Source organism: Pinus tabuliformis, chromosome 3_2, assembly GCF_031772625.1.
Source record: "Pinus tabuliformis cultivar Carrire ecotype Pingquan chromosome 3_2, CPIR1, whole genome shotgun sequence".
NCBI classification, from domain to species: Eukaryota; Viridiplantae; Streptophyta; class Pinopsida; order Pinales; family Pinaceae; genus Pinus; species Pinus tabuliformis.
The window spans coordinates 392,783,162-392,855,250 of NC_142302.1; positions in this window are offsets into that span (position 1 = coordinate 392,783,162).

The window sequence follows — 72,089 nt, forward strand, 5'->3', positions numbered from 1 at the left end:
GTCAGGTGGGAAACAAGTTGATAGTGATAAAAAGGAGTTTATATTTGTGTGGGCATCAAAGGATAAGGACAACATGGTACAAAAGTTGAAATCCCTAGGGTTTGTGAGATGAAACCCTAGAGTAAGGCTTGGAATGGTGGATGAAACCTAATCCACGGGATGAAGAAACCCTAGCCCTTATAAATCATGCTAGAAAGGAAAGCAAGATGCATTAGTAGTTGATCTTGAGGACGAGGATGAACATCCACCTCAGAAGAAGACAAGGAATCTAATATTGATGAGACTACATATGGACTTCATTAATTTAAGGAAGGAGGCAAGGATCAAGTGGGGGTTAACAATTCCTTGCGACCCTAAGCAAGTTTCTAATTAAAAGATAGTTACTTCATATCTTATTCCCTTCATTATTATTCACTGGTTAGTATCTTGTCCTTGTAATTATTTCTCAATTATAATTTTTTCTTTCATGACCTCCTAAACGTGGTTTGCAGGTACATTGTGAAGGATTACAAGGCAATGATTTTGGCAGCAGATGGAAACATCAAGAAGAATGAAACAAAGTTTTTGGAAAGATGGTTCTCCAAGTAAGAGGGAGTACAAGGATATCTTTTCTCTAGTTTCCAAAAGGTTAAGTTCTTGACTTTAGCATAGACTCTGTGGGAGTGATTGGTGTTCGGTTGTACATATTGTTAAGATATCTAGTATTGTGCCAAATGACCAGAAGAGTTTCCAATTTAGAGGGAGAAAACAATCAAACAAAGTGGAAGGGGTAACCTTCCAATAGGATGTCATGGGTTGAGATTATCAATATGGTCAGAGATAGAAGGTCTCTAGGAGCAGTGTGCCTTCCTTGAGGAGACCATGGAAGAAGTAATTTCTTACATTATAGAGGGAGTAGCTATAGCAGAAGGACTTGCTTACATGATAGAGGGAGTATTAGTGGCAGGAGGAATCCCTTCCATGATAGAGGGAGAAGCTAGGACAGCCACAAAAATACCTTCTTCGGTGTCAGATGGAGTTGTCCTCGGAGATTGAAATAAAGGATTATGTCCAGATACAATATTTCCTAGGATTGGAGGTGTAGTTGAGATCGGATGAGACCTTCATTGTCCATATTTTGAGGAGACTCGTACGATGGATTGCAAGTCCATGACTACACCCATGATTTTCAATCTGAAGAAGTTGATTGATTTCACCTCAATATTAGATTTGGTGAATCCCATGACATACAACCAATTAATTGGATCCTAGATATTCTTGGTTAACTCCATGCCTGATATTTTCTTTATAGTGAGCACCCTAAACTAGGTTATGATTGATTTGAGGAATGTACTATGAATTGAAACAAAGCATGTGGTACCTGTGTTGTACAATTAGATGTGGTTTGAGATATGCCTCAGAAGGTGAAGTGAGGCTACAATAATTTACAAGTAGGGGCAGAGTATATCGCAATCAGTATCTTAAATCATGAAGTAGTGTGGCTTCAAAAGCAAGAAGGACATGGTTGGGTGACTTAATCAAAGAGATGGTGCAAAAAGGAGTAGTAGATCTCCAGTACATATCCATAGATGAGAAGATTGTGGACATACTTCAAATATGAGCATAGTATGATTCTGAATGTCTCCCTCATTGAAAGGGAATGATGGGGTCTTTGCAAGATTGGGTAGACCATATTCTAAAGCCATAAAGGACTTTGGTTGGGTCATGAAGGACTTTGACCAAGGAATATGAATACATTCACTTAAGAATCCAAAATGACTTGGCTAGGTCATATAGGAATTTGAATAGAAAGTTGAATCACCCAAGGCAATTACAAGGGAAATTATCGAATACACTCTTCTGAGAAGCCAGTAGGACTTTTCTCGGTCATAAAACACTTTGACCAAAGGTGGATGACCCAGGGAAATTACAGGATTTGACAGATATTCTCTTGAGAAACTAGAAGGACTTGGATAGGTCATGAAGGACTTTGACCAGAGGATATACATGTAATTCACCTTTAAAACTAGAAGGACTTGGATAGGTTATAAAATACTTTGACCAGAAAGGTGAATGGTCTAACGGGAGATTCTCTCCCAAGAATCTAGAAGGACTTGGCTAGGTCATAAAGGACTTTGATAGTAGGAGATTGATACATTTTCCTAACGATCCATAAAGGGATTTGGAAAAAATCCCTGGATACATTTCCCACTCCATGATGGATTTATCTTATAGACATGCATCAACATGGAAAGCTCATGAACTTTTCTTAGGGAAGGACAAACTTCAGCTCAAGGGGAAATATATTGTAGCCAAGGAGAATACCTCCCTCACTAACAGGGAGTGTTGATTTTTGTGTATCATTGAGAGGGATACCCGCACTCCAAGAGGCCTCCCAAGTCGGCCAAGAAACATTATGAAACTATAAAAATAATAGTTTAATTTTGGGGGTTCGTGTAGGTACAAATTATCAAGTCGACCTCATTATGCAAGGGTGTGACCCTTGGTCAAATCCTCCACATTTATATATACATATGACATACTCATTTCAATACCCCACAACACACAACATCTTCTTCTAAAGAAGTTGCAGAAAGGAACAGATAAGAGGACAAAGTTGACCAAGTTTTCTAAAGTTTGACCGAGTTTGACTTTGACCAAGCTAACTATTGACTACAATGTGGATTTGACGCAAATCGTTGATCGCAGGCCGAAGTTGACTGCAATTCTAAACTTGACCTCAGGTCGAATTTCTAACCATCGACCAACGTTGACTCTTTTTTTTTGGGTGGTTTGACTAGCATTAACTAGCTAGCATTTGACCAGGCTTGATTGGTGTTTTGGACTTGGATTTTGGCACATAATTCTAGACAATTTTTGTAATTGTAAACCTTGCTAAAGAATATTTGTTTACTAAAAAGAAAATTTGTTGGGTTTTACCAGGGTAAATTGATTGTATATATTGTGCGTCGTTGTCTCTTTATGATCCTACTATTTTCGTTGCATTAATGTTGAGATTATTTGTGCATAATTGTTGAATGATATAAGTGGCATCAAATAAATTGTTTGGAAATCATTAGGAAGTAATTATCAGATCATAAAATCAGTTTCTATTAAGCATCCTTGTAGAAAATTCAACAAGGGAAAGATTACCCAAGTGCATTATTTTAAGAGTTTTATAGTTGTTTGGGGTAGTAACCTTTCTAACTAATACATGGACTCTATCAGCCACCTAGGAAATCTGTGCTTTTGGTGGAGATCTTATACAAATTGTATTTTTGTGTTTTTTAACGTTTATAATCTACTTTGCAGAAGAAAAAAAAGCTATCTCAAAAGTGAGAGAAAGTCTCAAAAACTAACACGTGATTATCATATATTGAGAATAGATATATCCAAAGACTCAAAAATAATCTAAAATAGTTTGAATAATTCAATAAAACAACTACGTATTTTGTTTCAAAAGAACATAACAACACATTCTAATACACAAAAAGAGGAAGAAATTTAATGAATAAAATTTTGCCAAAAAAGAAATAAGAGATGCACATAAAATAATTAAAAAACGTACGATACTTCTATACATAGAGTAATTTGCCAATTTGGCTTTCATGTCTTCAATATTTAATCAGCAATATTTGATTACAAATAGAAAATTGTCTTGTAGTGCAACAATTTCCAACACTTTTTCCATTGAAAAGATTTATGTAACTAATAGAGAATGGGAAAAGAACAAGAAAGATATTCATCCAGTTTTCCTCAAATTGATTTCTAAATATAAAAATTCTATTATATTTTGAGAATGTTTCCTTGCAATTAAGTCTAAACATTTGATATTACTTCTTTCTGTTTCTTATTCTCCTCCTAAATTGTTGGGATTTAATTCCTTCTCTTTTCGATCAAAAATTACTTCTGTATCATTTTAAATTCACACATATTTATTAATCAAAACAAAAAATAAAAATAAAAAATGAAAAATGACAACCAAAATGTTTGCTAATATACAGTTTTTATCAAATTTTTAAGCATTTCCACTACTAACTTAACAAGAACAATTCTTCCAATATATTCATTGGGCTCTTAGCTTTCCAACAAACTAGTTTGTGTTTAATTTTGCCTTTTGAAACTCAATATATAGCCACCAAAAGAGAGTGCTCAGTAGTTGTTGATTTAATTCATGGGTTAATCTTGATTGTCGATCTACAATTTTAATACATTATCCCACATGCATTGTGGGAAGGCATTACGTGGTGTTTATATTATTTCATCCCATCATAAATTGTATAATGTATGGAAGGTAAAGAATGTGGAGGCCATACTAATGTTTTGCACACATGAATGTACATATCCATGTTCCTAAAAATCTGGCTAAATCTGTATATTTGGGAATTTAGGTGAAACCAATGTCCACATGTTCCTAAAAATCTGGCTCTGGGTGAACATGGAGAGGGGTTCCTATGCCAACTTGGACAAAATATTTCTTCTCCATGGGGTTTGAGGGACTTCTGCTGCGAGTTGTATTTTAGCCTCTGGATTGTGGCCCCTTTTTTAGCTTGATTGAGGCCTCTGAACCTATTGGTTTTGCTTTCATGGGATAGAGCCACAATACCTAGGGGGGTTCAGCATTGTGGAAATCGTCTGGGCCTGTGATGGTCAAAATTTAGGTATGTCCATCAGAAAACATGATGGGTGAGGTGGAGGGGAATCTAGGTGAAACCAATGTTCACAACTTTGAAACATCTGAATTCCTGGGTTCCTGGATATCCAAATCTAAATAAATTAAAATAATAAAATATAAATTATAATAAACATGCACACAAAATAAAATAAAATAAGAAATAAGATCAGATCATGGGAAATGGATTCATAGCCCACACTCTTTATGATCACGAACATTGTGACCATCCATGGAGCCATCTTTAGCTGGGGTCTTAAAAATTTTCAAGTCAAAGTTGAAGATTTGCATGTTATTACACAAGCAGATCAACTAGAGGGAAAATTAAATTAGAAGCCCTCATCTTTGGTTGTTTTTGTTTTGGTCTCCGAACTTCACACGCAACAATGGCTACTATATCTCACGAGGATTCTTAGACCGAGCGAGAATTTTGTCCTTCACAACCCTAATTCTACAAATCATGATGTTAAAGTAACCCTTTTTTCCCTAAAGCATGTTGTTTTGCTAGCGAGTTTCATTTTTTCAGTGGGCATCGATTGCAGTATTGACATGCTTGGGCCATTGGTGGGGAAGGGTTGGATTCCTACATGGGAAACCTTATCTTATTTTAAGCTTAAGAAGAAGGTTGTGAAGAATCCAAAAAATGAGGTAAAGGTTGTTTACAGAGGCACATTTGAAGAAAACCAACCTGCCACAATATCTAGTAAATTAGGGGAAACTTCTTTTGTCATAAGGTTCTCCATGCATCCAAGTTGAGGTCGTTGCTCTAGATATCTTAATATTCATGATCTTTGTGAGGCCAATCTCAAGGGATTCTTTTTGTATGTAGGTGAAAGCAGCAGATCTTGTCTCTTCACTCGAATCTAGAATTCGGGAATGGCCAGGAATCCCTTGGATTTATTCAGCTCCTTCATGGAGGTAAGTAGCTTCAAGAATAGAAATTGCTCAACAATTATGGCATCACCAAGGACACTTCAATATATTTACTCTCAATATTATACGGTGGATCAAAGGTTGGGGTGTTCCCTACTCCTCCCAATCCAAATACTTCAAGGATTCCGTAAATTCAAGGCTTTCACCTTCGACTCCCGAGAAACTCTCAAGGCCAACATTCATTATGGATCAACCAATAGGCACTCCAACTCTTGAATTGGATCATGATGTATCCAACATTTCTTCCATTGATTATTCATGACAGGCTATAATTTTCCGTTTTCATGGGTTTTGGCCATTGAAATATGTGCTTCGGGAATGGGTGCATCAAACTTGGTCCTCACATATGAATGCGATTTTTTGTTCGAAGGAATTATTTATGGTATTCTTAGAAAAAATAATGGAATCACATTCTCTGGTTATGGGTTAGACCTGGGTTTTCCTTTCAACCATGGTTTTCTAATTTTAATCCTCTTTCTATGGCTGCTCTAACCACTCCTATCTCGGTAAGGCTTCCTAACCTCCCCCTTCATCTGCTACATTCAAACATTTTAACCAATGTGGGAAACTTACTTGGATGTTTCATTGACATAGACACTAATAGGCTAGAGAAGGGTATTGTCACCTTTGCTCACATATGTGTTGAATTAGATCTCAACAAAGGGATACCTAATAAAATCCTCCTCAAGTGGATGGGTGGAGTTTAGTCACATCTTGTGGACTATGAGAATACTACGTTTCACTACAGGAGCTTTCAATAGCCCGATCATCTCCAAAATGCCTTCCCTTGTTCTCAAGGGCCCTATCCCCACCTAGGTGCTAAGAAAAAGAACCATGTATGGAAAAACCAAAAGACACAAAAGGATCTAAGAATTATTCGTCTCGTAAGTAGGACAACATAAAGCAACATAAGGCTCATTACCACAAAAAAAATTATTCATACAAATCTCAACCATATGTAGATCCATATCATCCCCCAGATGAAGGTGGACCCCTCAACTATAAAAATAGAGACTCAACCATAATTGTTTCTTTTTCAATGAGTGTGTATAAACATTTCCATAAATTTCATCACTCATATAGGGATAAGGAAACAAAAAATATTGTCGAACCCCTGATAATGGGATCATCTCAAATGCATGTAGTCATTGTCTCCTCTACATTTGTTCCTAAGAAGTCCTCAGAATGGATTGATGTCTATAAGAGAAAAGGAAAAAAAAAAAAACCCATGATCAATCTTGGGCTCTGAGCCTAGGACAGTGGTAAATGTATTGCCTTTTACTGTGTTGATCTATGATGGGTGGAATGTTGTATTTTGTTATTTCAAGGTAATACAATTTAACTTTATATATATATATATATATATATAGAGAGAGAGAGAGAGAGAGAGATATGAAAATCCGAGTGAAAATATATACAGATGTGAACTAATCTGGGATAAAATATATCCAGTTAAAATGTGTATGGGTGTGAACTAATCTACGATAAAATGTATGAAGGAAAATATGGATCCCTGGATGGATCTAAGTAAATAATAAGATAAAATCAAATTAAACACAAACACACACACACAATAAAATAAAATAAAAATCCATAAATAAAACATTAGGATATGAGACCCCTGGTACAAAACAATCCATGTGAAAACTAAAAAAAATCAAACATGAGACCCCATATGTTGGGTGTCGAAATGAATCTAAACCAATTTAGATTAAAAAAAAGGACATTTCATCATTCCACATCAGTTTCAATGGTAATTTGGTCATTAAAATAATTTTTCATGTGGATTTGGGGACACATCATCTTGCTTAGTCAACATACCACTTCATCATCCACATTAGTTATTGCATTACTTGTCATCTCAATGTGCCACTTCATCATCCACATTAGTTATTGCATTACTTGTCATCTCAATGTGCCACATCATAAAAAAAAACAACAATAATGCAAAATTTTTGAGGGCGATAACTTTCTATTAGGAACTCGAAATGAGAAAAGTTTTATATCACCAAAAAGATATTGAAGAGTAGAAGATGATGGAAATGACAAAAATAGGAAATGAAAAATAATAATAATAATACAATTAAAATTAAAAAAATTCCCCAATGGGACTGTTAATCGAGGAGAATGGTGGGCTTGGGGTTCGTGCCTGCCACCCTGCAAAGAAGAACAAATTAAATGGAGGGGTTGGTGTGGCCACCTCCATGCATGCATAAGCATGTGAGTATCTTTTAACTCGTCGACCATGGGATGCAATGTACAGAGGAGGAAAGGGGGTCGCTGAGTTCAGCTAAGATGCAGAGATGAGGGGAAATAGCTTGAAATTCTAGTGAAGGTGATATGGCTTGATGCTCGTTAGAATTTTGGGGTTGCTATAAGCAATTGGTTACAAACGAATTGAGAGAAATTTTATCTGTCGTCTCCAGGAGTATCTCTAGAGAGAACTGATGAAAGAGTGGCTTTGTAACTAGGTTGTGTGGGGCGAGGATTTGGAGTTGGTACTGTGGGGAACAAGGATACATAAGACCGCATGGAGAATTAGAAATTATCTGGACGAAGACCACAATGTCTTGGGTGCTCTCAAATAAATTATCATGCAGGGATCCTCTCTAGTTATTCACCCTTAGCACGCAAAGGTCACCACAACTTGAGTAACTCTAAACCCCTCTTGTTATTATCATCTAGATGCTTTCATTTTTCTTGGTTTTTTATGTTGGCATGCAGGTGATTTTACATGGTTTAGCGGTGTGGCATCAACACTATATCTTCCTCGTAGTTGTATCATTAGGTATTTGTCCCTACATTGTGCTATCTTTTCTTTCCAATTATCTAGTCCCCACATTTACCAATGTCTCCTTATCATCTGTTGTTGGATTTTCCCATTCTAAAGTTGGGCCATGTTCCTCTTAGGTTTCACTATTATTTTTTTGTCAACAACCTTGACTTTGTTTCAATTATGTAATCAAACCTTTGTTCATATTCAGTTTTGTGTTGAAATTGGGAGAAGAAGCTTGTTTGGTAATAAGAAACGCTAACAGATGAGAAGTCAGTTGGGGGGGAGGTCACAACACCCAAGGCCGAAACCAAGCCCAACAACAAGATCGGGAGGCTACTAAGACTTTTCATTTAGTTGTCCCCCCAAAAACCTAAAATGAAATTAGCCAATTGGAAACCTTGGTAGCTAGAGATAGGCATGCCTTCTTGGACTCAGAGATAATGGAAGAAGTTAGGCAATGGGTTCTTGACCTTGGTCATACTATGGGAAGGAGAAAGCAGTATTTTAATTCCATATCACTATCAAATGAAAACCTTGTTAGGCAGGGTCATAATGAAAAACCGAAAAGAAAGATATAATATCATTGCAAGCCTTGAATATGTCAAATGTATCCAGAGAAACCAGTGGGTATGTCTTGAAAGAATGGATGTTAGGTTGGATTCTATTGAGCACCACATTCAGTGTGTTTCTACTATCTCAGCTCCACCGGAATGAAGTTCCAAGGATCTAACACCTGCCACCTCATCAGACTCTTAATTTCTGAAATGCATGCCTACAATTTTTTGTTTTTTTAATTTGGCAGCATATATTTTAATTATGTTGGTTGAGGCAGAATTGAAATTAAGGAATAATAATTGCAGGAGCAGAGGAGAAAAAACATGCGGAACTAGGGTTTACAACAGGATTGCAGCGTTGGGCGCCATGGAAGAGTGAGAAGGGGGGAGCTCCACTCCCTCCTACATTCATGTTGTATCAAACCGCTTCAAGAAGCCCATGTAAGCAGAATCCGAGGGTACAGAAAGAGGAAAACAGGAAAACAGTAGAGCATAGAGGCAGGCAGAAACACAGGAGGAAGGTAGAAGAGAGAAATGTATAGGAATAGATAGTCAGAAAGTTGACCCCAATAGTCGGACAGGACCATGTAAACCTAAGGCATCCATCACACCCCAAGTGGTGTTAAGTGATCCAGTGCTACAGGCGCACTGGGAGCACATGGCGACTTATGCAGTGATATGTAAATTCATGGGGTTTTGGCCAATGGAGAAAGCCCTACATGTATGGATAAAGAACCATTGGAAACCTAAGGGAGAAATAGATCTTCACCTTGGATCCAAGGGTTTCTTCACAGTTGTGTTTACAAACCTAGTGGATAAAGACAGGGTGTTTGAAGGAGGACCTTACTTCTATGTGGCTGCAAGCCTCTATATGAGGCCATGGGTTATGAACTTTGTTCCGAAGCGAGAAACATTTATTTCAATGCTGGTATGGGTAAGACTATATTCCCTACCTCTAGATTACTGGTTGCCAGAATCATTAAAAGCCATAGGTAATAAACTAGGGCATTTTTTTAAAATATCAGAGGCCACATTGTGTAGAAAATATACTTCCTTTGCCAAAATATGCATGGAAATGGACCTTTCTGGGGCTTTTCCAGATGAAATAATTCTAGAAGTATATGATGAAGAATGGGTACAGGCGGTGGACTATGAGCATGTACCCTTCAGATGTCGCAAATTCCATGAACACAGGCACCTCTTCAGAGACTGCCCTTTAAGCAAAATGGAGACCAGTATCAAAGAAGCCTCAGGTAAAGAGACTGAAAGCTTTACCAAGGTGGGGGGAAGAGGAAAAGAAGGAAGGAAAAACCAAAAAAAAACCTATGAGGAAAAACAGCCTAGTCATAATAGGTTCAAGATATTAGAAGAAGAAGAGGGGGATGAAAGAATGGATAAAGTAATGAAGGACAATCCTGCAGAGAAGGAAAACGATGACAGCATGGAGGATAGACCTGATAAAATCCAGAAAAGGGAGGATTAGCCAAGCACTATGGAACTTGATAGGGATCAAGATATGACCCCAAGTGAAGTGGGAACGGAGGATCATGAACTGTTGGACATACTGGAAAGGGAGCATCTTGATCCAGAAAAGTTCATGGAGGAAGGAACAACCAAAGGAGTGGATTCGCTACCTCAAGATGAATTTAACAGAGTACAATAGTTGTTCCTCTGGAGAGCGCAGGCAAAGGGTGCAGGGGTCAAAAGAAACTATAACAGTCAGGATAATGGAGGGCTTAAAACTATGGAGGCAACAGGCAGACAAGCTCCCAAGAACCCAGGAAGGAAAAGAGGAAGAAAAAAAAGAATGAGCTGCTAATTGAATGTGGGAAACTCATGATCAAATCAGGTAAGATGAAAGACCTAACTAGTTACTAATTTACAAATCTTTCTTAATGAAGCTTACAACATGGAATATTAGGGGTCTAGGAAGCAAAAGGAAACAAAAAAATCTCAGTAATAGAATGAAAGAAGAAAAACTAGATACGATATTTATCTAGGAAACAAAATGGTCAATAGACAAAATAAGAGAAATACACAGCAAACTAGGAATCCCAGACGTTGAAGCATCCAGGAACTATCTATCAGTGGTTATCCAACCTTTGTGGGACAAGGAAGTTTATTTGATAACAAATGTTTATGGTCCACAAAAGCCTAAAGACAAACTCAGGCTTCTTACCTCACTGGAGGAATTAAGAGATAGACATTCGGGCATCCCCTGGATTTTGGGAGGGGAATTTAACATGATCAGGTCCCTTTACGAAAAAAAAGGTGGAACCAGATCACTAGGTAGAGATTCCATAGCATTTCAGAATTTTATAAATAACATGAGGCTAGTAGACACAGAGACAAGTAATGGTATCTTCACCTGGAATAATAAAAGGGGAGGAGAGTCTCAAGTGGCCTCAAAACTAGACAGATTTATTATCTCGAAGGACCTTATCCTTACAGGCCCTGACTTGTTAGCTATGATACTCCCTTTTGGTGGCTTGGATCATTGGCATGTTCAACTTGAAGCGTCCTTTATAGGAACTCCAAGAAACAGACCTTTCAGGTTTGAAAACATTTGGCTTACCCATCCTGACTTTATCAGCAATATTGAAAAATGGTGGACAGAGGATATGCAAGTTCAGGGCACTAAAATGTTCCTCCTGCATAAAAGATTGAAACACATCAAACTCAAGCTTAAAGATTGGAATAAGAATGAGTTTGGCAACATTTTTGAAGCCAAAAAAGTTGTTGAACGAAAGCTACAAGAAATTAACCAGATCCTCATCACAGATGGCTTCAACGAGGAAAGAAAGGAACAAGCTGACTATCATCAACAGGAATGGGAAGGATTATGCAAGCAAGAGGAGATATTCTGGAAACAAAAATCAAGGGTACAATGGTTAAAAGAAGGAGAAAGGAATACAAGGTTTTTTCACAAATCTACCATGGATCACAGGTCTCATAACAGGATTTCAAAAATCAAAGATTCTCAAGGAAATCAACTCAATACCCACAAAGAAATAGAAGTTGCTCTGGTTCAACATTTCCAAGGCATAGCTGAGGAACCTCTCTTAGACAGATCACAATTCATCAATGACTTTACAAAGCACATTCCTAAGCTTGTGACAAGAGAAGACAATTATAATCTAAACAGGCCAGTGAATGAAGAGGAGGTCAGCGAAGTCATCAAAGAGATGCAAAATGGGAAAGCGCCAGGTCTGAATGGTTTTAATGTTGACTTATTTAAAACATTTTGGGTAATAGTCAAGCACAATATCATCGATGTGGTGGAGGATTCAAGGAAAAACAAAATTGTTTTGAAGGCACTCAATACCTCTTTCATATCCTTGATTTTAAAGCAGGATAATGCTATGACACCAGATAGATTTAGACCAATAGCATTATGCAATATGGTGTACAAAATTATTTCCAAAATAATTGCCAACAGGCTTAAGCCCCTTCTTCCAACTCTCATGTCTGAGGTGCAAACTGGATATGTGGAAGGCATGCAAATTCTCAACAACATCATTCCAGCTCACGAGGAGGTTCACTCACTTAAGAGCAATAGGCAGGGAGGAATGATTATGCAACTAGACCTAGAAAAGGCTTATGATAAGCTAAGTTGGGCTTACATCAGGAAAGTTCTTATAGCATATGGCTTTGACCATAATTGGGTACAATAGGTAATGGCCCTTGTAACTACCTCCAGTTTTTCAATCTTGTTAAATGGTTCACCATCCAAAACCTTTAAACCTTCGAGAGGACTCAAACAAGGAGATCCACTCTCACCCTTCCTCTTTATTCTCATGATGGAAGGGCTAGGAAATGCTATCAAATCTGCCAAAGCAAAAGGCAAAATCCAGGGTCTCAAACTCACCATGAATGGAGATGCTTTGACCCATCAACAATTTGTGGACGATACCATGCTGCAAGGTACACCCACGGTCAAGGAAGCTCTAGCCTACAAACAAATCCTAAAAGACTTTGCAATGGTTGCAGGCACAGAGGTAAGCCTTACCAAATCAAAGATTTTCTTTTTTAATACTGACATTGCTATTCAGAGAAATATATCTAGAATTCTAGGCTTTCAAAGAGATATGCTACCCTCCAAATATTTGGGAGTACCGCTAACAGACAAACCTCTGAGAAAGACAGTTTGGGAGCTTGTGACTAATAAGCTCCAGGAAAAAAATTGGAAATGGACAAACAGGTCTTTGAATTTAGCAGGACGACTAGTGCTCACAAAATTTGTCCTACAAACTGTCCCCATATTTATGTTTTTAGCCCTTCCAGCTCCTAAAGGAGTTATGCAACAATGCAGAAATATCCAAAGAGATTTTCTTTGGGGCAAGGGGGGAGAGAAAAAAATGGGCCTTGGTAGCCTGGGAAAAGATCTATAAACCTAAGACACATGGAGGTTTGGGACTTGATGACCTTGAAATGCTAAACAAATTTTTGGGGGCAAAACTATGGATGGTTGAAAGATTCGGCTTCCCCTTGGGCCAAAATTTGGAAACAGAAATATGCAAACAATTGGTAATAAAGAGATCATATTAGAATGTCTGGGCTCATCAAAGGCTCCCACATTTGGAACGAAGCTTAGGAGAATAGAGCCATTGTTCAAAAACATAGTTTCTGGGAAATCAGAGATGGAAACCTTGCTTGGTTTTTGGAAGATAATTGGCAATGGGAACCTAAACTGTTAAAAGAAGAATTTGCAAATCTCAAGAATGATATTGACAACAAAGGGTTACTCAGAGTAAATGACTTCTGGGATTAGGAAAGAAGTGAGGGAAAATGGAGAACATGGAAGAAACTAGTATACAGTGATGACTCCCCGTTGAAGGCATAGGCAGAAGCTTTAACAACCATCCTAGAACAGAGAAAGATTCTAACATCAACAGATTCAGACCAGCTAATATGGGGAAAAAACAATGAAGGCACCTTCAACCTTAAAGAGGCCAAGTGCATAGCCCTTGGGCTTGACTTTCCAAACCCTGATTTGGTATGGAAGGACCTATGGAAGAACCAAAGTTGGATGAAAATCAAACTGTTCACCTAGTTCGTGCAGCATAAAAAAAATTCTGACCTGGGAAAACATTAGGAAAATAGGGGTATCCAGTCCATCTAGATTCCAACTATGTGAATTACAAGAAGAAACTATAGTCACCTACTCAACCTCTGCCTATTCACATCCACCTTGTGGAATTGGATAGCTTTAATATTCAGACAAACGGACAGGGACATGGGCAGCACTACTAGCACTTTGAAGAAGTGGAGGAAAAATTTCTCTGATAATGAAATAGTCAACAAAGCCTGGGCTTTAGTTCTAGGCTTTCTAATCTGGGATGTCTGGAAAGAATGCAACAACATAATTTTCAAGAACAGGAAAGGTTCTTCCCAGAGCATCATGGCTCAAATTTTAAGACAGCTCAATGAGACGGTAGGAACCCTCATTAAAAACCCCCCTGAGGACCAACCTAAAGATACGGATGTGCAGATACTACTACATTTGGGTCTTCAGGGGCTTGTCCTACAGGGCAAAAACAAGAATGCAAGTCATATAATAGCTGATAAGGATTTTTGGCAACCTCCCCCTCAAGGTTTTATGAAATGCAATATAGATGGGGCATCAAAAGGAAACCCGAGCATGGTTGGGTATGGAGGAGTAATAAGAGATGATAAGGGTTTCATAAAAACCATCTTTCATAGTCATTTGGGGAAATCCACTAATAATATGGCAGAGCTCATGGCCCTTGAGCAATGCTTAGAAATCTTGAGGGACTCAAATCTTCATAATACCATAATTGAAGCTGATTCCGAATTGATTATTAATTCAGTAATGAGAATTTGCTATGGCTCAGCTCTGGACAAAGTATCGAGACATTGGCGGCTTCTGCAAGTTTATCAACGGATTCAATCCCACCTGCAAAACATGAGAACCCTTAGTTTTACTCATGTGCACCGAACAGCCAACAAATTAGCAGATATCTTAGCTAATGAAGGCGTACTCTATGCTAAAAGCAATAAAAAATATGACTGGATAGAGACCCCCCCGGTAGATTGAGGGAAGAATGTCTCAGATAGGTGAACGTAGACAAGAAGTTCTATCATAGTAGGGGAAACTAGCAGGATGTAGACTAATGGAAACAGAGGAACTATACGGTGCAGCAATTCTTGGATATATACGAACAGGATGTTCGATCTTCAAGCGGGAAGATGTACCGAGAACTCTACAAACCCAAGGTTCTCGGGTGGGTTTCAATATATAGAACAAGACTTTACATGAATACGAATTACACTAAAGATCACCTTTTCGTTAGCTATGAAAGGAGCTTAGTTAACGGGCGGGCAGATAGGCAAAATAGAGGCAATCCTATGAATTTCGCTTGGCAAATAGCAAGGTGGTTACCATGCCAAACAGACCCGAAATTAACTTTAGCAGTGGCTTTATTAGGCTTCGGGTCCGAAAGTGTTGTTAAACACCGGGCAAGTTACTCAGCTTGGTTTGGATCGCTCGCATTCGGTGGATTTCAGGCTGATTACATGCACGAGGGTTATCCTCCCAAGCGGACCCGAAATTTTTATATTGTTATCTCTATATGCTTATCGGGTTCGATACAATGATTAAAGGGTTTGCATGTTAGCTTTCCGAAATTGATTCTCGACCGTTAGATCTCTGGTGGCAGATCGCATGGTCTTGGCGAAAGTTTGAATTTTGGAGGTCACAACGTAATGTTTTGTGGGCCCTTGGCCCGGATTGTGGGCCTTTGGCTCGGTTTCCAAGGCTATGTGGGGCTCGATAAAGTTATGGCCCACATCTCCTTTGGGTTTTTTGTACATTATGTAATGTGTTTTTATAATATAGTTGAATAGAAGGACCGACGCTTAATTCGGCAAAAATATATTTTAATTATGTTAAAGTTTTTAATACAGATAGAATTTTGGACAAATTATTCATTAGGTAGGTGGTTAAAAATATATAGTTTCTTGTTGGGCAGAGTAAGACCATTTACTAAAAAACATGCTTAAGATGATTGGATGACTGATGTGCTTGATTAACATGATTTTGTGAGGCAATACAATATTAACTTACAAAAATAATAATAATATAGAATTAAAAAAAAATCAATCATAAAAGCATAGAAAACCAAATAAAATAAAAAGAGATAAACAATCCACAAGGATCGAAAATCAAGAAAGGTAGGATCAAATGATAACAAAAATATATTATTTTTCTTTAATTGAATGGGAGACCCATTGTTTTTTTTTAAATTAAAAGGAGTTGTTGAGGACTCAACAAGTCATTGCATGTTGATCGAAGTAGTTACCTTTGTTATTGGTGTAATAGAGCTTATGTTTATTAAAAATCAAATAATATGTTTCACAAAATTATTAAATATTGTACAAGATTTCATGGGTCTCACGTGAGATATATTTAATAGTACAAAATCAAAAATTGTGAGTACTTAATATTTACTCTATTTTTAAACAATGAATCCAAAATAAGTAAATTTAATTTATATTATTCTCCTACTATTGAATAAAAAAGGTACGTCTATGGAATTTTATGATAAGCAAACATCTATTAGGTACATAATCTACCTCTTTTTCTTAACATCGTTTTGCTACTTGTGAGCATCCATAGTCCCAATGAAGGTGTCATAGTATCATACAAGCATAGGCCCACTGTCAGTGAGTGACCATAGCCCCAACAAGTTTACTTGTACTTCCCACACTTTGTAGTGCTTTCAACTCTCTTACTTTAAATTTCACCCTTTAGATTTAATTTGTATAAAATTGCAGTATGCAATTAGGTGAAGAGAGTGGGGTGGTATAAGAGATGATAGTATTTTAAATAATAGATGAGATACTTTTAAAAGTTTGACCCCAAAAGCTTCCCTTAAACTATAAATGTAGAAAAAACTATTTAATGTAGTGGGATGAGGTGATCTAAAGAAAATATTGATATAGACTCTTTCCTCTACTTAAAGACAACCATTATCATTTGAAATATATCTTAGTGTTTTTCCATAGTCACTAATAAATGAAAAATAACTTAAACTTGATGTAGATGTTTTCGGATAAATAAAACCCCATAATGAAATATGGATCTTACTTGTGTAGCCTTGAAAAGTTTCCCCATACAAAAACTTGGAAACACATTAAACTTAAAACTTGAAACCAAATCAAAAAGTGAAACAAAAGAAAATGTACATTACTTATCTTTACCAGAATTAGGCCCAAAGCATACTTAAACATATCCCAAAAGATATCAAAGAAATTATAATATGATAGGTGCAATTTATCATACCTTTTATTGAGATATAAAGAAAAAATAAACAAAGGGTTTTCATGAAACGGAAAAATATAACCTAAACCAATAAGATAAAACTTTAAATATACCAACATCCCAATCAAGGAAAAAAAGTGTAAGCCAATAACTTAAATCAAAATGGAAAGGAGGAACTCGATTATGAGGGATATGTTGAATTATAAATATGAACTTGTGTCCCTATTAGATCCTTCAATTACTATGTTTCCATTGAATTAATATTGAGATAGATAAAAGTTCTTTTATTAATGTAGGAGATGTTGAGATATTTAGGGTTTTTTTATTGAAATGAAGCAAGAAAAATGAATCTAAAATAAAAATTTGAATAATCCTAAAAATAATTTCCAAACTAAATGTGGATTTATGATATGAATGTTAAGGTCTTCATTAATCTAGTTACATCAATTTGTTCTCTTAAGATTATTCTTGCTTCATAATATTAAAAACTAATTGCACTAAACATTTCATAACTAAGTCCTATTAATTCTTAAATGATAATGAAAAGTGAAAGGTAAGACTTCAACATAAATGTTTAACAAATGTAATTATGAGCTAGATGATAAATAACTGAGATGAAAAAGTAAAGTAAACATCCCTGAAAGCATCTTGATGATGGTTCATCATTAGCTTGATACACTAATTCATACTATCAAGAGTGTCATTGGTTTCTAAAAAAAGAAAAATATAATAAGGAATTGATGCAACACCAATGTTCTTGATAATATTGCAATTAATATTTCGAATAATAAGGAACTGAAATGATTCCAAAGTCGCCACTTCATCTTTCTCATTTGTAAATTGTATATCATTGATAGCTAGCTTATCATAAGAATAACCAGTACAATTATTTGCACATGAGAAATATCATTTCCTCAAAAGAAATATCATTTCCTAAATCATTATTAGTTATTAATGCATTATTCAAAAACTTTGATCTAGGAAATACAGTAACGTCGTCAAACTTATCAAAATCAACGCTACTTTCTCTTAAACAAGATTAAAAAAAAAATGTCTAATATCATGTACATCTGAAAAAACTTCTTCTGCTAATTGAATAGTGTTTTCCCTATCCTATTTTAATACATTGGAATTCAAAAAATTATTTATGTCAAGATTCTTATTCCCAATTAGTTAAAGAGCATAGAGGCATATCATCAAAATTTTCAAAATAAGAAGGTCTGAGAAACATCTTAAAAAGACAGTCATTAGAGAGATCCGTGAGTATAACTTCAAAAATTTCATCTTCACTTGCTATCATCAAAACAAAAGAAGATTATTCTAAATGACCATTTTGATCACAAGAGAATTATTTTCCCTCAATTTTTCCTAAATGACTGTTAAATTTTCAAAAAGGTGACATCTTTCTTGGTTCTTTAGGTGGATATTTCTCCTCCATCTATTTTCCCTTTGATCATACAGATAAAGGTGAATTATGAGAGGCTCACATCACCATTGGTTGGAACTAAAGTGTCTCAACATCAACATGGATTAATTTCCAGAACAATTTCTTCTAGAGGGATCTAAACAAACAAGTATCTCAAACTTTTTACATAAGAGATCTCTTTTCTATCAGCAGGAAATGTAGGTGAATAAATAAGATAAGAATTATCTTATGAATAACATTTGAATTCATCATTAACATTAAAATATGATATTAACTCAACAATATCTAACTAATCTTGTTCAAAAGAAAGAGAATTGAGATGTAGAAAATGTTCAATAGGTTGAATCGGGGAAAGTTTATCAATTAAAGGAAATTTATGACAAATCAATAGAAATCATTAGTCAATTCATCTTCTCCTTTTCAAAGATATTGGATGTGTTCTGAAGATTTAAAAAGATAATTCATACAGCATGTTTACAAAAAAAAATATATTAGAATATAAACATGCTAAAACTATTAAAACAAAGAGTAACTAATCTACTCCTAAACATATTCTATGCTATACTAGCTAAAAATGAATTAGGTAAAATCATAATGCCAATGTATCCATCCAAGTAATTATGACTTTGCAATCACATGTACATAAGTAGCTATTAGTAGAAATTAGAGTATTCTAATATCAAAAAATAATAGAATATGATTACCTAGCTTTGTATTCATCTGGTGAAAAAAACAACAATATTATTTACAAGGAATTTTTCCTGGAAATATTCCTCCAACCATGTTTCAATTCTATCTTGAAATTTATTTTTTTAAACAAGAAATTGTTGAAGGAAAAATATAAATGGATTAGGTATCTATTGAGAATCATCTAAAGTGTTTTTCAGCACTATATTTTGTACAAATCAATTAGTATTTACAACATTTACATCAATCAAAGAATTAACATTATTATACAATAATAACTTCTTCAAGAATGTTTTCGGCAATCAAATGTCAAGTGGGTCATACAAGAATGTTTTCGGCAATCAAATGTCAAGTGGGTCATACAAATTAAGTTGAAAAGCTATTAATGATTGTGAAGAATTCATGGATAGCTAGTAAGAATCTTGTGAAGCAATTTCAAGTGTTGAAGCTTGTGGAAGAATATAAAAATTATTGATATTATTAATTCTAAAAGATAAAGCAAAATGATGAGGCATTATTTGAAATTGGAATGTTTCATTTGTAATACCCCTAATAATAAGAAATAATATAATATTAAAACATAAGTAAATAAATAATAAAAAATAAAGAAAATATAATAATAGTAAAGAAATAATAAACAATAAAGAAAAGATAATAATAGTAAATAAATAATAAATAATGAAAGTGAATATAATAATAATAATTAATAAATAAATAAATAGTAAATAATAAATTGAAGTTCTAAATAAATATTTATATATAAAAGTAAATTATAAAAATAGTAAGAATAAGTAAAGTTAAAGAACGGTGACCTAGCTCTGCAACAGCGCGAGTGCTCCTGTGAGGAGTTTGGGTAGTGTTGAAGGACGCGACCACCTGCCGCAGATCGGCTTGGCTAGGCCTTACTCGAGGTCGCTCGCCTCCATGGAGGTGTTGGGCTCTCCTTAGGGGCCTCCCATCTCTCCTCCTCCACCTTCTGCCTCTGAAGCTTTCATCTCTCTGCTCGCATCCTTGCTAAAGAAGAAGAAAGGCGAAGCTGCAAAGTTTGTGAAGAAACTGGAGGACATCCTCGAGATTTCTCTCCCGCCAGATGGGCCGATCCAAGTTGCTTTGTCTCTAGCAGATCGTGACCTCGTTGGCCAGTTCACAGGGCTTTGGCCATCCCCTAAATCCACAGAGATCTGGGTCGCCAAGAACTGGGAACCCTTGATCAAAAACAGAGTAACCTCATACTTTCTCGGGAGAGGCTACTTTCTGTTCGAGTTCACTGCAAAAGAGGACAAGGACAAAATTTTCCAAAATGGACCTTACTTCATGAGCCCTAAGGGATTGTATCTGAATAAATGGACACCAGACTTCGGTCCGGCAGTGGATGTTCCCACAGTGGTCCCGGTGTGGGTGAGACTCCCTAATCTCCCAGTGCATTGTTGGAATTGAGATTCGTTGAAGCACACAGGCAACAACCTAGGTAAATTTATAGATCGGGCTAATAAGAAAGACCAGTACGATTGTGCCAGAATCTGCGTGGAGGTAGATCTACAGGTGGGGCTCTCGAAAGCCATCAAAATCATCGTAGGTCCCTGGACTCATGTGAAAAAACTCGACTACGAGCAGCTGCCCTTCAAATGCCAGAAATGACACATCTACAACCATTTTACCAGAGGTTGTCCGTCCAATGGGGTGGAAGAGAAAGGGAAAGAAGAAGGTTGGAACCAGGTCAAGTGCACCAAGACCTCTCACAAGAAGACTGCAACTGCAAATGATAAAGGCCCTCAGATGGCCCCTGTTCAGCAATCAACCATGGAAGGCCAAGAGAAAAAATTCGAGCTCCTAAGATCTGAAACCGTGGCCTCCCAAGAGGTTGAGATCCCAAAGGAAATTTCTCCTGCCAAAGCTCCCCCCTCCATCTCGACCAAAGGTGGAAGTGCCACAGAGAGATCCAAAGGAAAGCTCTCAGAAGAGGAGGAGGAAGTCCAAGAATCTGAGGAGTCAGAAGAAGAAGGAGAAATAGGAGACTCTCAATCCTCTCCCAGAAGATCCACAAGAAGACACAAGTCTTCCAGGGAAAAAGAGAGCAGGAAACCTACAAAGACAAGCTTCAGGGCAGCCAGCCAACCCTTGAGAAGCTATTGGCAAAAACTCCGAAGATGACGAGGAATCAAACTCAGGGTTCCAAGGGAGCCCACCATAACAAAATTAAATGATGAAAATCGTCTCCTGGAACTATAGGGGTATGGGCACTAGAGCCAAGGAAGAAGCAATGAAAATCTTCACAAGATTGGAAGCCTCGGATATCCTCCTCATCCAAGAGACCAAAATGGAGGATACAATTTTCCTCCAAGCAAGTAAAAAATTTTGGAATAAAAGCGAAGCGCAAGCTATCTCTGCTTGTGGAGCCTCGGGAGGACTTGGCTCCCTCTGGAATGCCAACAAGTTCTCAATAATCTTTGAGACTTTTAACACCCACTGGATCTTCTTAAAGATGCAGCATCTTGATACCAAAGAGATCATATGTCTTTTCAATGTGTATGTCCCTAACAATGTCGGGGAGAAGAAGATTTGTTGGGACTCCATAAAAAATCTGGCAAATCTAGAGAACCTGGAAAACATCATCATCGCTGGAGATCTTGACCTCACCCTTCTTTCGTCAGAAAAAAGAGGAGGCTGCATAGTAAGGGATCCGGCAAGGGAATGGGTGAAGGATCTCATGCAGGACTGGGACCTGCTAGACATCAAGCCTTCTTCCGGTAAGTACACTTGGTCAAATAAAAGAGTCGGTCCTGGTCATATAGCTGCAAGACTAGATAGATTTCTTGTTCAAAGTTCTTTTCTTCTTCTCGGTCTAGAGGCTAGAATGCACATCCTCCACAGCAGTGTTTCAGATCACAAGCCCATTAGACTTGAGTTGCTAGCTCTCAAGGATCTGGGCCCTATTCCTTTCAGATTCAGTCCTCTATGGATCAAAGAGGCAGATTTCATGCAAAAGGTTAGGGATTGCTGGAAGGAGCCAGTCAAGGGTTCCCCCTTTTTTGTTTGGGAAGAAAAACTCAGAAGAGTAAAAGTGATGTTGAAAAGTTGGGCCAAGACTTTTCCCAACACTGCAACTGAAAGAAAAAAAATTCAAAGTTCCTTAGAACTGCATCATCTTCAACTGGAAGAAACTGAAATCACAAAAGAAGGCCTGGACAAGGGGATGCAGCTTCAGCAGAAATTGCACAAGGCTTGCTTGGCCAAGGAAGAATACTAGAGGCTTAAATCCAGGAGCCTTTGGCTCAAAGCAGGGGATAGAAACTCCTCCTTCTTTCATAAGCAAGCCCAAGCCAAGAAATACTCTAACTCCATCTCTGAAATTAAAGAAGAGAAGTACATCCTAAAGGATATAGCCAGCATCAAAAAGGCAGCTTCCAACCATTTTAGGAATCTGTACAGTGAGGGAATGGAGGTTGGACATAGTTCTAAACTCCTAGATGTAGTTCCCCACCTAATCACTGCTAGGATGAACCATCTGTTAGAAGCTAAAGTCAACAAAAATGAAGTAAAGGATGCCCTCTTTGATATGGACCCCAACAAAGCCCCGCAACCAGACGAATTCGCAGCCAGATTCCTTTAGTCCTATTGGCAGATTGTGGAGAAGGAATTCCTCAAAATGATCCTAAAATCCCAAGATTGCTAGAAAATTGGAGGTTGCACAAATTCAGCATTCCTCGCCCTTATCCCCAAGGAAAAAGGAGCAAACTCCTTCAACAGATTCTGCCCAATAATAAATATCCTTGTGAAATATTGGATACAAAGTGATAACCAAAGTAATAGCGAATATATTGAGGAACATCCTCCCCAAAATCATCCCAGAGAACCAAGGAGGATTCATTCATGGCAAACAGATCGTGGATAATTTCATTTTGGTTCAAGAGGTGATCCACTCTAGCATGCATTGAAAAGAAAAAGGTATGGTGGTCAAGCTCGACCTAGAAAATGCTTTTGATCGAGTTAGACATAGTTTTTTGTTGGATTTTCTGCACAAGATGGGATTTGGATTAAGTTTTATAAACTAGATTCGGGCTTGTATATCGGAGCCCTGGATTACTCCCTTGGTAAATGGTAGGGTTGCAGATTTCTTCAAAGCCTCTAGAGGGTTGAGGCAGGGTGCCCCCTCTCACCCCTACTCTTTGTGCTGCAGGCTTCTATCCTCAGCTTTTATCTAGACAAGAAGCAACAAGACCAAGAGATAGTTGGGCTAAGCATAGCAAGAGGGGTAAAAAACATCAATCATGCCCTCTTTGCCAATGACACCTTGTTGCTGGGGGCTGCAACTCCACTCTCAGCTGCCAAATTTAAAGAAGTGCTGGATGAATTCTGTGAAGTCTCGGGCAGCAAATTAAACAATGGGAAGTGTCATATTTATTGCTGGAATATTTCTCCATCTTCCCTAAATTCCATTGCTAGATGCCTAGGCTTTGCAGCCTCTTCAAATTGGACCTATTTCAAATATCTTGGCCTTCCTGTCTTCCTCAAGAGGGCCTTGAGCAAAGATTGGAACCCTCAGCTAGAGAAATTCAAAACTAAAATTTAGGCCTGGGGCTCCTCCTAGCTCAATATTGCAGGCAAAGCAGTACTCATCAAAGCAATTCTCAGCAGTCTTCCATTATTCCAATTCTTTGTTCTCTTAGCACCTGTGGGTATTCTCAAGAAGATGGAGGACCTTATTAGGAAGTTTTTCTGGAAGGGAGGCAAGCAAAATGAAAATAAAATCCCACTTGTCAACTGGGAAATTGTTTCCAAGACTCTACAGGAGGGAGGACTTAATTTTGAAAACCTTTGTGCTCAAAATTTAGCCATGGGAGCGAAAGTGATTTGGAGAATTATAGCTCCCAATCCAAGCTGGGTGCATTTAGCATTATGGAAAAAATACTTCAGAGGAAGGCGTCTTCGCTACTTGGATAAGCCCAAATCCCAATTCAGATCTCCCTTCAGCATTCTAAGTATCAAAGCAACTCCTTTGGTGAATGCGTAGGCTTATTGGATCCCTGGGAATGGTCAATCCATTAATCTATGGGAAGACCGAATTATGAGCAGGCCCCCGCTGGCTGAAACTCGCTCCTTGCATTTACTGTGGACATGGATGATGGACGTACACATTAAATCGTTGTGGGATATGTCATGTTGGATTGGGCATCGCTGGGCAGGCTAGAAGCAGCTCCCGGTCCCTCCTTCTCTCCAAAGCGACTGTGCAGAGCTCTATAATCTTCTGCACGGGTTGGCTCCCATTCACGTTCAAAGAAAATATGCCCAGGCATGGGGTCTGCAGCGCAAAGGCTACTCGGTGGCACAAGGGTATGTTAAATGCTTGGAAAGGCCATACGTACAGCCAGATCCTGCTCCCTGGAATGGGATATGGAAGTTCCCCTCCATCTCGAAAATTGATCATTTCTGTTGGTTGCTCTACCATAAAAAAAAATTAACGAATGATAGGTTGCAGAAGAGGTGGTTTTTTGACCCTTCTAGATGCATGCTATGTAAAGATAAGCCAGAATCTGCCCTTCACCTAATGCTGGAGTGTAGATATGCCGTCCAAATCTAGCAAGAGCTCTTAGGAGCATGGAAATCTAGCTTCACTCTCCCAAGCATTATCCTGAATCTGTTTGCTAGTTGGTTGTCCAGATACCCAGGTCCAACCCCAAAAAATAAATTAATCATAGCAGCTTGGACTGCTCTTCCCAAAATTATTAGTTGGCAGATTTGGTTAGAGAAGAATAGAAGGATATTCAGAAACAAAGAGCAGGATTTCAGTCTCGTTGCAATCACAGTCAAATGTCAGCTAAATGAATGCGTAAGAGATAGAATCCAGATGATTCAAGCCTACACCAACAAGACATCGAGTTGGGTGTTGCACTCAGTCTCCAATTCCAAAAATCGATTATCATCCCCATTCCTCCCAAAGAATGGAAAATCAGAAAAAATGAAGAAGACTTTCAGTCCTGGATTTCCAAGCAAACAATCTCCGCTCTCTTATTTGACAGGGAAGCCAAGGGAAATCCAGGAATCGCTGGTGCAGGAGGTCTCATAATAAATATAGAAGGAACTCTTATCCACAAATTTTCTTGGGGACTGGGTCACTCCTCTAGCATGCAAGCTGAAGCATTGGCTCTTTTCCAAGGGATCAAACTACTCAAAGAATTGGGATTCAGGGAGGTTAATGTCTTTGGTGATTCACAGGTCATCATCAAAACAATGGTGACAAACTCTATTCCAACAGATTTGTGTCTTGCAAGGACGATCACAAGAGTCAAAGCAATGGAAAAGTCCTTGAAATTGGAATTTTCCCATGTGCTGAGAATAAACAACAAAGAGGCGGATATTGAAGCAAACAAGGCAGCCCAGTTACCTGCTGGGGCTATTCTTAGAGACAAAGAAACATCGTGGGATCCAATTCCTTAATCCCCTATCTTCCATGTTTTACTGCATTTTATTGAAGCAATTTGTATGCATTCACAAGCTCAAGCAAATTACAGAAATAGAGTTCATTGTAAAATGTAAGAAGAGATAAATCATAAGCGTATGTGCCTTGATCCTCTTGTTGGAGAGGTGCTCAGAAATCACCTCCAATATCTGTAATTTGTGTTGTGGCTTTATGCCAAGTATCTAATGCAATCCTATAATCGTTCTTATAAAAAAAAAAAAAAAAAAGTAAAGTTAACAAAAAGTGAGAAGGAATAAAATAAGAAAGAGTTAAAATAAGAGAAATATTAAACTAAGTAAAATTTAAAATAAAGAAATAAAAGTTGGCATGTTGATAGATGGAATGTGTGCATGCAGATTCCTTTCCATTTTTTGGTCTATTTAATGGACGATGAGAAGGATGAGATGATCCATTCCTTCATCCATTCTCTTGGGAGACAAGTGTTGTGAGACAAAGGATTTCCTGGCAGTAGTACATTGATTGAGGACTTGGAGGTGGCTAACTGTAGAAATATTATGTTTCGCTGAGTCTACGGTTAGGTGGAGATTTGTCCTCAAAACTTTGTTGCGGTTAGCAGGATTCAAATAGTGTTCAACTCTGAAATCACAAGTAAGGAAAATCGTTGCTACAGGTAAGTCGTCTTTGCTCATGTTTTTCAAAATTCTATGCTAATTAGTTAAATAATTGTGTGTTTATTCTTAATTGCATAATAAATGTGTGTTGATTCTTAATTGCATAAATTGATGTAATTAGTTGTAAATTTTAATTTCGGGTTATTACATATGGTATCAAAACTAGTTACAACTTTGACGTTTATGAGTCTTGACATATAGTTTTAGATAAGATCTATATGCAAAGAATACTATTAAGCTTGTTAAGCTTGTATCTGAGTAGGATTCAACTCTATGTGACCTCTATATAAAAGTGAAGGAAAAATACTTACTTAAATTTATCAACAATTTTACCTTTAATAATGTTTAAAAAAAATCAGCCAAATTAGATTTGAAAAAATAAATACAATAATCTAAGTTTTCTTTGTTTAAATTATTTTTACATTTATTCTACCAGGCATCCAAAATATTATATAATTATATACATGCATAAAATTATGATATTGATTTAAATAATTCTATTACATATAAATTGTAGATTATATTACATTTACTTTCTATGCATCTCATTACATTCCTACACTTTCATGGTTATTATGTGATTAAATACATTGCTTCAACACATCTCTCCTCTTTATCTTTCACTCATTATAAAGATGTCAGGCACAATGGAAAACATACGTAATAAACCTCAAGCTTGCCGGAATTGTCCTATCAACAAAAGAAGATAGGTTCATTTCGTTCAGTGGCCCTCAACAAGGAAAGGTCATTGTACATGAGTCCTATTGGATCATCCACCAGCCCTCAAAACAGGTCCCTTTTTTTTCTTGGCTAGCTCGAGCCTAGAAATGCAATTTTCCGCACAAACTCAAATGATTCTCATAGTTGGTGGTCCACAACAGGATCTTGACATGGGAAGTCCTTATCAAGGGAGGCTATGAGGGCCCAAATTGGTGTTGTCTTTGTTCATCTGCTGGAGAGGACGCCAACCACCTCTTTCTTCACTATCCCTTTTCCTTTTCTATTTGGACTTGTGTGCTACATCTGATTAACTCACTTGTTGATTGGGACCGTTATAATATTGTCTCTTATCTTAGTAGTTGGACTTTCGAACATTGATCTCATAGCACTCTTGCCTTCTTCATCATCTGGGGCATTTGGAGGACTAGAAATGCCCTCATTTTTTACCATGTGTTTCCTAACATCTAGCTCTCCAGTTATAGAATTATCTCCTTCTATCTAGAACACCCTGCCAACCCCACCTCCTAGTAACATCTAGTCTAACTTTTTGGTTGGATTTTTTTATGGGGCCTCCTCCTTTAGACTATGTGGTTGCGGAATGGCCATCCATCTTGGGCCTGGGACTTTTTACAAATTCCACTAGCACTATGGAAAGGGATCCAACACTAGAGATGAATTACTTGCACTCTAGGAGTTTTGTACTATGCTTTTTGGCTCAGCCTCACTTATCTTTAAGTTTTTGGAGATTCCAAATCTATCATCGACTAGGAAAAAGACAGAGGCTTTCTAAACTCTCCAAATCTTGATGCCTGGAAATGCAAAACTCGGTGTTTGATCAAATATTTTCACTCTATCACTATTTCTCATATCTACCATATCCAAAATGGAGAAGTAGATTGTCTATCTAAGGAAGTTTGATGCTCGGAGCCTGCAAGAATTGCTCTCTACAGGGGATTGAACATTTTATGATATAATTGTTGACTGCTAACGCCATCTGCCGAACTTTGTTTTCTTTTTGTATCTTCCTCCTCTGTTTCATTTATAAGACTCTCTTCAAATTCATTTTTGGCCCTTGGACCACAGAGATGTGCATCATGTCTCCTCTTTGTTAGGATTGTATTAGATATGGAGGGATACCATTGAGATCGAGTCTATTTCTCTCAGCAGGCTCCATCTCCCACTCTGTTTTGTTGACAGATATGTGCACCTAGCTTCTTCTCTAATATGATGGATATGACTGATATGGTTAGTCTACAAGTTTGTATTTGGATCTTGGATTGCACATATGTGCATTCTTTACATCCTCTTTGTTTGTATCCACTATTTTGGCTGAGGTGAAGAACAAACACAGAGATTGAACCAATATTTTTTGCATTAACGACATAGAACTTAGAATTTATAATCTCTAGATTATGTATGTATTGAATTATATTTTTTCTCAAACATTGTACTTTCATTATAATCAATGAAAAGCATTTTTCTATTTTTGAAAAAAACCTGTAGATACCTCTAGTTAACATGCATTAATTATATGCATACTCGGAATATACTATCATAATTCTTTTATAATTAAAATATATAAGCATTTACTTCACCTTTTCGATGGCATTCACTTCAAGTAATTCACAAGAAGCACTTGCCTTTTTTATTAAGTGGGGCAAATCCATTCCTTTATGATTCGATAACACTAATTCTAGACCATCGACATATTTCTCATATGGGCATCCCAATCACAATGATCGAACACATTTTTTTTAGAAAAAAAAAGGTATTAAATAGCACCTAGTGGAATTCTAGCCACACTTCTTACATGTCTTTTATGAATAGGCATAAAAGACAAAAACTTGGATCAACGCCAAGTAATAGAGCATGTTATGATTGGACCAATGTTTTCTCGTTAATTGATGAGCCTTAACGATAATGCATTTTATAAATCTTTGTTTATTTTTTGTTTGTTAGGGTAGTCATCATTGTTTTTACAAAAGATGCTACTAGTAGGGATTAGGTTTCAATGACAACGCATGGACGTCTTGCAGCTGTAACAATTTGGATCCATCGAGGCCTTGTAGCCTGAAATTATTTATACTGTAACAATGGTGGCCGTCGCTGAAGGTCGTGGAGGCGGCGTAGTGGTAAGGTCGACCTCGTCATGACGGACCGGTCTTGTGTTCGATACCGAGCAAGGTCGGTGCTCGTCGTGCGAAAAGTAACCGAACCGGGCCAAGCCCACTACCTTTTAAAGGTCGTGGAGGCGGCGTAGTGGTAAAGTCGGCCTCGTCATGACGGACCGGTCTTGTGTTCGATCCCAAGCAAGGTCGTAGCTCGTCGTGCGAGTAGTTAGTCTAAACCAGGCCAAGCCCACTACCTTTTAAGGTCGTGGAGGCGGCGTAGTGGTAAGGTCGACCTCGTTATGACGGACCGGTCTTGTGTTCGATCCCGAGCAAGGTTGGTGCTCGTCGTGCGAAAAGGTAACCGAACCGTGGCCAAGCCCACTACCTTTCGTGCAGTGATGTGTGGTTTAACGGTAAGTCAAACGGGCGAAGCTCGGGAGACCAAAGTTCAAATCTCATGGAGTACAGTGACCTGCTGTGGTGGCGGCTAGAGGGGCGGACCCCCCCTGACCGCTGGGTCTGCTCTTGCTAAAATCATAGGATCTTAGCATACCCGACTTGCAGGTGGTTGGTTATGCTCTTGGTGTTATAGTGGCAGCGATGAGGTTTGATCCTGGGTCTCCCGTGGATTAAACTTGATAGTTACCGATTCACCATGTGGTTAAAAAAAAACAATGGTGGCCGCCGCCAATATCCTTTTAGACGACGCAATTAAATCATTGTGCGGACGCGGCACTGTCCGACAATTTCAAATTTGAAATATTGTATAACCACCCACCCTTCCTCGTCTTTCTCCCACCTGCATCTCTCTGCTTGCTTCAATATTCTGGGTGGGGGAGCATTATATTATACTGTAGGAGTAGTTTAACTTTAACCTAGAAAATTTTCGTTTATTCGTTTTATTAAGTCTCACCAAAAGCCAAATAAAGCTATGGCATCATCGTTAAATCTGTTAATTTTTATTATTTTTTATAATCTATACTCAATGTAAATGTCGTCAACTTAGTAAACAAATTGTTAGTGTATATTAATTACAAGGTATTCGCATACACAAAAATATTTATATGACGATCTAGTTCAGGTAAGATGTATATATATATATATATCTCAACAAATTTAATTTCAAGTTTACAAAAGATTTTTGGCCAAGATCACATGAAATTTAATTTCTAAAAATACAAAATTAGAATCATATTTATTTAACCGCTCACTAGATTATGAGCAATAATGTAATGAGGGGAAAGAACTATAAGAACTATTTATATTTATATGTGTAATTTGATTTGTATAGGTATAAATAGTTATTCTCTATGAAGTTGATTTTTGGAGTAAATTTGGTTGCAGTTTCTTTTTTCTTCTATAGTGATAATTGGGAATGTTGTGCACAAACTAATTTTATATTTATTATTGTTATACAATTTTATATATTGATACATGAAATTAGGTTTAAGATAGATTGATTATTTTAATTAGCTATTATAGTAAGCTAGGTACTACCAAATTTGATGTTTTACATTGGTTAGATTATAATTATGTTTTCCCTTGTCAAACAAATGAATATCACATTTTAGTTCATGGGAAAATATGCTCATACAAAAGCACATTATTTGATCAATTGAAGTGGTTGTTAAACATAATATCTCAACTACACCTAAAACTAAGAGCTAAAACTAACTAATTAACAATCATTATATGTTGATGAATATCACACAATAGGCACTGAGACAAGTAGGACTTAATATCTCCAACCCCCTACCTTAACAAGTATTTGCCTTGATCTCTAATCTTTGTCTGATTGAGTCTTCATCAACATCTTTATCCACTTTGAAATCGACTCAGTTCCATCGCAACCATCTATACTGAGCTATACTTCCACTTGATCCCTTAAAAGATACAACTACTTTAGACCGTTAATTCATTGTTTGTAATGACTAAAGTATTAATTATTCTATTGATATCTGCTGAAATACATAGCCTACCATTGTATTCATTATTTATCTAGGAAAGTGGTATATATATTGAATGTATCTAAATTCAATTTTAAGACATGGCCTTCATCTATATTCATCATCATTTGTTTATTTCATTTACTAATATAAAAGTTTGTGAACGCATTAATGAATCCATCCATATTTCTCAGTGTTCTTAGTGTGTTTCCTAAACTTCCCAACATACTCTATCTTACATGCAAAACTATTATACTCTCACATGTCTCATAGTCCTCGACCCTCCCATGAGGAAGTTACACCCAAAGCTACCAAATCTCATACCAACTTGGAAATAGTGTACACAAATTATATTCTACATATATTATTATCACACAATCTCATATATTTATACATGAAACTAAGCCTAATATGGATTGACTATCTTAGCTAGCCGATCTAGTTACTTGAGATAATACCTCAACTACACCTAAAACTATGAGTTAAATCCAACTAATTAACATTCATTATATGATGATGAATATCACACAATAAGCACAACACAAGTAGGAGTTAATATCTCCAACAATAATACTATAGTAAATTTAAATAAGATCCAAATCTTGTTAACTGGATTTAGTTATGGTAGTTGGGAGAAATGTTGTTTATTATTCTTGCTACTTAAATTCAATCCCACAAGTGATGTGATAAGTCATCAATCACTATATTGTTATAATAACTTCAAATCTAGTTAGTTGAAAAGTTTAAAGTTTGTCTTAAATATAATCTTGAAAATAAAAGAAAATGTTAACTAATTTTTCATAAACATATAATTTTAAAAATGAAAAATCGAATTTTAATAATAATAATAAATAAATAAATAATCATAACAAACTAATTCCTTAAAATAAATTATAAATTAGAATTTCTTATTATATGAATAACTAATTCTTTTTAAAAGATAATTTATGGCAAATAAAATAATTATTTTTAGAATTTAAGATGAGTTATAGCAAGTAAAACAAGTGATCTAACATTAGGGAGTGCTTGTAATATTTAAATTATTTCCTTACCCACCAAACCAAGGAAGAAATTTCCCTTTCCAAGTCTAAGTGTGCATGTGACCTTCTTCACCACTTTCACATGGAATATTGTGAACCAACCCCATCTCCATATGGAGTCAAACTTGATACAACCTTGACTAGACCTAAAATAAATGCCACTTTGTATCATTAGTTAGTTGGTATCCTTTCATATTTTACTCATGCATGTCCTAATGTTTTATTTTTTGTTGGTTGCATTATTTAGTATATGCAAGTGCCTCATGGCAACCATTGCAAAGTTGCATCAATGATAGTTTCATATATACAAGGTACAATTCAATTTGGTATACATTACAATTTATGGGGGGGTTCCTTTGTTGGATAGTTTCATTGATTATAATTGGGATGTTGACCCTGATGATGAAATTTCTACTACGTGCTATGTTTTTAGTCTTGGTTTTAAACTTGTCACTTGGGCTTGGAATATGCAATAAGTTCTTGGTCTTTCTTCAATAGAAGTAGTATCAAGACAAAGTTACTGCAACTCAAGAAGCATTGTGGCTTTGAAAAATTATATTATAATTTGGATTCCAATAGAAACATTTGACCACACTTTGGTGTGACAAGCAAAGTGTCATTAATCACGTTGAAGATCTAGTTCAAAATTAGTGAAACAAACACGTTGAGATACACAAGCACTTCATGATTCATAAATCTTATCCAAAATCACATTTTTGAAGTGTTCTTTTTCTCTACAAATGATCAAGTTATATATATTTTCACAAATTCTCTTACATAAGTGAAGTCTTCTAAACTTCAATATATATTAAGAGTTCAAAAAAAATCATTAAGGGGAGATAGGCTCTAATGCCTCCTTCCTTCTCTTATAGTGTCACCTTTGTAAATCCTTCAATCATATCCCAAATTATTGATAAAGGTTGATGCTAGTATATTTATACACTTAAGATTTAGTTAAGATCAACTTGGTCTAGTGTGTCTTTAGGTAAAGTGTGTTTCTTTATTGTACATTAATATACATTTGTATCTATCTAATATGATGGTCACAATATGTTCTAGACATAAAGTGATATGTCAGTTCATCTTCTCCTCAATTCTCCTAGCTATATTGATCCACTGGTTAACTATTGATTAGTCCATGATCTCTATTTAAATATAATGGAGGATTATTTGTTGATGATCAACTGTGAGAAACTCATATGTAAATTTATTTCCCTTTTCCATTAATATATTGCTTGAAGTGGTTACAATGGCTAGATTTGTGGACTATTTCCTTCTTTGAGGGTCTTAACCATGCAATATACTGGTGTCACCTAAAACCAATACAGGGCTAGTAATTAACACCTAGGAACTAATTCATATAGTAAATCAACACCAACCATACAAATATGAAACTATTGATGTTCACAATTGTAGGAAATGTAATCCATAAAAGAAACTCCATAGCGAATATTGGAGTAGAATTTGCTAACTCTAGCATGTAGAATGAGTGAGACTTTTGTTACATAATTATTCTATACCAACCATAGATCCTTTTTTGTATCACCTTATTCATCATATTCATCTCACTAATAACTAATATAAAGAATAAAAAAACACCATTATCATATATGCAAGGAGGAAGTAGTATCCCATAAAAGGAACTCTGCAACAACACTAAATCAAAGAGCATTGCTTGTATGATGCCAGTATTTATAAAGGTCAGTATTATGTGATCACAATGAATAACTAATCAAAGATTACCTCTTTCACCAACATATAAACCCATGAAATTTTGTGAATTATACCTAAAATGTATCTAAAAGATTGTTCATTATTGCCACAAACAACACATATGATAAAGAACCCACCATAGCACTCGTTTTTACTCATATATCAACTCAAGGAAATGACATCTTCAAAAAATACATCAACAAGACACATGGATTATGTAAAACTTGGCATATTTGGCTCTAAAAATAAATGTTGCCATATTCCAACAAAAAGGGTCATGAAGTGGCTAGTTTCGTTAACTTAATCTTATAACAAACTATAACACCCCCATTTTTATTTCGTTGGCATGGAAATGTAAACTTGTGCAAGAGTCGTTGTAAGTATTAGCCTGGATCATTGGTTGATTTTTAAGTTTAAATGGATACATTATGAACAATCTAAATGTATTTTATTATTAAAGGATTTTTTCCCATAATTGACTTAAAGGGTGGAGCACTTGCATTGACTATGATGCCACGAATTAGAATGGTTGAGGGGGTTGCAGTAATTAACCATGTTTGTAGTGCTAGAAAATCCCATCAAAGCTTTGTGCTAAAATTTAAATTTAAAAATGTTGCCTTAACTTTTCTCCTTCAACCCAAAATATAAATGAATGAATAACTTGGTAGCTGAAGCAATTAGCTACCACAATTAGTGGTTGAAGAATTATTTTAGACTTCAATGGGAAGCATAGAAAAGTACCCATCTCAAATTTTGAGAGTTGATCCATGAATATTGTGGGGGAATGGAAAACGTTGAGTGAAACAATCACCTAATGGGGGATTTAGACACCCACATAGAGAATAGGGTCACAAAGGCATATAGAGGAGTAAAATCAAGAGTGGAATGTTTGTTTAATTTTCTGGGTGACTAGAGCTCGATTTGACTGCCCAACTTCATCCATAAAAGTGTTATTCGTGAATTAGATGTGTGATGATGCATTTTGGGATTGTAAAGACCCATTTTTGCATGGTAAATTCTTATAGAAGAACCTTGAATTTGAGTTAAGTGAAAGGGATATGAATTAATGCAAGTTGGAGTGACACTAAGAAGGAAGAATGATGAGGGACTACCTAAGTAGTGAAGGAGCCCCCTCATGTTATTTACCTCCAATTGGAGAGGTATTTGAAAGTTCATGGAAGGCCTATGCTTAGTGGGAAAGAGGGACTTATGCTGTAAAATTATTGTGAAGGAGAGTAGCCCTCATTTTCATCCTTTTCCTCAGTGAATTAGAGTTACCTTGGTGGTATCATGGTTTGGCTAAGTTGTGGTCGATTTTTAGAGATATAAAGGAAAAATTGACCTATAGTTAGGTGGAAAAGATATCGCCATTATTCATTTGTAGGCATTTAATTATCTGGATAATTGTTCTCTCTTCTATTCTAATGTTCATCATCTGTAATTTGGTTGATGATTTACTAGTTGAATGTGTAATGTTTTCTCATTTTAAATTCTATGGTAAATTAATTGTAAACGATATTGATGGTTTTAATGGGAAGTTGTTTTCTTTATCTATAGGACATCTTGGTTGGTAGAGCCTTAGCAGATCCTTGGGTTTAGATTTGTAGTTTGTAGGATTGGGCGTATGGCCTTCATTTATTGAAAACCAAGAATGCTTGTTGCTAAAAATACCATGATTGGCCTCTCATTGGTGTATTAGAAAGGGGCCCTAGGAAAGCTTATCCAAGGGTAGTGTTGTATCCTCCTCAAACTTCCTTTGATTTTTCATATAGTAGAAGGATCAAGGTGCAAATAATAGCAAAGTTTGCAGCCATTTTTTTAGGTAGTAAATGAGATCAAACATTACATCATACCCACTCATCTAAAAAGTGGTGTGGAAGATATTTCTAATGGTATAAAGAAGTATTCCAATGGCCTCTTGGATCAAAAGATAGAGGCAATCAAAGTTGGGCCTATAAAGGTCAAAATCCCAAAACCCCAGAATCCCATAACTATTTCTCATTAAATATTAAAAATATCAATGCTTTCAGGGACAACGGAGTGTCAAATTATGGCGACGGAAAGAACTTTTCATTCCATGGATCTATTAAGCGATATAATCCCATGACATAAGTTGGAGCTCAGAATCACATATTCTCTTAACAATTTCCAATTACATTTCAAAAAGAGTTGGGATTCCAGGGACCAGTGCACTAGGGCTTCCAGATTCCATCTCAACACGGTGAAAGTCTTAGGTAAGTCATACCCAAAAGGTGAAGAGCCCAAGAAGGAGTCTTGTGGAGTGGGCCAATAAGGGAGCATTATTTTTAGTGCATAGGAGTGTCCAGGTGGTAGTGGGCCTCCCCCCACTTTCCAAATGTAAATGGTTAAATATAGGCCACCTAGGGGTGTTGATCCCCATCCATCTCGAAGTGGCATCACCCAGGAGAAGCTCATGCAAGGTAACAAATGCGGTTGTTAAGCCAACACTTACCCCTTGAAAGTCAGAGTCAATAAAGTGAATCTTGTAGATCAACAACTATTAGAAAATTATATATTACAAAGCAATGGAACACATCAAATATTGCACAAACACAAACATAGAATGCGCATAAAATAAGAGAGAGACACAAATATACGTGGTTCACTCAATTTTGGCTACATCCACAGAGAAATAGGTAGTCCTTCCTTTTATATTATCCAACAAAATGAAGAGATACAACCTATAGTAGATCCGTTGTAATTCCCTCTTCGCTCTCACACACTCTCCTCTCCCTTTCACGCTTAGAATACACATATATCCAGCCGCAATACAATTCCCTCATATATAGCGAGGGTTTTCCTTCTAGGGAAAAAAACCCTAAATTAAACATAACTTCTACCATCAAATCACCTGCCTAATGAACGGCTCAAATTGACTATGAAATTACAATATTTTACAAGGAAATTTTACATCTATTTTTTTCTTTGATGGCGTTTCTCCTGAACCCCCACTAGGGGGGCTCATAAAATCGTCGTCTTCCTCCCCCTCCTAGACCCCCCTAATGGTGATTAAATGATGAGCAGTGTTGTCGCCTCGTTACGAACTATGGTCCAACGCAGTGATATTGTTAATAAGAATTCTTCATGAATGTGTACGAAAAGAAACTACTTTAGGTTTTGGATGAAAAACAACCCTAACAATAAAAATGGTTGTTAAATAGTGTAGATCTACATCAAATGATAGAAACAAAACCTTCCAAAACCTGATCTATGCCACAGACATAGTTAAACAGCAAAATGGAATAGTAAAATAAGTGCAAATAACTCCAATAATCCAATGGAAACCAGATATATAAAGAATATATTTTATTAAACAACACCTGTGAAGGGAACAAATAATGTTACCAGTCCCCCTCTATGGGATGGGTTCTTGGTTATCCTCAATGTCTTCATTTTTTGTCACGTCTCTCTCCTCTATAATGTGTAAAACCCAGCAAACAAAATGTTTGAACTGGGGAACTAGTAGAAAACTAGTCAATGGATAGAATCGTGGAGCTGTGGATCCTGTCTGAAAAGGGTTAGGGTTTTTTTTTGCAGTCGATCGCCACGACTGCACCCTACCCACCCTACCTACCCTAGTTGTTGTTGTTTTCTTCCCTCTGGCTGCATCAACTACAGTTGTTCCCGTATCCCATCGAGGCCCTCCGTAATAGTGCAGCTAAACCATCCTCCTCCTCGATTACTACATACTCACTGATTTCCGACACTCTCAACACGGCAACAGTTACGATGGTCCTGGAGGCAGCTGGCGAAGAACATCTCGGAACAGGTATGGAGCTTGACCTAGTAGACTATTCGGAGGACCCGTTGGAGAATGTCAATATCTGGCAAACCCCTCACTCCGCCGCAAATGAACTCCTACCCTTCTGTTGCGATCTATTGGCTACCATTGCGGGTCTACCTTCGATCTCGGGACCTTCCTACTCCACAGTGACTTTCTCGGAGCCTCCTCCGATTTGGTCGTTTCCTCCCTCGCCGCCACAGTCACCCTTGGGTACAACTTTCGTATCTGCCTACCTCCACCCTAACCCTGAGGCTGCAAGCTCACAAACCCCCCTCTCCTCCCACCCTATTGGATCTTCAAGCAACCCCCCGAGACACCTCAACCCAGCCCAGGGAAGCCCACAAGCTGCAGTACCTGAGGCGCCTCCATCGGGTAGCTACACGATGGTAACCCTGCTTTCGGAACCAATTCCAGCGGCTGACCATCCCTGCCCCAAAAACCCTGCTACAAACCCTAACTAGCTAGAGGATAGTTCGGATGCCCCTGAAGAACCGACGTGACCGAGAAAAAAGAGGAAGTGCTTCAAAGCTAGAGGCGAAGACATTATTCTCATACTCGGGGAGGATATACAGTGGGCCGACACCATGGACACGGCGGACCGGGTGTTGGTTGGAAGGATTTGCGGCTGAAGCTACACAGCGGCTAGGCTTAAGCTGTGGACCTCTGAGGTATGGCGGCAGCACCTAGTGGATCTCCCAATTGTACAAACATTTGTTAGGGGTTGGTTTGCTCTACGCTTTGCCAGAGCCGAGCACACAAATTGGGTCCTGTCGTCCTTCTGGCATTTCGAGAATTCACCAGTTCTTCTCCGGTGTTGGAACTTTTTGATCTGGAAAAAGAATAGATAGGAGTTGGGCCTATTTGGGTTCGGCTACCTGGACTACCCCTTCAATTCTGGTCAGAGGATATATTATGGCACATCGGCAACACTCTAGGAACCCATCTCAAACATGATAGGTCATATCTATCTTCCAGCATGATGGCACATGCTATGATTCTTGTTTATCTGGATACTCGGGGTGACCTTCAGGAGCATATCACCTTACAGTGGAAAACCTTCTCCTGAAATCAAATCCTAGATTATGAAGGTGTCCCTTTTCGCTGGAGACGTTGCCACAAAGTGGGACACTTGTTGAAAGATTGTCCTCTAAATAAGAAGGTGAGGGAGGGAGCTAAGGGGAAGGAAACACCACAGAAAAACCCACAAGCACAGGGTAGCCCTCCAGTGGTGGAAGAGGTAGCAAATTTGGCACATTCAGAAGCAGTACCCACACCTACAAAGGAGACTAGAAAGAAGTAGGGAAAGGCACCAATTGGTGCACCCTCTCCTCCTATAACTAGAGGAAGGGTGGTTGTTGAGGCTGCATTCTCTACGGGTATGTCGAATAAAAAATCCTCCTCTGTTTACTCTAATGTTTCTCCGCACTGCATTGATACAAGTTCTGTTCAATTCTATTCAGTTCAGTCCCTTGCTCACACCTTCAACCCTCCCATAACCGTGGATTGCCCTATCAAGCCCTCCTCCCCCACCATCTCCTACACTCAGCCATCCTTTCCCAATGAACCTCTTCCCAATTCCCTTAACCATGCTCCCCCCCCCCATTCCAGCCCTCCATCCTTCAGATACCCCACCCGATCTCGGCTTTGATCACAGGCCCCTGACACCCTGGGTATCAACCTGATTACCTCTCCCCCTCCACTAAAGATGACTAGAGGCAGACCCTCCTCCCTATCCAAAGCTAAGCTACAAGCTGGGGAAGATATTGCTGCGGGCAAGCAACACTCCATCGATTGGGTACTTAGAGCAGTGAATACCCATGAGCTCCCTCCTCCATGAAATTTCTCTCCTTCAATTGTAGAGCATTGGCTAGCCCTGATAAAAAACTAGCCATGAGAAGATTGCTCTCATGTGAACCCTTTGATATCCTATTTCTTCAAGAAACCCTAGGTCAAGGTTGTGTCGTTACCCACCTCCTTGAATCATGGCTACCTGGTTGGAAATTTTACACCCTAGATGCAACAGGGCGTTCTGGGGGTCTCACTTTGGGTGTAAACAATCGTTCCATCGGAATCTGTAATACTTGGGGGAGATCGGGTGACCTAGGAGCTAACATTTACTCCTCAGAGCTCGATTCTGAGCTTAGGTTTATCAACATATATGGCCCCTGTCACAATAGGGAAGGATTTTGGAGTAGACTTTTAGACTCACACATCCTTCAAAAGGACAAGCTCATTTTGGTGGGGGGGGGGGGGGGGGGTTGCTAAATTTCTCCATAGGTTTTGCAAAATCATGGGGGCACAATGCACAAAGAGATAACCTCTCAAAAATTTTCGAGACCATTCTAGAGGATCATAATCTCATAGATATCCCCTCTTCAAAGATCTTGCCTACTTGGAGAAATAACATATCATAGGTGGACAGTCTCTCCAGAAAACTAGATAGATTCCTCATCAAGGAGCAACTACTAAACTTGGGGCAGGGAATCAAACAGTGGGTGGGCTCAGGGGGAATATCGGACCATAGGCTGATCTATTTGGAAATTAGAGGGGGTATGAACAAACCAAAAGGTCCCTTCAAATTTAATGCTACATGGCTGAGAGATGCTGATTATATCCGTCTAGTAACTAATTTCTGGAGGGCTCATCCCCCTGTGGCAGAAAGGACTATCTCGGAAGGATTTGCAAAAAACCTAAAAGAACTAAAAAACCTCTCCAAAAAATGGGCACATAAGAAGAGAACACAGGAAGATCATATACTCAAATTGACTGAAGAAGCCATAGAGGATTATGAGAATGAATATGGGGGGATCTTCTCTTCCCCAAATCACAAAGAGCAGATAACCTCTCTTTTGGCTAAGAGAAACCATATTCTTAAGGATAGAGAGGAGAGTTGGAGATTGAGAAGTAGAGCCATTTGGCTCAAAGAAGGAGATGACAATACCAATTTCTATCACAAATTTGCGAATGGGCGCAAAGCTATAAATACTATTTGGCAGCTAGTAGATGAACAAGGAGAACCAGTGAACACCTTCCCCTGACTAGCAGCTATGGCCACTGCCCACTTCAGGAACATCTGTAAGACTCCCCCAGATGCCACCCTAGCTGAAATCATGAGGATTGCTCAATTATTTCCAAGGTTTTTTTAACAAGAAGAAGGCTTGGAATTGATAAAGGAGGTCTCCATGGGAGAACTGGAAAACACCCTTAAATGGTTTAAGTGAGACAAAAGCCCTGGCCCGAATGGCTCGAATGTGGAATTCTACCTGGCCTTTTTTGATACCCTGGGTGGGGACCTTCTACAAGTTATAGAAGAATGCAGATCCTCTGGAAGAATGTATGAGGCCTACAACTCAACTTTTATCTCACTCATACCCAAATCGGACAATCCCACCTCCTTCAATGACATCTAACCCATCTTCTTGTGCAATTGCATCTATAAGATCATCTCCAAGATAATATCCAATCACCTCCGGCCGATTCTATCAAACCACATCTCAACTAAACAAATTGCCTTCCTACAAAATAGACAAATTCATGAAACGGTCGGAACTACTCAAAATTCTACATTCTATTCAGACCTAGAAGCTCAAAGGTATGGTCCTAAAAGTTGACCTCTCGAAATATTTTGACAGAGTAAATTGGCTATACATTAGAATGATATTAACACACTTGGGTTTTCCATATGAATTCATAAGATGGATTATGTGTTGTATTACTAATGTAACATTCAGTGTTCTTATAAATGGTGCGGCCTCTCCTTTCTTCCACTCCGAAAGAGGTCTCAGGCAAGGATGCACACTGTCCCCACTTCTCTTCTTACTCATCATGGAAGGACTCAGTCATATAATAAAGGAGGAACACCGACGAGGCAGGATTAAGGGGATACGCATCACAAAAGGATGCACATTGACACACTTGCTATTTGTAGACGATGTGTTGCTTTTCCTAAATGGGAGTATTGGTGACGTGACTGCTCTTCTCAACTCCTTCACTATCTTTCTAGCAACCATAGGCATGTTTGTTAATGATGAAAAGTCCACTATAAGAGCTATAGGATGCTCACCATACGAGATTTAGTATGCCCTGCGAAGATTCCCTTATACCCTACCGCACCTGGATGAGGGACTAAAATACTTGGGCTATAGATTAAAGCCCCTTGGATATAAGAATGCTAATTGGATCTGGCTTATAACCAAAATGGAAAAAAGGCTAAACATCTAGTACCACAAATATTTATCAAGAGCAGGAAGGTTGATACTCATAAAAGCAGTTCTGGAAGCAACCCCTGTATATTGGATGTCTTTAGCATGGATACCAAGGGGAATACTGGCCAGAATAAAAAATCTATGCTGCAGATTCCTGTGGAAAGGGAAACAGTTGGGAAGGATATTTGCCTGGACCAAATGGGAATCTTGGCACTCCCAAAGAAATGGGGAGGTTGGGGAATAAAAAGCCTTGGTACTTTCTCCACAGCCCTGGCGGCAAAACTAAGGTGGCAGATAGTCACATCGCACAGCCTATGGAATAAGGTGGCTATCTCTAAATACATAGCTCCTTCAAACCTCATGGATTGGCTTCAACAACCCTAGTGGATATAAGCCGAAAGATCAAACATATGGAAAGCAGTCCTGCAAGAAATTCCCCTTATCAGGGATGGCCTTACATGGAGAATAAAGTAGGGAGATGCTTTCAGAATATGGATTGAATCCTGGATTGGATGTGGGAATGCTCACAGACTCCCACATGAGCTTAGAACATACCTTACTACTAAAGGGATCTCTCATCTTACTCATATAGTGGACAATGATCACTCCACTTTTCTACAACAAGAATGGAAATCCAGGAGGGCATTATAGATCCCTCATCCATGGCAACAACACTGGAAAGAATACACGAAGGCCCTCACGGAATCCCATATCAAGATACAGGAAAGGGAGGATGAGGTAATATGGGCACATGTGAAGCATGGGATATATACTCCAAAAGTGGGTTATATAACTCTTATGAACCCATTGAAACCTCTATTGTGTGAACCTTGGTGGCGAATTTTATGGAAATTAAAAGCACTCCCCAAGTCGAGACCCCTCATGTGGACCATTCTGAGATACAAAATCCTAACAGGAGAAAATCTTATCAAAAGATCTTTTCATGGACCCTTTTGGTGCGAACTATGTAAATTCCGACAAACAATGGATCATCTCTTCCTTACATGCCTATCCATAAAAGAGTTATGGACTACTATTCACATACATATACCCTCGCTCCCACTTTAGCAGGGCGCAACTGTTTGGGAAGCCTGGGAGGAATGGTGGTCCACTGTATCCTCAGGAAAATCTAAGAACCTCCCTTTACTTAATTGCTGGGCCATATGGATTGCCAGGAATAGAATTATTTTTCAGAACTCCCTCCCTCGTTGGTCGGCCATCATGGCCCAAATCTTAGCTGACTGTCAACTAATCCTAGATGAGAAACCAAACTCCAACCCCAGGCATATCATATCTGAGAGTATAAACCAATCTCACCCCTGGGCATACTTTGACAACTCAGCACAAGACATAGGATGTGGGGGGGTGTTGTCCTACATCTTACAACAAATCATTATTACAAAATCCAAATGGGACTGGGCAGAGGGACGAACAATTTTGCTGAGCTTTCAGTGGCAAAATACACCATATATTTTGCACTGGAAAAACATTGCAGAAACTTACAACTTTTTGGAGATTCAAAAACAGTATGCAATTGGATAAACAAAATTACAAATTGTAATGCTTATACTTTGAGACACATCATGGAAGAAATCCATAGACTCATAAATTTATTTGACGCATTTATTTGTCAACATATATATAGGGAGCGGAACACAATAGCGGATCTACTATCCAAGGAAGCAGTGCACATGTCTATAGGAACATCGAACATACTAGAGAAAATAGATGGAACCTTCCATCAGTATTATCATCGACCTTTTACAGACATATCATAATAGCTAAGCTCTAAAGGAGCTTGATACATAGTTTTTGTTTTATTTTGTCTTTATATAATGTTATATAATCACATCATCAAGTAGTCTTATACATGACAGTTATTTTTTGATACTCTCTGCATAGAGTGAGTACATATTTTATATTGAAAATCACATAACAGAGTAGTGTCTCCTTGCGTGGAGTACACCTCAATTTTTGAACTCTCAACAGGGTAGGCTTCTAGCCCAAAGTACAGTATATGACATAGGCATCTACAAAATGTAATTTTCCTCATTAATGAAAATTATGACTTTTTTCTAGGGAAAAAAAAATGTTTGAGCTCAATGAGAACTCAAATGAAAAAGAAGATGGTGTGCGACAGTGATAATAATCACAATTACAACAGTGAGTGCAACAATGAAAATGATCGAAAATGAAGAATGAATGAAAAACCCTTCTATTTATAACAAAATATTAGGTTGTCCTCGAATAATGAGCAATAATAAAATATTATTAACCCCATTCTAGAATTAACCATTTGGAATATTTTATTATATTTGGTTTGGAGAGAAAAAGTATTTAAACTTTTATTTAGAAATAATAAATAAATAAATTATTTATTTATCATCTCAAGAAATATGGTTAAGGAATAATAAACAAATAATGATTTATTTAATTATTCCTAAGGGATTTGGTTGAACCTGACAAGGAGTATTAACTAATTAGTGATTAATTAATTATTCCTAGAGAAAAATAAGATAATTAATTATTTATCTGTTTATTTCTCATAATTGAGTCAAATGTGACAAGGAATATTAATTAAAAAATGGATTAATTAATTATTCCTAGAAGATAATTAAATAAATAGTGATTTATTTAATTATTTTTCATGGGTTTAATAATAAATGACTGAACAAATGTGGTTTATTAAGTAATTTCTCATAGTGGAAGCAATTTTACTATGGTAAAATTGGCCTTACATGGTGTACTTTGATCCATCTAGTAAATTATGGCTAGATGATCATTTTTTTTTGACAATAGATTTCCCCCCAACGTACAAGTATTAGGAGAAAAACGTATGACCGAAGTACATTGTAAGGACACAATCACTAGACAACGAAGTGAAGTCACAGAGAGAGGGTGAGACCAAAGGAGCTGAAGCGAAAGAGGATAGTGACAGAGGGGGCGAGACCAATACAAGTCTCCTTTTATGTTGTGGTACAAGATCTTAGTGAGGCGAGGGAGGCATACCTATACCCATCGAGATAGCTTAGTACAAAAATAATGATGTGCCCAGAAACATGAAACTGAGCAATAAAATACATGTTGAATGGTACATGACATGTTGGCATAAACAAGCCAGAAATTAATACAATGTGTCCCATATACATAATGCACCTGGAAAAAACATGAATCAAGACTGAATATAATAACATCTGAGTACATGAGATATAAGGGCCCTTCCCTCAAAAAATGGGTGGGAGGGAGGGTAGAACAACCAAAGAAGCCCTACCGAACAGGAAAGGGATCTGCAAAACTGAACAGATCATCTGAAGGAGACATGCATGTTATGAATGCTACAAGTGACAAGAACCAAACCCATCAAATATGCGGAACTGCATCTAAGGTTGTAGCATAATGGAAAGGCATCCGAGAATGTGGGGGGCTATCTGAAGGGACACCCCCTCATGAGGTTTGAAACATATCACACACCTAGGAATCACTGGTACAATCTAATGCATCACTAGATCATCAAGTGTATGAATCACGAACATGAAACAGTCAAGTCAAAGGGAAATGATGATTCCCTTTGCTTGTTCTGAGGCACTGAACAAGAGTGGAAGATGGAACTAAGATACACTACCCTCTAGGTCGTTCTTTTGGAATAGATATGCTGATGCCGACAAAATAAGGGCCCGCCATAGGTGAGGCAATGAGGATCCTCAACTAAGGAACGAGGGAAATAGTAATGTGACTTGTGAACTGACACCAGGGAAAATGGGACTGAGGGAAAAATGGACGACTTCCCTTGTTAAAGCATAAAGTGCATGGTTGACCTGGCAGTGACTAACTCGACTCCGGAGGGGATGGTGGATAGTATAACTGAAGGAAAAAATGGGCAACACGAGAGGAATGGTATGCCAAGATGGATGGAATACTGTGACATGATATAATGGGACACAAAACAAACTCCATGGATGCAAAGCTCATCATGGATGCTCTAAACAAGGGTGACAGATGATGTTGCCACATAGAATAGGCCCGGTGGGGACCATGCAAACATGATAAAATGATGGTTTCTCATGAAGAAAATCGACATGTGAGATGAAAAGCACTAAGGGGAGGTGGTCCCCAAAGTACAAGTGACTCATTTGAAGAAATTTGATTTTAGGAGGTGGTAAAGTAATGCTTCATGGAAAAAATGGCTTCCACCTGAAGTGTCAAATGTCCAAAAACTGAAAGAAACCCATTAGAGTACTCGGTGGGAGTTTTCCAATGGTGTTGACGGTTTTTCAACGGAGCTATGGTCTGGTCGCAATCTGCGACAAAAAAATTGTGGGTTTTCCTATAAATGGGCGTTTTCCCTCCAATTTGAGAGGAGGAGAAGGCCCTATATCTTGTGGATATCATAGCGGAAAAAATGACCATTGGAATCAGGGTTTGTGACTTTTAGGCAAGTGGCCTTACTTGTCTAAAGAGAGCCTTAATGCTTCTTGGAATGATGGTTCCTGGTGAAGAATTAAGGGAAGAGGAAAATGAGAATGGACTAGTAAAGGAGGTCTAGAATCATCCTCACCCACTAATTCAAACATGGGAACTATGTGGTAAATGTGGTATTACATAGAGTAGAATATTTGAAAATATGGTATCAAACGTCTATGACATGCGATGTTAATATGGCTCACTGGAAAGGCTGGTAGGAAAAACTATCCAAGGAATGAGAGGATAATCGAACATACATAGATGCGGTGGGATCTAGGTTGAGACTTATGTTAATCAATTGAGAAGATGGCCAGGGGAAAACCATCATGCTCCCAAGCATTGGATACTTCCCGCAAGCATATGTGATGGAGGGGACTGATCTGGTATGAAAAGGTGGGAATGATGCCCCTAGCAAGAGGGGTAGTCATGGCTTCCATGATATCCTCATCAAAATGGAAGATGGGTGGATGGGAGGAATATTGACTACATGATGCAGCAGTAGTACCTGGTGCACCATCCTGAGAAAGAAGGTTCACATACGCATCATCTGAAATGGGAGACGACAAGCTAGTAGATGGAAAATCTACTGATGTTGAGACCTGGGTTTCCGACGAAGGAGGTTCAATAGAAGCGCGCGCAGAAACCTCAGAGAGGTTTTCCTGCGAGGAACTCAAGGATGACGACAGGTAAAGGATATGGACTATGGAGTTCGTCATCTCGGCATTGAGGGGAGGGATCATGATGTTGGGACCAGAGTCCCCATGTTCTGGTGTACTAGTGGTACCAGAATCCACAGGTGGAGGAGTAGATGATCCACTACGAGTGGCCTCGAAGTTACGAAGCACTTGGAGGCAATCATGAAATTCGTCGAGACGAGGGCAACAATGGGAATAATTACCATAATGATCACACAAGGCACAAAGGTGATTTGCGCGCAACGTTTTAATTATTTTGGTTGAATCTGGTAAGGTAACTTGGACCTCATGGATATTAGACTCAAGGAACATTTCATGAACTAAGGGTTTGAGACAAGGAAGTTCAGGACATTTATTGGTGGCATGCCCAACAACCTCATACATAGTGCATGGAGGTGTCGGATTTGGAGCTTTGGGAGATGGAGGTGCTTGGGGAGCCTTGTCCTTAGGTTCCTTCTTCTTGGCTTTGCCCCCATGTCTGGATTCTTTCGCAACATGAGTGGGTTCCTATTGGGGTTGAGGTGGAATTGTGGCAGTGACAGGGGTCATAAGAACCGGTTGAACTGGGGACAAATCATGATATGGTTTGAGTTGACCAAGCGGAGTGTTCACTGGAGGATCAATGTACCACACTGGGATCCCCAAAGTCATATTAGGGAGAATCAACAAAACCATGACAGGCACAGAAAATATTCCAAGAGGAGGAAACAAGAAAGGTATATGTCCAACAAGGGAATGTCTCGACAGAAAAAATCCTGGATGGTTGAGACCTAGAGGAATAGTTCCAAGTGGGAACAAAGGAGAGGCACCCACAAAAGGAGGAGGTCCTGGGGGGGTAAATCTGTATGGCTCGGTTGAAATGGTAACAGCAGGGTGCTGAACAACTGGTTGTTGATCAGATGTACCAGATTACTTTTGAGCAGCTTGTGACGCTTGTAACATGCAAACACTCAACAAGTTAGGCTCAAAGATGGGAGGGGGAGGACCAGGGAAAGCACCCAACAATGAGAAATATTTGTAGACTCCGGGTGAAGCATCGGTGAGAGGGGTAGAAGACTACTTGTCGGACATCAATGAGATAATGGACTCAGGGGAGGTCAAGGATGACAGCTTGCAGTATGTCAATTGATCGATAGTGATGATCTTCCCTTATTAGGGGAAACACATCTTGCGGAAAACCGCAGACGAGACGACTGACATGGCATAAGTGTAACTATGACCCAATAAAAAATTTAAAAGTGTCAATATTAGAAGTTGTGAATACTTATAATTAGTGAGAAGTGGCAAATGATAAAATATGAAAATGTTTCAAGGATAATGGTTGTGTAACTTTTGAAAAAGGAAATAAAGTATGAGAAAACATTGGGCATGAAGTGTAGGAATAAACATTGTTGAAATTCTAAAATGAGACCTTGAGAAGGATTGCGTATATATTGACCAAAGAAGTGAGAAACAACTAATAGAGATTGTACTCGATGGTTTTGCACTCAATGTTCAATGAGGGGGTTGCATCTATACTATAACTTCACATAGAGCAACTTATCATGTTTTGTTCCCTTAGCATTAAAAGAAGTTGTTGCCACATAACACCACACATTTAAAACATTTCATAAACAATAATGGTAGTAGTGTTTCTAAGTATTTCCAATTCCAAACAAAACATATTATTTAATGAGGAAAAATTGGAATGGAATAATCTCTTGTCCAACTTGGAGAAGGGTGAATCTATGATAAGAACTTGAGAAGGTAAGAAAATATTTTAAAGGTGAAAAAAAAATAAGTACCAAGTGATGGATAAATCACCAAGGATGAACCATCCTTTGTGCAAGAGAATTAATCATGATAGAAATTAAACCATGATGACCTAGTGTTTATATATGATTTCATACAATAGTCTTGGAATTGGTAATCCAAAAGTGTTTGATGTAAAATCAAAGGATTTTAGTTTTGATATTGATGATTTAAATAATGACTATGGAACCAATAATATCTTAGTGGTGAATTTCACTAAATTTCCTTGAGGAATGAAGAACACATGACGAGAGATTATGGCTCAAGATGATGAGGCTCATTTAAATTTTAACGATACACTTAAAATGAGTATACCTATGGTGTAAATGGTCAAATTCCTAGTTGAAATAAGTGGAAACATTTATCAAAAAAAGAATTGGTATCTTGATGAAAACATGACACTAATCATATTGGTGAGATAGCCTAGATCCGAGAGGGATGTTAAATAATCTTATTTCATAGTTGGTATTCATTTTTTTTTGTAAAGTTAAGCAGATTATATTAGTTTTGATGGATAAAAATACATAGATTCCTGGGAGTCAATGTGACCTCCCGGAGATATTGCTTCCAATGGATATATTTGCTGAATATTTTCGTGTCCAGAGACCGATGTGACCCGGATTTACGATCCTCGACAGCTGAGCTGCGGTGGCTGAATTTAATACTCCGTGACTTCTCATAACTTCATTAATATTCGAAGGAGAATCATTTCTCTGCAAAGGTAGGCACTCAGAGTAATGTTGAACAGGTGTTGCAATTTCTGACTCCACCCCTCCTGTCCTCGAAAAGCTGAAGTTGATCACGTCTGAGATGCCATTGAGATTATCATTAGAATCCTCTAGATTTTCATTTTTGTTCTCTGTACATGTAGCTGAACGGACCAGAATCAGCTCGCCCTTTGATTCTCCTGGAGAAAAACAGGGATGAGGAAGAATGCAGATATGAACTAAATAAATAAATGCATTCTTCCTCTTGGAAATAAACAGGGATGCTGCTTGATTTTTCCCAATCCTGTTGGCTATGATCTCCCTTGGGCGTGAATTTCTCATAATCAATCGGGCCTGGATTGAGTTTTCCATGGTTTTCTGTAACGAGGACCCCTTGTGGCCTAGGCTTGTGCTTGCAGATCCGTTTGATGGATATTGTGGCAGTTGGCTCTGAGATCTCCCTCCTCCTGATCTTGCCAAAGGTTGTGGTACTCTGCCAGATTGGAGTCGATACCTTCATTTGCCAATGCATCAGCTAGCTTGTTTTCTTTCCTTCGAACGGCTTGGAAGGTGATCCCTTTCATGTTGCAGAGTTGGCCTTGGAGATCTTTTAGTATTGTTGACAGTCTCCAGCTTGGGGTTACTTTGTGCACCTGTGTGCCCATCTGGAGTTTCCTGATCAGCCTTATTATTATCTCTGAGTCGCCCTCCACTATCAAAGGTAGGAGTTTGTATCGACCAACCAGTGTGAGGCCTTGGAGGAGAGCGATTAGTTCTGCTGCGTTATTGGTGTTCACTCTGAGATTGTCGTGATAGATGAGATGAATTGCTCCTGTGTGATCCCGTACTTCTCCCCCATAGCCTGCCATGCCCGGGTTTTGTCTTGAAGCCCCGTCGAAGTTGAGTTTGAATGTGTTAAAGGGGGGCAGGGTCCATTTGTCCTGTGTCATTCCTGTTGAGGTCTGGTTCTTTCCAGCAGAGTTGGTCCTTGTTTGAAGATGCAGGATCTGTATTATTCTTGCCTCGTTTGGAGATGTGTTGCCCTCTATCTTCTGTATGCCCATGGCATTGACTGTTTCTTTGATTAGCAGTCGAACTTTCCTTATCAGTATATGAACTCCTATGGCTATGTTTTTGAATATTCTTGTGTTTCGCTCTTTCCATAGGATCCAAACTAATGCGCCCGGAACTAGATTCCAGGCACTGTTGACCAGGGGATTGGAGGATATGGAAGATCTCCACTGGCTTAGGGAAATTTGGATGGAGTTTTTGTCTCTATCTGATTGTCTGAAGACCATGGCCATGTCATCCCACAGAGAGCAAGTCGTGGGACAGGTATTGAGCAGGTGATTGAGCGTTTCTGAACCATTCTCGCTGAGCATACATCGAGATGGGCCTACAAACCTCGTTTCTAAAGGTTGTCCCATGTGAGAGCTCTGTTATGCAGGACTAGCCAAGAGAAAAGTGTGATTTTTGGCCAAGTTCCTCTGCTCCACAGGGTTTGCCATTTGTGGTCTGATTGCTGATTCGGGGAGGCCGCCAAGAGCTTATAAGCTTCTTTGAGATTGAACGTTCCTTTGGGGTTTCTTCCCCATCTTAGGATGTCCTCTTTGTTGGATCTGAGTATTCTTATTTTGTCCAAGTCTTGTAGAAAAAGGTCTACATTCCTTGGGCCTGCTGGGGCATGCCATTCTTCTCTGGAAATCCAATTCTGCCATATGGTTGCTTCGCTTGTCGGTTGCCAGTAGTCTGCTACCGTGATCTTGCCTTTCTCTTGCATGGCTCTTTTGAGAGTGTTCCAATCTGGGTGTTCCAAGGTTGGAAGCTGTTGCCAGGCATCTTCCCAGAATAGGGCTGTGTTGCCTTGGTGTACTTCCCAGAAGCTATGTTGCTTAACAATATGTCTATTTTCCTAGGCTTTGTTCCAGATTGGGGATCCTTGAGTGGTGCCTGTGAGCCGGATGAGGTCTTTGTCCCTGATTTGGGTTGTATACTTCGCTTTACACAGGGCTCCCCAGAGGGAGTCAGGATTTTCAACCCATCTCCACCAGATTTTCGCTGCTACGGCCTTGCTTAAAATCTCAGGGTCTCGGAGGCCCAAACCTCCCTCCATTTTTGTTTTGTCGATGTCTGTCCATTTGAGGAGGGCCCATTTGGATTTCTTAGAGGGTCCATTCCAGAGAAAGGAGCGTTGAATGTTTCGGATGGTCTTGTAAGCCACCTTAGGGGCTGCCAGTGCTGAGAACATGTAGGCTGGCATGGTTTGAAGGATGGACTTTATCAGTATCAATCTGCTAGCCATGTTTAGCACCCGGTGGGTCCAGTTGCTCGATCTGTAGGCATGTTCCGAAAGCGGTATACCAAGGTATTTGGTTGGAAGGGAGTTCTTTTGAATATTCATAATTCTGCTGAGATTTCTCTGCACAGGAATGGATGTGTTGAAGAAAAAAAGTTTGGATTTGGTTAGATTGATTTCCATACCTGAGGCTTCCGAGAAGGTTTTTAACACCTTGTTGATGGTGCGAGCTTCTTGTACTGTGGGGGCGCCCATGAGCATGGTATCATCCACGAATTGTTGATGCGTTATAGTGGGCCCTTGGTGTACCGGTTTGATGCCTTTGAGTTGGTTCTGCTGCTTTTCCTTGGTTAAGGATCTTCCTAGCCCTTCTGCCATTATGATGAAGAGAAAAGGAGACAGGGGGTCTCCTTGTCTTATACCTCTGGATGGACTGAAGGGTTGTAGGGGTCCTCCATTTAGCATAATAGAGAAGAAGGCACCTGAAACCAATTCCATTATCCAGTTTGTCCATAGCTGACTGAATCCAAAAGCTTGGAGGATTGCTTTCATATATTGCCAGCTGATTCTATCAAAGGCTTTGGACAGATCAAGCTGGATTAACATGCCTGGAGATCTGTTTGTTTTGAGAGAGTGCAATACTTCCTGGGTGAGGATTATGTTGTCAGTGATCTGACTTCCTTCGACGTAGCCAGTTTTCTCTTGAGAAACGATTGATGGGAGGATGGATTTAAGTCTGTCGGCCATTAATTTGGAAAGGATTTTATAGAGGACATTGCAAAGGGCTATGGGGCGGAAGTTGTCAGGGGAGTCAGCCTAGTTCGATTTGGGAATTAAGGTAAGGAAAGTGGCATTGATGGTAGGAAGGAATTTCTTGGTTCTGTGAAAGTTTCTTACAAGAATAAGAAGGTCAGCTTTAATAATGGGCCAGCACACCTTGAAGAATTCAATTGTAAATCTGTCAGGTCCGGGGGCCTTGTTCGTGGCCATGGAGAAGACGGTTTCTTCAATTTCCTGATCAGTAAACTCTCTTAGAAGCAGGGCATTTTGATCCTCTGTAACTAAGCTGGGTATTGCCCCCAAAATTTCTTTTATGGCTTGGGATCGATCTTGAAGGGGTTCGCTGAGAAGAGAGGTGAAATAGGAGTTGAGCTCAGGTCCGATGTGATCCCTTGAGAAGACTTGATCGCCATCTGCAGTCTTGAGGGATAGGATGTGATTAAAAGCTCTATTATGGATGGTGGACTTGTGAAAGAAGCTGGTGTTGCACTCGCCCTGTTTTAACAATTGCACTCTCGATTTCTGTCTCCACAGTAGCTCTTCCTGTTTTAGTCTTTCTTCCCATTGCCTTTGCAGAATCAATTCTTGAGTGTTCCGCTCCTCATTGGGCCCTTCTGTGATCAAAGTTTGCTGGAGGTTCACCATTTTTACCTCAATTTCTTTTTTGGCTTGCATTATGTCGCCAAAGATATCTTTGTTCCATTGTTTGAGGTTGGTCTTTATGGTTTTGAGCTTCTGCTGGATTATGTACATGATGTTGTCGCTCCTTATGGTGGTTTGAGTCCACCAGTTTTGTATATTCTGCATGAATGATGGGTGCTCTGTCCAAAAGGCCTCAAATCTGAAAGGTCTGTTTTGGGGTTTATCCAAATTGGTGAAGTGGATCTGCACTGGCCAGTGATCAAATCCTCCTATGGGCAGAATGTTGGCCTCCATGTCTATGTTTTGCAACAGAATGGATTCTGACATGAGGAATCTGTCAAGCCTTGAAGCTATCTGTCGGTTTCCTCCTTGCTTATTGTTCCAGGTATGTAGACCATTGACGGTGGGGATGTCAATGAGTTTGGAAGCAGCAATAAAAGTGTTGAATGCTTCTGAGTCCTTATCCAGTCTTCGTAGTCCTCCCTTTTTCTCTGCTAGATTGGTAATCATATTATAGTCTCCTCCTAAAATCCAGTGATCTGCCCCATGGTGTTGTCTGACTTCATCCAGGTCTAGCAGCATCTCCGGCTTTTCCTGAAGTTGTTGGGGTCCATATACATTGGTAACGCAGATCGATTGCCCTGAATCTGGCATGTTAAAAATCACCGATAGAGAGTGCTTGGTGGACAAAGCATTTTTTACTATGAATTTTCTCTTGTTCCAGAATGTGATCAACCCTCCTGCTTGCCGGATTGTGTCTATGCTGATGCATTGATGACTATTGGAAACAAGTTTTTTGAGAGTTTCCGTGCTCTTGGAAGAGCATTTGGATTCTTGCAGTAGGACAATGTCTGGGTGCTGCGTGAATAGGCGATTTTTCAGGATCCTTCTTTTGGAGGTGTCGTTGAGCCCCCTGATGTTCCAGGTTGTGATTTTCATTGAGCAGTCTTTGGAGCAGAAAGGACCAATGCCCTGATTTTCCCCTCATTGATTAGGCGTCTGCCTAGCTCTTGTATCTGTTGTCTTGTGGATTTGCGCCCTCTTTTTCTGCCTGGTCCCTGTGGTTTATATTGATCCAGATCCATATTGGCTTGTATTCCTATTTGGCTGCTATTTCCCCATTGCCTTTTGGCTGCATTCTGGTTGATGTATTCCAGCTGCAAGTAGGCCATTTCTATCTTCTCCAAATGGTCTTGAGGAATGGCATCGACTCCTAATTTGGACCATTGCTCGTTGACCTTTTGAAGATCTAGATCACCAAGGATCTCCTCCAGAGGATTGCTTGAGGGGGTTGTGGAGGGTTTATCTAAATGCATTTCTATGCGTTGCTGGGTTTGCTTTAGGGTTTGGCTGGTGATAATCTGGAGGGAAGAGGAGTCCTGATGGTGTTTCGGTGCCTGGGCATGGGTTGGGTCAGAGATTGCTTAGGGCTTCAGTGGTAGGCGTGGGTTGGCTTGAATCTGTTAGATTATGATCAGTGGGGGCCTGAGGAGCTGTTGGGTGCTCCAATGAGTCAAGATTGCCCAGAATTTCAAAGCTATTTTGCTGGGTGGGGGTCTTATTGGTGGGGGTAGTGTTGGTGGGTTGTTTTGGAGCCTTTTTGCTTCTCTTCTCTTTATTCTTTCTTGAAGTGGGGGTGAAGCCAGGTGCTGGAGTTTCCCCTTGTTCCTGTTGTGCTTTGGGCTGTGATTGATTGACAGGGCATCCGTGGCTGAGATGTCCATGCTGGCGGCAGGTTCGGCATCTGAATGGGATATTTTCATAGTCAATGGTTTGCTTCCAGTGCACTCCTCTGTGGATCAGCTCCATATGGCCTGGGAGGGGTCCTGAAATATCCAGGTAAACACAGATTCTAGCATAAGCCGTGTACTTACCTTATGATGTTAGATCTGAGGCTTTGATGAAGACTCCCAGCTTGTTTCCTATGGCCTCCAAGATTCGCTTGTTCCAGTAATCCATAGGCATAGAGTGAAGGCGAACCCATACTAGAACCTTTTTGAAATCCTCCTATTCTGGAGCGAAGTTTGGCCTCCAGTACGTGATGTATAGTCCGGCAGAGTTGTAGAAATATGGTCCTCCTTCGAAGATACGATCTCGGTCTTCCCTGTGGGCGAAGATGATGGTGAAAAAGCTTCTCGATCCCAGCTGGAGCTCGAAATCCCCTTTGGGTTTCCATTTCTGGTTTATCCACCAGCATAGAGCCTTTTCGTTCAGTCGAACCCCCATGAATCTGCAGATCAGGGCGTGTTTGCTCATGTGGTCTCTATATTCATCTATCCATGGATCTTCAATGATTAGTCTTGGTATTTCCTTCGAGATGGGCTTGCATGGGGTCGATTCTTGCTCGCTATGTCGCTTGGGATTGTGCCCCGCTGATGCAGTTCCTTTTGGCTCCGATTCGTGGCTGATTCCCTCAGATCTGGAGCTGGTAGGGAAGTTGGGGGTTTCCATAGGGATGCTGCCGAAAATGAAAGGCGTAAAAGAAGGGGGGGTCGAACCCCCCCCCCGGAGTTGTGCATGGAGCGGATCAGGTGAGATCTTCGTTGCAGGACTATCTTGTATTGGTCGATGTTGCAGGCTAGCTTGCCGAGCCGAGCTCAGGGTTCTGCAGGGTTTCAATCCTGTCATCGCTCTTCAGAGGCGCGCGCGCAAAATTATGAACAAGCAGGACCCCCTGCTAATAAGATCCATAGTCGGTATTCATTGTTTATATAAGAAAATGAAATTGATTCATGATAAGAATACTTATAGTGTATTATTTCTCTATAATTAATGTGTATTGAGATGATTCTCATATTAATGATGTTTCATGATGTGATGGTTCGTGGTAAGTGGATATAGTTTTGATGAAAAGTTAATGATGCATATCTGGTGCTTATTTATTTATTTGTTATGATATTGATGTTAAATGCTCATGATGGATATGATATGCGTAGGGATCATGATGCTATGATATGATGTATATTGACATGTGATTCATTTATTATGTGATGATATGTCTTTAATGTTGATATGTTGATGTTATAATTTAGATGATATTATGATGTGAAACGTGTGGTAATTATATATAGATTTATGACATGTAGAATTTTGTGATAACAATGATGTTATGTTCTCATGATGACATGCAAGAGTTGGCATATGTGTTATCTTCTATGATGTTATAATTATAACTCATGTTGTGGCGATTAACAGGAAATCCACAATTAGGCTGAGAGGGTCGGTTTATTTGATGATCTTGTGGGAGCCCATACCTGTGAGGGAGAATATGTAACACCATGTGGGCTCGGGAAAAACTCAATCAACATTACATATGTTAGTGGTTCCTTTGTTTTGTATAGCCCTTGATGGATATCTCTTGAGGGGTTGTGGGACCATCTTGAGGAGGAAAAATGCTTAATATTGGATTGGGATGTCATAGTTTAATGGGGGTGTAAGGACTTCGATGCCTGGGGTTGTGCACCTTAGTGAGTGTGGAGGAAGTGGGCTAGCCTTGCGAGATGCTCGGAGTCATTGAGTACTGGGACCGGATGCCTGACTTGGGGTAGATGATGTCTAAGCCTCAGTGCGAGCCTTGGGGCTTGCCATAGGCTATAATATAGGCCTAGTTCTGAAAGTTGGGAAAAAGGACAAAAATTCCTTGAGATTTCTCGGGTGTTGTGGAAAATTTCGATGTTTGTTGGTTATATAGTTCAACATAGGGTGTGGGGTAAACGTGAAGTAATAAATAACTAAATAAAATAAATTGTTAAATGATTCAACTTATCTTTGGGATGAAGTTCCTTAAAGAGGGGGAGTATGTAATACCCCCTAATAATAAATAAATAATATAATATAATATTAAAATATAAGTAAATAAATAATAAACAAATAAATATAATAATAGTAAATAAATATTAAACAATAAAGAAATAATAGTAAATAATAAAGAAAAGATAATAATCGTAAATAAATAATGAAAAGAATATAATAATAATAAATAAATAAAATAGTAAATAGTAAACTGGAGTTCTAAATAAATATATATATAAGTAAACTATAAAAATATTAAGAATAATTAAAGTTGACAAAAAGTAAAAAGGAATCAAATAAGAAATAGTTAAATTAAAAGAAATATTAAATTAAGTAAAACTTAAAATAAAGAAATAAAAGTTGGCATGTTGAGACATGGAATGTGTGAATGCAGATCTCTTTCCATTTTTTTGGTCTATTTAATGGACCATGAGGAGGATGATATGATTCATTCTTTCATCCATTATCTTGGGAGGAAAGTGTTGTGAGATAAATGATTCCTTAGAAATGGTATGTTAAATGAGGGTTCGAGAGTGGCCAGCTGTAGAAATATTATGTGCAGCTGAGCCTACGGTTGGGTGGAGAGTCGTCTCCAAAACTTTGTTGCAGTTAGCGGGATTCAAATAGTGTACAAGTAATTCGTCTTTGCTCATGTTTTTCAGAATTCTATGCTAATTAGTGAATAAATTTGTGTTGATTCTTAATTGCATAAATTGATGTAATTAGTTGTAAATTTTAATTATTGGTTATTACATCATTCTTTTCATAGATCCTCTCATGTTCATTTTTTAGATTTCCAAAAAATTGGAAAGAATTAGTTAGACGAGATAATGTATCATCTTTCACTAATTTATAATGTATACAATCAATACTTAAAAAAATATCATACCAGTGTTTTGTGAAATTTAAGCATTTATTTACAAAAAATACATAATCATCAAGAGGCTATGGAAATTGTTTCAAAGAGATTTTTTCAAAACGAGTTTCCAATGAAATATTAAAATGAACATCTTTGAATACTTGTAATTAATTTTGAGGAACAAAGCATATGTCATCAGAACATTGAATTGTAATTTCAGAATTGTGCTTAATAGGTGAAAATGTTTATTTTAGAGGGAAATCATTATTTCAAGAATGAGAATTTTGTATATCTAACTCTGAATATCGATGTATCTCACTTTTCATTACATGATATTTCTCGTGTTCATTTTTTAGATTTCCAAAAAATTGGAAAGAATTAGTTAGACAAGATAATGTATCATCTTTCACTAATTTATAAGGTATACAATCAATACTTAAAAAAATAGCATACCAGTGTTTTGTGAAATTTAAGCGTTTATTTACAAAAAATACATAATCATCCAGAGGCTATGGAAATTGTTTCAAAGAGATTTTTTCAAAACAAGTTTCCAATGAAATATTAAAATGAACATCTTTGGATACTTGTAATTAATTTTGAGGAACAAAGCATATGTCATCAGAACATTGAATTGTAATTTCAAAATTGTGCTTAATAGGTTAAAATGTTTATTTTAGAGGGAAATCATTATTTCAAGAATGAGAATTTTGTATGTCTAACTCTGAATATTGATGTATCTCACTTTTCATTACATGATATTTTAGTTTGTATTTGATAACATGCGAACATGGCATAACCATTACCATAGGATGAAGTGCTTCAATGTCATTAATACTAAGATAAATATAAAAATAACTTCCCTTTCCTCCTAGTCATAAAGAAAATTAGAATTATCAAACATTATTAAATGAATTAAATAAATATGAATGATGTTCATGATCGATGTCAGTAGGAAGACCATTTATAGCATCGTCATCCTAAACTAGTTTAAAATAAACCTCACTAGTTCTTTGATTTTCAAAATTTTTATTTTCTCTCAAACATGAATTAGTCCAAATAGGAGTTTTAACATGAATATCAATAGAGTTATCATTGTATAAATCATACTTGGAAAACAAATCTGGATACACAAAATAATAACTTTCAGAGTATAAATAGTTAGATGTTCCTCTTTGGATAAATTGATTTTCATCATCATGTATTAAAGAATTATTTATAACATTATTGCACAAACTTTGTTTGAAAGATAAATCTTGTGTTAAAACAATAGAAACTAATTCTAAATTAGTTTCTAAAGAACAAGCATTATTGACATGTCCATCTATTAGGTTTTATATTTGAATGACGTCTATCAAATCTATTTCTACCAAATTTCCTTCCACACAAGAGGCATTAATGGGAGTTCCAAAAATATTTTCAACTATAAGATTTGAATCCAAAGAATGATTCATAAACCTAATGTGTGTGATTGTGAAGCAATTTCGACATTGGCTTGATAACATTAGATATAAAACTAATATTAACTAATGGATCAATGTCTTTAGTAACATGCATATCTTGGGAAAGATCCATTTCATATCTATTATATTACTCTTGATCATGTGAATTAGTATTATAAACGTGAGTATGAAACCATTCTACCACATCTTCCTCAGAGGGTAGATATTCAATGTGGAATTTGTAGCAAAGTAAGATAAATCTTGAAGAGAACTAGTCAACAAATTCATTTTCATGCATACAAAGATTATACATTGCTAAACATAATTCATTATAATTATAATTTTGATGAGCAATAGAAATACTACCATGAATTTGTTCCATGAATGAATAAATTTTACTAGTAATTTTGAGAACCAACTCTTGAAATATTTATTGGAAAGTGAAAGTGAATAACCTATATGATTTATTGTCATTAGATATTCTAAAAGATTTACATTTACAAATAAATTAACAAATATGATCAATAGAAAAAATTATACTTTTACCATCGAATTTTAACCTTGGCGAGGAATTGATTGTCCTTCTGGGAATTCTTCCAGTAGGCCAACATTAACTAACAGCCACAAGGACAACTTGGCCCTCCTTCTAGATTCAAATTGTGGACAGACAAAAATTTCTTCTACAACAGGGGAGATATCACCCAATTAGGGTTCCAATTAGACCCTGATTCATTTAACTAACAGCCACAAGGACAACTTGGCCCTCCTTCTAGATTCAAATTGTGGACAGACAAAAATTTCTTCTACAACAGGGGAGATATCACCCAATTAGGGTTCCAATTAGACCCTGATTCATTTGGTGTGGCGATATTCAGTTTGGTTGATTGTATTAATATTAACCTAAAAAATGATAAAAAGTAATTTAACGTAGAAAAAATATATGACCTAAAATAGTTACAAATAAATATTACCCAATTTATACAAATTGTTGTGGTTTTAGGTGGGCTTGTGTAATCCAATCTGCATGGGTGATGGAAATATTACCCAAGTGCAATCCTTTAAAAGTTATGCAGTTGTTTTTGGATAGTAACCTTTCTTATTGATATGTGGGCTTAGTTTTACATCTAATAAATTTGCACTCTTAGTGAGAGAGATTATACAACCTATATATTTTTGGTTTTTTTTAAGGTTTATTTGAATACAATGGTTAACCTACTTTACATAAAAATAAAGCTATTTCAAGAGTGAGAGAAAGTCTAAAGAATTACATGTGAATATCATATATTGAGAATTGATATATCCAAAGACTCAAAAAGAATCTAAAATACTTCGAATAATTCAATAAAATAATTGTGTATTTTATTTCAAAATAACAGAAAATTGGAAAAGAGGAATCAATTTAATGAGAAAAATTATGCAAAAATAGAAATAAGAGACATAAAAGAATTATCAAACATATCAAGAGTGAGAGAAAGTCTAAAAAATTACATGTGAATATCATATATTGAGAATTGATATATCCAAAGACTCAAAAAGAATCTAAAATACTTCGAATAATTCAATAAAATAATTGTGTATTTTGTTTCAGAATAACAGAAAATTGGAAAAGAGAAATCAATTTAATGAGAAAAATTATGCAAAAATAGAAATAAGAGACATAAAAGAATTATCAAACATACCATACGCGGAATAATTCGCCAAATTGACTTCCAAGTCTTCAATAATTAAACTACTGATTATAGATATATGTTTTTCATGTAGTGCAAAAATTTCCAACACTTTCTCTATTGAAAAGAATCGGAGAATACGAAAATAACAAAAAAAAAAAAAATTCTTCCCATTTTCCTAGAACATCTCATCTCAACATATGATCTTCTACGTTATTGCTTCTTTTTGTTGCTTATTCTCCTGGTGAATTGCTGGAATTTGGTTCATTCTCTTTTCCCTTGAAAATAACTTTTTTATTATTTTAAATCGCACCTATTTATTAATTAAAAACACAAACAGAAAATTTATTTTTTTATTATTTTAAATCCACACTTATTTATTAATTAAAACCAACCAAAAAAATAAAGATAAAGATAAATAAAAATAAAAAATAACAACCAAAACGTTTATTGATTTTTTCCAAATTTTTCAAGCATCTTCAATGAGCTATTTCGCACTCAATCTGGCCTTCTAAAACTCAAGATATGGTCACAGAAAAAGCGAAAACAATCGTTGATTTAATTCGTGAGTTAATTTTAATTGTTGATCTACAAATTAATTCATTATCCCATACAAATTAATTCATTATCCCACATTCATTATGGAAAATTATTTTAAGTTATTTATAATGTTATTTCTCACATAAAGAATTGTATAAGTAGTTATGGGAGGTGTAGAATGTGAACCCTGTATAACAATCCTGTACGCATTGTATAAGAAGTTATGGGTGGTGTAGACTGTGAACCCTATGTTACTATTTTGCAAATGTCATATTCATGTTCTTAAAAATGTTACACGCATGCGTCCATGTCATCAATGTTCATATTCTTAAAAATGTTAGGAATTCTGCAAATGTCATATTCATGTTCTTAAAAATGTTACACGCATGCGTGCATGTCATCAATGGTCATGTTCATATTCTTAAAATGTTCTTAAAAATGTTACACGCATGCGTCCACGTCATCAATGGTCATATTCATGTTCATATTCCATGTTCTTAAAAATGTTACACGCATGCGTCCATGTCATCAATGTTCATATTCTTAAAAATGTTAGGAATTCTGCAAATGTCATATTCATGTTCTTAAAAATGTTACACGCATGCGTGCATGTCATCAATGGTCATGTTCATATTCTTAAAATGTTCTTAAAAATGTTACACGCATGCGTCCATGTCATCAATGGTCATATTCATGTTCATATTCTTAAAAATGTTAGGAATTTCGGCGAAACCAATGTTTTCTCACACGCAATTAAATTAAATTAAAAAATTATTCATGTTCACGCAATTAAATTAAATTAAAAAATTATTCATGTTCTTAAAAATGCTAGGAATTTAGGCGAAACCAATGTTCTCTCACATATCATATTCATGTTCCTAAAAATGTTAGGCGAAACCAATGTTCTCTCACATGTCATATTCATGTTCTTAAAAATGTTACACATTCTCTCACATATCATATTCATGTTCCTAAAAATGTTAGGCGAAACCAATGTTCTCTCACATGTCATATTCATGTTCTTAAAAATGTTACACGCATGAGTCCATGTCATATTCATGTTCTTAAAAATGTTAGGAATTTAGGCGAAACCAATGTTCTCTCACACGCAATTAAATTAAAGTAAAAAATTATTCATGTTCTTAAAAATGCTAGGAATTTAGGCGAAACCAATGTTCTCTCACATATCATATTCATGTTCCTAAAAATGTTAGGCGAAACCAATGTTCTCTCACATGTCATATTCATGTTCTTAAACATGTTACACATTCTCTCACTATCATATTCATGTTCCTAAAAATGTTAGGCGAAACCAATGTTCTCTCACATGTCATATTCATGTTCTTAAAAATGTTACACGCATGAGTCCATGTCATATTCATGTTCTTAAAAATGTTAGGAATTTAGGCGAAACCAATGTTCTCTCACACGCAATTAAATTAAAGTAAAAAATTATTCATATTCTTAAAAATGCTAGGAATTTAGGCGAAACCAATGTTCTCTCACATGTCATATTCATGTTTTTAAAAATGTTAGGAATTTAGGCGAAACCAATGTTCTCTCACACGTAATTAAATTAAATTAAAAAATTATTCATGTTCTTAAAAATGCTAGGAATTTAGGCGAAACCAATGTTCTCTCACATGCAATTAAATTAAAAAATTATAAATAATGTATAAATGCAAATTTTGGTGAAAGTAAACTATTTATGTCCTTAAAAATGCTAGGAATTTAGGCGAAACCAATGTCCTCTCACACGCAATTAAATTAAATTAAAAAATTGTTCTCTCACACGCAATTAAATTAAATTAAAAAATTATAAATAATGTACAAATGCAAATTCTGGTGAAAGTAAACTACAATGTAAATATATCCGAGTAAGAAACTCGGGTAGGAGCTAATAAACTAATTTGGAAACTAATATGGGAAAAAATATATCTAAATAAAAACCAGCTCAGGTATGAACTAATAAAATAGCTCGGGTATGAACTAATAAAATATATTAATCCGGGATAAAACATATCCGAGTACGAACCAACTCGGAGTTAAAATGTATTTGGGTGTGAACTAATCCAGGATAAAACATATGAGGTAAATCTAAATATTTGAATAGATCTAAAAATAAAAAACTAAATTTCCATAAATATCACATAGTTAAAATGTATTTGGGTGTGAACTAATCCGGGATAAAACATATGAAGTAAATCTAAAAACTTACAATCTAGAATAAAATGTAAATATATCTTAGTAAGAACCAACTCGGGTATGAGCTAATAAACTAATTTGGAAACTCATATGGGAAAAAATATATCTAAGTAAGAACCAACTCAGGTATAAAGTAATAAAATATATCTAGTTAAAATGTATTTGGGTGTGAACTAATCTGGGATAAAACATAGTTAAAATGTATTTGGGTGTGAACTAATCCGGGATAAAACATAGTTAAAATGTATTTGGGTGTGAACTAATCCGGGATAAAACATATGAGGTAAATCTAAAAACTTACAATCTGGAATAAAATGTAAATATATCCAAAAACCAACTCGGAGTTAAAATGTATTTGGGTGTGAACTAATCCAGAATAAAACATATGAGGTAAATCTAAATATTTGAATGGATCTAAAAATAAAAATAAAAAACTAAAATTCCATAAATATCACATCAGGACATGAGCCTTTGGTGAAAAACAATTTAGGTGAAAATTTAAAAAAATCAAACTTGAGACCTTGGATGTTGCATATATGGATCTAAACCAATTCAAATAATAGTAATACAAAAAATTGAAAGGACATGTCAGAAGTCCATATCATCTGCCATATCAAATGTCATGTTAATTTGTTCATTAGAATGATTCATCACGAGGATTTGGGTACACATCACATGCTTAGTCAACATGCCAATTCATCATTCACATTAAATGCCATGTTATTTTTCATTTCAGAATGACACATAATAAAAAAACAACCAATAATGCAAAACTTCTTAGGGTCATAACTTTTAATTCAAAATTCGAAATGAGAAAAAAATTAAATCACCGGAAAGTTGGCCAAGATTAAAAGATGATGGAAACTTATTATAGATATATAAATATATAGAGGGAGAATAAAACAACAAAACAATCCAAAAGAACCAAAAATCAAGAAAGGTAGGATCAAATGATAACCAAAATATTATTTACTTATTTTTTAAATTGAATAGAGGACTTTTTATTTTTTCTAAAAATTAAGGAGAGTTGTTGAGGGCTCAACACATTGAAAGAAAGAAATGCACCTACCTTGGCCTTTATTGATAATCTTGTTGTAGTATTATTTTTCTTTTTAACCAATTCTATAGCTCCAAAACATGATAATCTTGTTGTAGTATTAGTTTGCTTTTCAACCAATTCTATAGCTCCAAAACATGGTATTACACGGGTTTTAATAGCTAGAGTGTATAGATGAGATATACTTGTGTTGGAAAATACAAAATCATTTAACAATTTTTATCATGTCTTCTCTAAAATTTCTATAAATACTCCCTCACCCCGCTGAAAGGTTATGTAAGGACCTAATGGATATGGGCATCCAATGCCATGTTTTGCTAACTTAATTATAAGCATGAACGGTTATAGAGTTGTTTTTGTATTGCCAACTATTTTCTTTGTAGATTCAACAATTAGTTTTTCCCCTTGTGGACATTGTTTTGGAGTTTTTGAGGTGAACTTGGTAGGAGGCATAACATTTGAGATCAAAAGATGGCTTTCAAAATTATCTTTATAAAATATATTTTTCTGTTAAATCCATTTTATTTAAATGTTTATTTTAATGAAACAAAGCTATCATAATTTGACTTAAATGGAAAAATTAATTTGATTTTATCTATAAACAACAAAATTCAATAAAATAAGTAAACAAAAAGAGTTATATTGATATTTATAATGTTTGGCAATTATTAAAAAATTCATTATCCTAGAAAAGTTGGGGTTCAACTAGGTGTTCATCCAATGGATCAAAGCCTACATTGGGTCCCCATGGATAACACCTTTAATAAATGGTAGTTCTGCGCCCTTTTTCTCGGCCTCAATAGGACTAAGACAAAGGTTACCACTCTCCCCTCTGTTGTACATCATTATGGCAGAAAGTCTTAGTAGAAACTTGGAAGCAGCTAGAATAGAGAAGAAGATTCTTGGTCTGAGTATAGCCCGAAATGTTAAAGAAATAAATCATTGCAATTTGTAGATAATTATCTCCTTATGGGAGGAGACTAAAAAATAATAGCCACCTGGTTCAAGAGCATTTTGGACCTATACCGGCTCTTATCAGGTGGGGTTGTCAATAAGCACAAAAGACAAATTTAAGGATGGAACTGTAATGAGTCCAGCTTGCAAGAAATTTCAACTAGGATTATCAGTGGCAAAAGATTGGAAATCCTTTACTTATCTTGGCATCCCTATTTATTTTGGGTCTACAACAGGAGAGGATTGGTAGGCAGTAATACAAAAGATTCATTTCATGGGGAGTGCAATGATTAAACGTGGCAGGGAAGACGATGCTTATAAAGTCAGTTATTTCCTTTCTTCTAATCCACATAGGCTTTGGTCTTTTAGCTTCCAAAGGAATTATACTTCGAATTTGGTAGCATGATATGGAAGTTTTTGTGGTAGGGTTGGAAGAAGAACAAGCATTGCTTCCACCTAGTGAACTGGAATATAGTGAGACTCCAAAAAAATCTCGGAGGACTAGTTACTAAGGATCTAGAATATATGAACCTGGCACTAGGTACAAAGTTAGTTTGGAGGCTCCTGTCGAAATCCAAGGAATGGTGGAAACATGTGTTGTTGAGGAAGTATTTCCACAAAAATCAAATCCTTAGACCGAAAGAGGAATGTTGGGAAGCTTAGGTATCTAAGTTATGGGAATTATGCAAATATACAGCTCCAATAGTGGTGGATCATCTAGGATGGCACTACGTAAATGGAAGGTGAATCCATTTATGGAAGGATGGGATCCCGTCCTCCTCAATCACCTTAGTGGGAAATGGAATCCCCGAGTTGTTTCAAATGGATGCAAATATTTCATGTTGGGATGAGGATGGACTTTGGAAAGGCTAGCTTCTCCCCCCTCCCAGCTCCTCCCTCCTCTCATTGGGATGCTCTGATTAAATCACTCAGGGGATTCTTCCCAATTGAAACCAATATAATAGATCATAGAATATGGAGTTGGGGGAAAAAGGCCAATTACACGGTTAATGAAGGCTATGAATCCTTAATCTCCCAGATACAACACCCCCTTTCCTCAAGCACTTAGGGGAAAATATGGCATAAGGATGGCCTCCCCAAAGTCAATACCTTATGTTGGGAATCAATGCATGGAAAGATCCTAATGGTGGAAAACCTTAGGAAAAGGAAGATCCAAGGTCCATCGAGATGTTTTCTTTACGAAGCCACATAGGAAGAAATTCAACACATATTCTATCATTTCCCCTTCTCCATAGAAATTTGGAGATTGGTGATGAGTCCAATTAAACGCATCCAATCCATCCTGCCAAACTGGACAAAAATGTTTAAATCTTGGAAGCAACACTATCTAGTGCCCTTAAAGACAAACTCGGTTCCCATCAAATGTTGGGATGCAATCCCCAAATACATTTGCTGGTCAATATGGCTTACTCATAACCATGCAATTTTCAAGAACATCAAACTAGATTTGGTTCACCAGTCATCATAGCAACTCAACTCTTGGTTAAAGTTGTAACTTCCAATGGATTTGATCCTGCAGAGATTGAGAACCTCTCAAAAGAAGAATCGGTTTGGCTTCAATTAAATAAAGTTCCTCATCATGCTGGAAGCTTCAATCCTCACACCATATCCCCTTCATTTTCAATTAAAATGGATAAAGAGAAATTTATATAGTGTTGACTCTCTCTAAATCAATATCAGTTATTTTTTTATGGAGTGTCAAAATGAAATCCTGGGGAGGCTGGAGCAGGAGGGGTAATATATCACCTCGAAGGAGAAATACCATCGAAATTTGCCTAGGGACTTGGCTGGACAACAAACAACCAATCAAAAACCTAGTTATACCTACGAATGATGCCTCTCAATGTGCTTCCTTTATCTGTTGTCAAATCTACAAAGGTTTACTTGATGTACGTGTGGAAAGAAACCCTAAAACAGTCTCATTCACCTGGTTGTCTTTTCCTTCTTCATAGGTTGGGGAGGCCTTATAGTCCTTGTTTCTTAGCCCAAAGCCAAGATACTTGTCACTGTGATTTATTGTTGTAATGACCGCAAGAATCCTCCTTTATCTTCGCACGTGTGTCTGTAGAAACCCTATAAACTATATTCTTACCTTCGTTGTTAAGTTATCCTTATCCCACTTCCCTTGTAGACCTGTTCCTTGGATTTTTGCGTCCTTCTAGTCTTCTTTACTTTCTACGGATTTCATAGCACAAGTGTTGTCAAATGAGGATTGGACAACCTCTACAAATATGGGTATGTCCCTTCTCTTTAGGTCGACTTGATTGTCCATTAGGACGACTTTATAATTCATCTTTTATATATCATTTTGTTACATAGAGACTTAGTTGAGGCTAGGAGAGGATTTGACTATGCTTGGAGGTGTTCCCATGACCTTGTATGTTGACATATATGATGTAACATGCCCTCAAAGGGTCTCATCATAATTACATTTTGACTTTGACTTTCTAGAAGCACTTTAAAATGTGTTTGACCTATTTTCAATGAGAAAGAAACTCATTGACAAATAATATAAAAATAATTTCTCTTTTCTTGAATAAATAAAAATATCAAAATTACATTTATGAAGACCGAACCTAGTTACATTTCCTTCAACACTCCCTCTTAACTAGGGAGGTATTCATACAACATTACAAGGTGTTTGGAAATTTTCAATCTTGAAGAATTCACATAAGAGAAACTGGATTAGAAATACATCTGTTATAGCATCATATCCATCAGCATTGTCATAGTGCAAGGCCTTGACTAACAGCTCCATCTCTTTACGAGACCATGAGCTACAATGTTTGCGAGACCAATGATTTATAGACACTTTCATCATTGTCTCTCAAGGTACATACCCACCCATGTGTTCTCCGAGTATGACCTTCTAGTACTATTCTTATCTTGGGTTCCCAACCCTCAAAGAATATTGGTCCTCTTTCCTACTCTTGTCTTGCATGCCCTACACATCCTCAAAGAGTATCGGATGTCAGATGATTACCCAATCCTCCCATTCTTTCTTCCAAGTGAAGACAAGAATGTTGTGTCTATCTTGTGTTCTACATTTCCATTCATGGCCTTCATCTAGACTTACAATTGTTAGTTTTGGTCTAGTGCATGACCCATGAAATGGAAAACATAGTTGTCACTCCTTTGTAATTAGGGGTGATCCAAAACTCCCTCTTGATTAGGGACCTATTAGAGATCCCTCTTAACTGGAGACTCTTTCCTTCATCAGCAGCTTCTTCCTCGTGGGTCCTCCAGCTACTTGATCTCCTTCATTTCTTGATGTCATGAATTCTTTGTTTGAACTTATTCTATGTAGGGCACCATCCATCGATCACTTTCCTTCGTTGATTGTCATGTCTTGCTTCCTTCATGGAAAGTGGTTTTCTTGTCATTCATCAGGTTTTCTTGTCATCTTGGCTACTCTTTTGTCATCTTGTCCATGCTTCGGAATATTATTCTCATGGATGCTTCGATGTACTTGTTAGGTTACATGATTTTACCTAGTAGCCCATCATGACTTCATCGTGATATTTCTTCAACATTGCTTTTTCTTTTGTTGGATGGCTTCTTCATCATGACATCTCTGAAGAGTAGAATCAGTTATCTACATCTTTTGTATCTCCAAGGCCTTCATAGATGTCAAGGGTCCTTTCTTCCTTTATCATAGTTTTCATGCCTTCTTTTGAGAGATGTCCTCAAGGAATTTTTTCATATAGTGATTCTCAGTGATCATGGTGTTCTTCACATGCTTGATCTCTTTCTTCATTTTCTTCTTCTCATATAGATAGGTCAACCATCTAATGCTTCTTGTGAGAGTGTTCCTTCATTGCTTTCTTTCTGGACTTGTCAACATTTCTTCTTGCTTCATAGTCAAAAATCTTATGCTCCTTATGTGAGCATGTTATTTTGTTGACCTTCATTGCATTGTGGTACATTCCTTTCGGCATATTCTTAGTGAAAGAGATTCTTTTATGCTTGATCATGTTATAGAACTATACCCATGACTCAATAATATACAAATGATAACATGACTTAAAATTTGATGCATACATACCTCATCTTGATTCTCCTTTGATCATCCTTTGGTGTGGCCCTTCTTGCTTCATCTTAGCTTGCCTGCATATCATCCTTTTTTGAAACCCATGAATGGGATTCCCAATGAGATATCTGCTTTGGTCCATGAACCTTCTTTTGAAGATTCCATCATAGGATCTTAAATATCCTTGCCTTGCAAATGTTTCCTTTATTTTGATGATGTAGGTATTCTAAGATTCTTATCATGATCAATTTTCTTTCATCATGTATGAGGTCCTATACTAGGTATGCTTTTTCTACATGAATATCTTGAGCTATATCTGTCATGCTCCTATATTCTAGAAGGTATTTCTACTTATGCACTTTTGTTATTATCATAAATGCTACATCTACATGAGTATCTAGAACTCTATGTACATCATGTTGCTAGATTGTAGAGGATGTTTCTAGCCATGCAAATTCAATTTATTCCTACATGATCCTAATCTACCCAAAACTTTGAAACAAGTCTAGAAGTAAATAGTTTTACCTATTCATAGTATAGATATGGAGGATCTTCCTTCTTTTGCTTCTTTCCTTCTTCTTTCATCTCTTGAGTTATGTGAGCTTATTCCCTATTCCTTTTGTTGTTGTCCTTTTTAAGATTTGGACAATTCCTTTTCTAGTCTCCATATTCTTGGCATCCAAAACATTGGATCTTATACATGTCTTTGTTGTTTATTCTTCGTGGACCAAACTTGCCAAATTTACCCTTTATTTTGGCCATAGTAGCAAATTTTTGCTCCTTTGATCTGACATCTTCTTTTGCCTTGAGTCTGGTTTCCTTTGTTCTGCATAGAGACCACATTTCACTAAGAGTGGTTGCTTCCTTCTTGGCATATATGCTTGATGTGAAGTTTCCCCACTCCTCAAGTAGATCATTGAGTACTACAATTGTCATCTCTTTGCCAGACATGACTTCTCCAAGATCTTGAATTTGATCTTCATTTCAGAGATTTTCATGAAGTAGGAAGTTATTCCTTCTGTTGTTATCTTCATCTTGTATAATTCATTTCTCAGAGATATAACTTCTCTGGTTGTGGATACCGAGAATAGCTCTACTAGCTTATCATAAAAAAAAAAAAATTCTATGTCTCAAACTTGGAGACATAAGGAATGAGAGAGTTTTTGATTGATTTTATTAGAATCCTTTGAGCTCTTGTCTCATCCTTGTTGCACTTGACTAAGGCTTGAGTCTGTTCCTTAGTAGGGATAGTGATATTCCCTTTGAAAAGTTCTAGGAGTTCCTTCTCCTTGAGTAGTAGATCAGTCCTCTTGTTCCATGCAAGAAAGTTATTTGTGCCTACCAATTTATTGCTTTCCTTGAAAAAATACATTGATGTATATTCAGAAGGGTACATGTACTTACTTGATATATTTTGAGAGGTAGTGTATTTGCTTCCTCCTTGAAGGCTTGATGGCTTGTTTTCCTTGGATCTTGATGTTCTTCAAGTTGCCTTCTCCAAGTCAACTTGCTTGATAATGGGATTTTCTTGAAGACTTGTAGCTTGATGTAGGTCCTGCTTCAATCTACTTTTCTTTGTAGGTGCCTTTATGTAAGGCTCTTCTTGTAGCTTTTTAGACCTCCTTGATGAATGATAGATTGTAGACCCTTATTGTTCTTGAAGTGATTGAGACTTCTAGTCTTGATGCTTAAACTTTGTAGATGCTTCCCCTTGAAGAGTATTCTTGAGTTTCCCTTTCCTTAATGTGTCACCTTAGCTCTAATACCATGTTGAAGAATCTAAGGCAAAGTAGTGTGGTGTGATTCTTCGTTACTTGAAGACAATTTGTGGAGTCTTTTTACTTTTATTGTTAGCTTATGCTTCTTCTTCTTCTTGTTAGTGCATATGTGTGTACTTCTTCAAACTTCTACCAAAACAAAATAACAAGAACACAAAGTTTGGCTCTCTTCCAGGGACAAAACCTCTCCACTCTTGAAAGGAAAACCCTTGGTAATTTTTCTCTTGTTGAAGCTTCTTATTTGAACAACTTCCAAACCCTAGACCCTTGACTAGGATATCCTCCAAGCATAGTCAAATCCTTCCTCTTTCTGCACTATAAATTTCGGCACATGGACCTCTTCCTTCTCGCACTTTGCTCCTTAGTATTTCATCCTTCTCCTGTTGTTTGATTAAGTCATATTTATTTTCTTCTTTGGAGAAACCCTAGAACATT